The 65,023-nt window shown below is 35.0% G+C and overlaps 8 protein-coding genes, 1 long non-coding RNA gene and 2 other non-coding genes across 12 annotated transcripts; 4 read left to right on the top strand and 7 right to left on the bottom strand.

The window, feature by feature from the left end:
* Window positions 1-694: 694 nt before the first annotated feature.
* LOC132165975 (putative mitochondrial adenine nucleotide transporter BTL3) lies at window positions 695-5,442 on the bottom strand. The gene is made up of 4 exons (XM_059576696.2): window positions 4,659-5,442; window positions 3,624-3,927; window positions 1,964-2,431; window positions 695-1,166 (listed from the first exon to the last, which is right to left on the bottom strand). The coding sequence occupies exons 1-4, from the start codon at window positions 5,108-5,110 to the stop codon at window positions 1,092-1,094; spliced, it is 1,299 nt and encodes a 432-aa protein (XP_059432679.2). The 5' UTR covers window positions 5,111-5,442; the 3' UTR covers window positions 695-1,091.
* Window positions 5,443-10,804: 5,362 nt separating this feature from the next.
* Window positions 10,805-16,935, top strand: LOC132166662 (adenine deaminase). 2 transcript variants are annotated; one of them, XM_059577513.2, is made up of 7 exons: window positions 10,805-10,971; window positions 12,196-12,310; window positions 12,393-12,463; window positions 13,488-13,772; window positions 13,950-14,028; window positions 14,868-14,997; window positions 16,572-16,935. In XM_059577513.2, the coding sequence occupies exons 1-7, from the start codon at window positions 10,948-10,950 to the stop codon at window positions 16,648-16,650; spliced, it is 783 nt and encodes a 260-aa protein (XP_059433496.2). In that variant the 5' UTR covers window positions 10,805-10,947; the 3' UTR covers window positions 16,651-16,935. The 2 variants fall into 2 exon arrangements, with proteins under 2 accessions (XP_059433496.2, XP_059433495.2); XM_059577512.2 differs by having other exon boundaries at window positions 10,807-10,971; window positions 13,941-14,028.
* A 4,840-nt stretch (window positions 16,936-21,775) lies between these two features.
* On the bottom strand, window positions 21,776-25,178 carry LOC132166276 (ras-related protein RABH1e). The gene is made up of 6 exons (XM_059577069.2): window positions 24,954-25,178; window positions 24,039-24,109; window positions 23,509-23,597; window positions 22,971-23,082; window positions 22,264-22,354; window positions 21,776-22,081 (listed from the first exon to the last, which is right to left on the bottom strand). Exons 1-6 carry the CDS (start codon window positions 25,068-25,070, stop codon window positions 21,938-21,940), a joined length of 624 nt encoding a protein of 207 aa, XP_059433052.1. The 5' UTR covers window positions 25,071-25,178; the 3' UTR covers window positions 21,776-21,937.
* Window positions 25,179-26,739: 1,561 nt separating this feature from the next.
* On the bottom strand, window positions 26,740-27,744 carry LOC132178057 (protein FAR1-RELATED SEQUENCE 5-like). Its single transcript, XM_059590520.2, has 2 exons — window positions 27,693-27,744; window positions 26,740-27,614 (listed from the first exon to the last, which is right to left on the bottom strand). The coding sequence occupies exons 1-2, from the start codon at window positions 27,742-27,744 to the stop codon at window positions 26,740-26,742; spliced, it is 927 nt and encodes a 308-aa protein (XP_059446503.2).
* Window positions 27,745-33,473: 5,729 nt separating this feature from the next.
* LOC132166828 (U6 spliceosomal RNA) lies at window positions 33,474-33,574 on the top strand. The gene has a single exon (XR_009438629.1). It is a non-coding gene; the product is annotated as a U6 spliceosomal RNA (small nuclear RNA).
* A 4,499-nt stretch (window positions 33,575-38,073) lies between these two features.
* On the bottom strand, window positions 38,074-41,286 carry LOC132165789 (uncharacterized). Its single transcript, XM_059576473.2, has 9 exons — window positions 41,194-41,286; window positions 40,590-41,090; window positions 40,410-40,511; window positions 40,199-40,280; window positions 40,052-40,071; window positions 39,831-39,891; window positions 38,743-38,822; window positions 38,445-38,552; window positions 38,074-38,325 (listed from the first exon to the last, which is right to left on the bottom strand). Exons 2-9 carry the CDS (start codon window positions 41,025-41,027, stop codon window positions 38,260-38,262), a joined length of 957 nt encoding a protein of 318 aa, XP_059432456.2. The 5' UTR covers window positions 41,028-41,090; window positions 41,194-41,286; the 3' UTR covers window positions 38,074-38,259.
* Window positions 41,287-43,123: 1,837 nt separating this feature from the next.
* LOC132165701 (peter Pan-like protein) lies at window positions 43,124-47,855 on the top strand. The gene is given in 9 exon segments (XM_059576366.2): window positions 43,124-43,234; window positions 43,446-43,516; window positions 43,835-44,014; window positions 44,617-44,748; window positions 44,750-44,848; window positions 45,281-45,373; window positions 45,468-45,655; window positions 46,424-46,617; window positions 47,582-47,855. Coding segments are annotated over 8 exon segments (1,017 nt in total). The 5' UTR covers window positions 43,124-43,234; window positions 43,446-43,498; the 3' UTR covers window positions 47,695-47,855.
* A 264-nt stretch (window positions 47,856-48,119) lies between these two features.
* On the bottom strand, window positions 48,120-49,960 carry LOC148583165 (uncharacterized). The gene is made up of 2 exons (XR_015909497.1): window positions 49,698-49,960; window positions 48,120-48,475 (listed from the first exon to the last, which is right to left on the bottom strand). It is a non-coding gene; the product is annotated as an uncharacterized LOC148583165 (long non-coding RNA).
* LOC132166827 (U6 spliceosomal RNA) lies at window positions 49,852-49,952 on the bottom strand. Its single transcript, XR_009438628.1, has one exon. It is a non-coding gene; the product is annotated as a U6 spliceosomal RNA (small nuclear RNA).
* Window positions 49,961-52,729: 2,769 nt separating the features above from the next.
* DOT3 (Phototropic-responsive NPH3 family protein) lies at window positions 52,730-56,407 on the top strand. Its single transcript, XM_059577424.2, has 6 exons — window positions 52,730-52,887; window positions 53,044-53,113; window positions 53,851-54,746; window positions 54,927-55,179; window positions 55,264-55,392; window positions 55,957-56,407. Exons 1-6 carry the CDS (start codon window positions 52,745-52,747, stop codon window positions 56,302-56,304), a joined length of 1,839 nt encoding a protein of 612 aa, XP_059433407.2. The 5' UTR covers window positions 52,730-52,744; the 3' UTR covers window positions 56,305-56,407.
* A 476-nt stretch (window positions 56,408-56,883) lies between these two features.
* Window positions 56,884-57,635, bottom strand: LOC132166336 (Ribosomal protein L23/L15e family protein). Its single transcript, XM_059577138.2, has one exon. The coding sequence runs from the start codon at window positions 57,555-57,557 to the stop codon at window positions 57,036-57,038; it is 522 nt and encodes a 173-aa protein (XP_059433121.2). The 5' UTR covers window positions 57,558-57,635; the 3' UTR covers window positions 56,884-57,035.
* Window positions 57,636-65,023: the final 7,388 nt, after the last annotated feature.

Here is a 65,023-nt window from a genome sequence, read left to right as displayed (position 1 = left end):
CCTGTTAACTCACGCATCACTATTTTTGAGTTACAGTTGACATGATGCATCCAATGTGATGTGTGTTTAAAGTAAGTTTGTTTAGTGGATTGTTTGGACACGTGTTTACTTTTCATTAAAAATGACATGATGGCCACATGTCACTCATCACCGTTAAAAAGTCAATAGAAATGATACCGAGAGTCAATTGATAACGGCATGTGAATCTTTTGATGAAATTTGATGAATTATAAACCTTAAAAGAGTGATTTGATAAAAGGTAAAACCTCACAAGCCACCATTTTTCCTTTCATAAAATATAAGAGAGATGAAATTCTTTCTAAGAATATAGAAGAAATCAATTACAAATCTAGAAATGATTTGCTATCCTTCTCTCTTTTCAAAGGTGAAAGTGATTCTTCAGAAGTTTTGATCCGGTAATTCCTGGTTGATGATATGGTTTGGAGCCTATAACTTGGTTAACATAATAGGTGATGAGGTTCTAATGTCTCCCCCACAAGAATGTAAATTTTCAGTAGTTATTTAATCCAATTTAGTTGTCCTTATCCAATCAAATGTGACAAAAAAAAAGAAGAAAAGATAAATTTTAATCTATATGATAAATAAATAAAAAATGAATAAAAGTATGTATTTGATAACACAGAAATTCAGAGTTGTATTTATAATGTCAATAGAATATTAGAAATGACAAACCACCTCGCCATTACATAAATTTTGAAAAGTAAAATCAAAATTTGAAATAAAGATAATCTCCAAATGAACAACGGAGGGTAAAATTATGGTTTAACAGATCACTGACACGTTCACCAACATTATTTTCTTTACTCCTTTATAAATCAGTTTTTTCAGTTGTTCTACTTGTAGGTTTCAAAAGTAACATGTAAATTTTAAAAGAAATATACTTGAGCAGAAGCACAACTGAAAACATCAACTTCTCCATTTAATCAAGTATATTCCATCCCCACCCCCCCAAAAAAAAATCCCAAAAAAAAATCCCCAAAAAAGATATATTTCCTTTTTTTTAAAAAAGAAAAAAGAAACCGGAAAATCCAACTACTACAAGCGCTCTCCAATGGACTTGAGCAGGCTCTCTATGTGGACTCTACTTTGAGAACTATCTTCATGAACTCATACACAAAATAACTTATGGCAGCTGATGGTAAAACCTGAAAATAAAAGACAAATGTAAAATCATGTTAGAACTTGAAAGGATAAATCGAGGTCATCATGTACGATGGAATCGAACATTATCATGTTATGCAAACACAGAGAATTAAAGTCAGATACATAATTTTCTCATACACAAAGCGGAAAAAAAGGAAAATAATGAAGGTCTATATGTAATGGGCATAAAGAGATAAATTGCATTGACCTCTCATGGTTATGATATTGGAGGACATTTCCAGTTCCGGGTAAGGTAGGTGGTAAGGATTTCTAATTCAAAGGTAGGTAGTAGATAACGGTTTTAAAATCTAGGGCAGTTGGCCACAGTGGTCTTTATGGAGGCAGGGATCACAGTTTTTGATTATTCCAGAGAAAATACAAATTTCATAACCCTGATGATGTTCAAGTGTCTGACTAAAGTGATAGAGAGGAGTGAAAGGAGAGAACAAGGGCGTAGATGATTGTAATAGAAAAATATTTTCAGACAAGTCTTTCACTTTCACCTCTGGGAAAGAAAAATTGAAAAGCAGGTAGGAAGGGGATCATAAAATTCTCGCTATCTTAAACTTCATCTTTCAATAGCTCGTATTACTGGCAGGCCTATTGCCAGTTGTGTGTCATGTACCGATTGCTAATGTGTATAACAAGGACCAAGAAATTAAAACCCGTGCATCTACTTCGACTTTATGGTCTACTAAAGCATTTATCGACCAAGTTATCATTTCAAGGACATCCACAGTTACTCAACAAACCAGAAACCTTTAAGCAATAAAAAGTTTACCAAAGATCTGAACTGTACCTGCAATAAGCTGGGAATTAATCCTGCATAGAGAGCAGGAACACCTCCTTTCTCAACAATCTTGATGCAAGTTGCCAGTGCACTTAACCTTGTTTCCCGCACTTGCATTTGGAGCTGTCTCCTCACAACTTCAAATGGATAAGTAGCAGCTTCAGCACAAGCACCAGCAATCGCCCCATACAATAATGTTCTGCCCGGACCCAACTCAAGCTGTTCCAAAGCATTCAGTTCCTCACCTTCTTGTTTCATGTTTTGGATTCTTCTTCTCCCTTCTGGGGAATGCAGATATGCTGATTTCAACATATCATAAACACCATAGAACACCGCACCTGAAGGGGCCATGCTTATGATGGAGGGTACTAAGCCCTTGTAAAGAGAAAAGAATCCTTCTGTTTGGATCATGTGGCGGAAAGTACCGATAACACCACCCAAGGCTTCACCACCAGGTGCTACCATCTTTGTCCTGATCTGAAATATTTCAAATTTTCGGATGTAATGCATGGATTATTTCTTTCCAAAAGAAATTCGTATACAGCATTATTATGATAAATTGGCTAAAGTTAAAACCTACATGTCTAAAATTTCTGGTATAGCTAACTATAACATTATCCAAAATTCTTACAAAGGTACTCACACGTCCCATTGCGTAAAATATCATTCTATCAACTTTTACAAAATGTCTGCACTATGAACATATGCAAGATAACAGACTTGATTTCATTTCAACAGAATTTTGCCTTTTGAATTGGGCCCATTTTAGCTGTAACAAATCTAGAACCTAAGATCCCAATATTAAAACATGAAACGTTATCGTGTATGACAGCATTCAATCACAAAATTGATTATATTCATCCAAAATAAGGTCCTCCATTGAAATCCTATAATTATTGCTAGACTCGCTGAATATGGAATGAAAACAAAATTGGATGTCCAAATAAATTACAAGGTTTTGATACAAATGGTCATACTATATCCAACTTAACCAATATTCGTGAGAGCACAAGTAACATAAGTTAATGTACCCCAGTCATAGGCTACGGTTATTCCCCTGGCTGCAGTGTTCCCTCCAGCCCCCTCCAGCTCCTTCTTTTCAATTACATAATCGGTTTGTTTCATATCAAGTCCTATGGACAAAAGCGGGAGGGTCTAGAAGCGGAACAGTAATGAGATGTTGATGAAAGGTGGAGGGCCCAGATTGAACTTTTAGCCCTATGTTACAATACAGTATCCAATAAACTGTGTTAGACAGAAACATATTTATGGTACTTCTAATTCTTGCCCTAGGTTAAGTAACCTCACACTTCAGTCGAACGAACACTCGTGATGACAGAACAACAAAGGTGCAAAAAGTCCAGGACTCCATCTTGGGATAAGAGACCAGTAAAGGCATAACATAGGGTTTCAGATTGGTGGTGGATTACATATCTTTTTTTGTAGGGTAGAAGGGGGAGGGGGATATGTTAGTCCTGTCTAACCTACATGAATTCTCATCATAGAAACATATAAACACTTCACCAAAAGAGATATCTCAAAACTGCATATAAGTTTTCAATGTTAAATAAGTGTAAAAGTTTCAAACTTTCACCAGGCAAAAAGAAAGCTCACAACAAAAAGTCCACTGGTAAAAGAAGAAAAAAAAAAGTGTTTAGCTGTCACATACAGTGTCCATCGGTATGCAGAGCATGGTAGCAGTGATTCCAGATGCAGCACCAGCAATGAACCTCTCAAAATTTGTGGTTTCCTCGTTCCCGGTCAATTTCATCAGTTGATTTCTGTAAGTATCATATGCATAGAAATTGATAGCCTTAAAGGGCGCCGTGCGAAGAATATTGACAAAATTTCCTTTCCAAAAACCTTTCAGCCCTTGAGTGGCTGCAATTGTCTTGATGAGATCAAAAAGGTTCTTCTGCTCACCACGAACCATATATTCCAGCTTTAATCTCTCAAGTGGGGCAACAAAGGTTCTGATTCAGTATCATACATGTAGACAAAATTTAAATCAACACAATGGTTATCCATATGCAAATTAAAAAAAAAAAAAACACACACACACACACACACATCTACTGGACACCAAAAATTTTATGGTGTATTTATTGAGTAATGTAATGTGATGTGGCTTTTAAAATCACCCATAAATCAAAATTCAATAATGGCCATCTTAAATTCAATGATAATTTTAAAAGTCACGTCGCATTTAGTCCTCCTTATAGCATTGCTTGTATTTATTAGCTAAACATAATATTGAAGGTTCCAATTTATTATCTTTCCTTCAAAAAAAAAAAAAAAAAAAAAAAATCTCAGCAAACCACATCGTTTTTCTCTTCAAGAAGAATATGAGTTAAATCTCATGAGTGAATGGATTGTTAAGGCATCGTACAGTTGCTAAGTCCACATTGGTTATATACTAAGTGGAACTGAATTCATCTATTTTTGGGTATAATGCAGTTGTGACGGGCACTTCTTTGGGTAGTGAGAAAATTAATCCAAGTTTACAGCCTAACAACAGAAACTAAAGTAGGATACAATCTTCAGTTAGAGAAGAGCACACACAGAAAGAATTCATATACCAACAAGCTTTTATGTAAATTCCTGTTCACTAGTGTAATAGACCACCACAAGCTCACAACCAAACACTAGTAGCCATTTCAAAAATAAAACTTGAAAAAAAAAAGAAAAAAAAGAAAAAGTAAACCTTGAGACCATAGCAGAAACAGCTCCAGCCCAGAGATGCTTGGTCACGTTCATAGCATATGGTCCCCTAGTCTTGACCGTCCGTACCTTCTCTTCCTCCTTATACACCACCGCCTCCTCCACCGCTTCCTCCTCTTCCTCCATACTCTTATTCTCGTTTTGCCCCAGCACTTCCCCAGATTCCCGAACGTACCCATTGTCCCCATGATCGTCTCGCTTTATCGACAAGCTCACCGACAAAAACTCTCCGCCGACTCTCTTCCCTCGCCGTGGAGCCTCAAGTCTAAGGCTCCAAGAACCCAAACCCGAACCCGAAAAACTACCCGGCGAGATCAGCCTGACAAACGAAGCGGGAACATTGTGGTGGTCGAGGAACAAGCCTCCGAGGAGGGGCAACGAATCGGACGGATCGGGTTCGATCAGGCGGGTGAACCAGCGGTCGGGGCCGTGCATTGCGAAGCAGTGAGAGTGGTGGTGTGAGAGAGGGAGGCTTCGGGGGGTGCGTGGGTTGGTGGAAATGGGGTTTGGATTTCAACAACATTTAGAGTATTAAAGGGGCGGTTGATGAAGAAAAAGTCGGAATAGGAATGGGAATAGTTATGGGAATAGCAGAAGGAGCTTGAAGAGCACGAGGGAATGGAATGAGATTTGGGGAAGGAGAGCGACAGCAGGAATTGGAACTATACTGATGGTGATTGGCTTCCATCGCCGCACGCTCACATCGGGTTTTTCGTCGTCTTCGATTTGGTGGCTGACCGTCAATGCTTCGGCCTTGCGCGTCACAGTTTTCCTTCGAGTTTACTATTTATCTTTCGCGTGGTAACGTAGTAATGCTGAGTAAACGCTTATTCATCCGCACCGAACCGTCACCAACCGATTCTTGACTTTCGACAGTCGGTAAACATAATAAAAACATAATAAAAATAAATTTTTACTTGACACTATTTTAAAAAAAAAATTGTATTTAAGAGTTCGAGAGCGTGAGTCTTTATAGCATTTCTTTTTTACCGTTATCTCATAATACTTTAGGTTTTCAAGTTCCAACCAACTTTTAATCGGTCTTTACTTACAAAAATTTAAAAATTGGTTGAGACACTTTTTTTTTATATTTTAAGGAAAATCATTCTTATCTCATTAATAGAGGAATCAAGAGCATTAAAACTCTTATAATCACAGAACATAACGTTCTGAAAGATCCTAGCCAAAGCTAAAAGATTACACATCAAAGACGCCAAACATCCGCTAATCTATAACTAATCTTCAGTTGGAATAACAGATCTGCACTAGGCAGACACAAACTAATGCATAGGTAGCTCTTATTCCTCGACCCTGAGATCAAAAGGACCCCATGCCGACACATATCCTCCTCAATCCGAAAGTCAGGATATCGTTCACATCCACAACCCCAGAGGTTTGGACCAAAATAACAAGCGAGTGGATCAAGAGAGAGGACATGACCTTATTACAAGCAGCAAGAAAAACAAGAAAAATACATGAAAAATCAAAGCAATACAACTAAAAATTTAAAAATAGGAGCACACTAGGCGAATGACAGCAGTCGGAAGAAAAGCCGATCGCGTACTTGCCAAAAACCGATGCGTAGGTGGCATTGGAAGCACATCACGGTGGGGACACGTGAAAAGACCCAGCAAAAGACGGTAGACAGCAAAGCTGGCGCGGAGGAGATCGGCGGCGCATTTAAAGAATTGGGGGGAAGTTTGAGTGAAATATGTATGTATATATCAATATTTAAGAAATAATATTATACACTATATTTTTATCTCATAGAGCAAGAAGGGGGCAAAAGACCCTCGGCCGCCATTGAATATGTGAGGAGAGAGGTCCACCGCCACCGGTCCATCCTACTTAATAGTCACTGCTGGCAGCCGGCAGGTCATTTTCTCTCTTTCTCTTCCTTTGCCCAAGGTTCGGTCTCTCCTGGGCTTACGGCCCACAAAGTGGTTTAAAATTTAAATGACGACCCTCTAAGCCAATTTTAGATGGGATACGCATGGGCATTATAGTAGTAAGCCCAGCCCAGATGGGCCACTGAATTTTATGCTTAATAATATTAATATTAATATTATCAAATTTACGTGACAATATTAAGGGAAAAATGTAAAATCAGTCACTGTGGTTTACCTGATTTGCAATTAATTTCCTGTGATATTAAAATGAACTCAAAGGTCCCTAAGATATATCAAAAAAATAATTTAGTCCCTACAATCAAATTTTGTTCACTGACTTAACAGATTATGATAACATGAAACGTTAGAGCCAATAAAATTGTGATACTTGTCATATTTAAGTCATTGTCACACTGACAGAATTTGTTAAATTAGTGGACGAAATTTGACTGTAGGAACTAAATTATTATTATTTTTTTTTTGCATATTTCGAGAACCTTTGAGTTCATGTTGATACCACAAGGAGTTAATTGTAAATCAAAATAAATAAATAAATAAATTAAAAAAAAAAAGAAGAAGAAGAAGAGAGAATTCCCAGATAGAGGCTGTTGGCAATTTATCAAGCTCAAACTTTGATTTAAAAGGAGGCTTAGAGTGAACTGGCTTTATATTTAAATTTTTTATTAATTTTTTTTTCAAATTTATCTTTTAATCTGCCGCCATTGCCACTGTTTGTAATTATTCTATAATATTAATGTGACAGTTTCAATTCATTCTTGATTTTTTTTTAACGAAAATTAATCTTATAATTAGTTGAGACTGCCACATTAACATTATGAGATAGTTGTAGAATAAAAATATAGTTTATACTACTACTCAATTTATTTTCCCCTCTTACACTCCTTACCATTGTCCACTCCTCTTTCCAATTCAAAGAGAAAACACTTATCTGTTTTTAAAATTAAAAACAAAACAATCTTCTTAAAACCTTCAACAAATAATTTAAAATACAAAATATTTTTTAAATGAGTAATGTTACACCTATAACTCTTTTGTAACATGCTAACACGTGTCAACACGTGATTACTGATTAGAACCATGTCAGCCACTTAAAAAAATTATCACCCTCCAATAACATATGGACACAAGTTAACAAGTGGTCAAATAGTTGTAACAGCAACAAATTGCAAAGAACATTTGATACATATTCTAATTACACTTTTATCCTTTTGTATTTATAATGTTAAAAAGCTAAGCATTCATGTAGGAGACGAGGGGCAGAGATGTTAATCGAACCTCCTCCCCCTTGCGGTTCTGCATCTATAAATGTTTTTGTCTGAACGCTGCGTTTCTGCAACTTGTTCGTGGAATATATTCCCTTCCTACGGTCACTTTTGGCTTTATATTCTCATTGGCAAATTGGCAATCTTATCTTTGCATGGCATACAGTAGCCAGAGATTCAAAAGGAACCAAAAGAAGATAAGAAAGAAAATATCACCTTTAAGGCTTAACGATAAGAAGAATTCATAACAAAAGCTTATAGAATGAGCTCAGCATTTAGCCCTTGATTAATCAGAGAGGATATTTCATTGATTCTCTCTTGGTTCTTGTTCAAACTCTTTTGCATACTTCTATTCTTGAATTGCTTGCGCTATTCTTCATCCTCATAACATAACTTGCTCTGATTCTCCTCGTCTCGGAAGAACTTGACACATTTTTAAAAATACATATATTCTAAAAAAAATTTGCCAATTTAATAGATTTGGTTTGAATAATTTTCTTTAATCCATTTCTTTTAAAATACTTTACCCTTTCTAATGGAAATAGGTGTACCATATAATAATGTCTATTGGAAGTAAGCATTATGTGGTTATTAGATGGACCCACCTCCGATTTGACCTTAATCCAGATTCATTGCCTACGAAACCTACAAGCCGACATGACATCATCTATGTTAGGCCAACAGAGCTTGAGCTAGTTTGGGGTCGGCCAAACTTAACTCGAGTAAGTCGGCATGATCGGATTCATTATGAATGAGCATGTGTAGGGAGCATAAAGAGAATTACATCCACAATGTCTTGGCTCTTGTCACTTTGATTACTGACATTTTGCTGAAGCCAAAATATGCTGAAAACATGAGCTAAGGGAGTGGGGCCATATAATCAAATTTTGTTAACCCCATAACTCTCCCTCAATCGACTAAGAGAGAAACATTCTATAAAATGGAAAGAGGTAGATCAAGGTGATGTACGCTAATTCTTCTCATCAAATACTCTTACTCATTATGCTTACTTTTCTTCTCAAAGCTAATCATGACTCACTTAAACATCATAATGACTCCGTCTTGCATCATTTGCTGTTCACTTCTCAACGCCATTCATCGAACTCAAGCATTGGAGGGACTCCTCGCTGAACCACCAACATATCACTTTAACCTTTCTCTTTACTTCATCTCATTGGCATTATTTGTACAGAGCTCCACATGCGATTAGAGTGAGAAAGCATATACATATTTTTGTACAATTTTAATACATCCCTTTTTCTGACCGTTAAAGTAATGATTAAATGATTAATTTTTTATTTTTATTTTTATAAGCTTAAGTTTTTAAGATAACTGGTGATTTAATATGATATCAAAGCCAAGAGTCTTGCGATCGAACTTTGACTCCGTCAAATCACTAAATTTAAATTAAATATTACATGTGTTATATCACACCTATTAAAATAAAGTTTAAACCAATTATTAATTTTTTATAAGTTTCATAGTTTAATTTGTCAATAGTATAATGACTTGTGTCCGATTCGTATAGGGCAATCGAAAGCCAACATTTTACAATACGACCAAAAGGTCGGTCTATATTTGTTTTGGTCGTCCCACGAGGTAGTCACCGTCACAGGCGACGAAGAGATGGGTCTGGAGGCTCTGAACAGAAAACGCCCCGTGACTCTCCCTTTGATTGACTTTTGTCTCGTTGTCTGTTGTATCGAGCCTTGTTTTCTCGCTTTAAGCGTCACATGCAGCCTATTGGCCTATTCCCAAAATCGAGACAAATCTCGTAACGTACCATAATATCAACCAAGATTCGCCCTTTTCCCCAATCTGCCCTTCGCATTTTACACAATCTCCCATCCGGCCATCTCCATTTGACTTCTCACAGACTCACGGGCACTACTATTTGCATTTCTTTTGAGCATTTTCATTTTGGTTAATCGGGTACTAATAAAAAATAAAATAAAAAAATGTCCAAGATTTGAACCACTCCTCTACATCTTTAATTTATTTTAACTATTTTTTGTTTAGTGTTTATCTAGCAGATTTATAATCAAAATCCTCTAGAATTTTTAAAGTGTCATTTTATATAGATTTTCTCAAATTTGAACTATTATTTTAAATTAAATTATTAAAAATGTTATCATATCATCATTTATCACTTCTACTAACTTAATATTTTATTATAATATTAATATGATAAAATCTAATAATTTAATTAAAAATATATATATACATGAAGATTTAATGAAAAGATTGAAGAGATAAAAGCAAATCGTATAAAATTAATAGTTTGTTTAGGTTTGTGATTTCAAAAATTAATATGATAAAAGTAAATTATTTTTTAAAAATGCACACTATTGCCTGTAATTTAAAAGCACTTATTTTTTTAAAAAAATTTAAACCACAATTTTTTAAAACATAATCTCAAGTATGATATATTTTTTTGGTGAAATTCACTTTATTCTCTGAAGTTTCAAGAGTTTTTCAATTCGAACCTCAATGTTTAAAAATTTGTGATATTTAAAAAAATTTCAATTCAGGCCCTCGTTACTAATTTTTTTCTAATTGGACATAATTTTTTTTAAAAAAAATGTATTGAGAGTAATTACGAAATTTCATAGATTTTCGTCTAATTTGACGAAAATTAGTAACGGAATGTCTGAATTAAAATTTTTTGAAACATTAAGAAGTATATTGTTAATTTTTTAAACATTATAGTTCGAATTAAAAAATTCATGAAATTTCAGGAGTAAAGTGAATTTAAGCCTATATTTTTATAAAATTTAGTTTAAAATCGCAAAATGGTTGAAAAATTAAAAAATGGTCATTGAAAGGGAAGCGGAGGGCAATTTGGTCACAGCAACTGGGCAGATAATGGGCATTTTGTCACGTCGTCCAAGTCGTAGTCAGGAGCTTCTCTGGCACATCGTGCCGTTTATAAGAATAAAAAGAAAAAGGCTTTCTCTTTCCACGTAACGTTCACCTGCAGGCTGCATCTCTCTCTCTCTGTCTCTGTCTCTCCTCTCTTTCGCTCGCTCCGTCGCTCGATTTAGGCTCTGAAATGATCGCATCCACGGCTACATAGTGTCTCTGCTGCTTTTTCTACGCAATGGCTGTGAATCAGTTCGAAGAGGTAAAGTTTTCCTTCTCTTTTTTAAATGCAAGCTGCTTTTGAGTGAAGATTTCGAACTGTTTCAAGCTTTGGCTCTCTGATTTCAGCTGCATTTGGTGTTTACCTCTCTAATTATGCTTTTCATTTCGAATTCAAGCGGTTATGTCCCAATCTACGCCGTTTGGTTGCCGAGAAATCGAAGGAAAGGAAAAAGAAAATAAATTAAAATTCGAAGTTTCGAATTTTCATTTGTTTAGCTCTATTTTAAATATAATGCGTCACATTCAGGGAAAGAAAAAGAAAATTCTTGTCACGCAGTTCCTCAGCTACCGATGCAATATATTAAAGGATTGTGTGGCTAGACCTAATTTATATTCCTCAACTTTAATTTTTTTTTTTTCAATTTTTTTGTGGGCTTCTCTTGTACTAAGCACCGAAATTTGTGAATGTTTGTAATTAAAGCTGTTCTTTTTTTATTCTCTTAAATTAAAATCAAGAACTGACCTCGTTTACCTCTCTAATTAGGCTTAGGCTCTAATCCAGTTCTTTGAACAAGTAATTTCATTTCTTGGACTTGAAATCAGCATGTTGAGCTTTGCGATTTGTGTGTCAAAGGCTTGTGTTTCTACACATTGAACTAATTTTTTTGAGCTTGTTGAATTGTGATGCTTGACGCGTGTGTCCTCAATAATTTAGAGAAAAATGTTTAGTTCTCAATTTAAAGTATGTCTGAGTAATGCTTGCTGATTCCGTAGCCCATCTAGTCTTCGTGTAGTGCAGGAATGAGAATTTTGAATTGAACCCCGCTAACGATTGCCTGAAATTTTCTGTTTTTGAATGAGAATTCTGTCAGTTGGATGGGTTTTCCAGATTTCTCTTGGGGTTGTTTACTATTGGTGTGACAGTGGTCTGGTTTTTTTGCTGGCTTTGTGGAACAAAACTTGTTCATTTATGCTGCCACATATGCAAAATAAATTTCAATTATATGGTGCTTCCTTTGGACACTGAAATGTACCGCTTCTCCTATCTACACCAGAACATCTTTTATCTGTAATAGGAGGGGATGGCTGCTTAGACTCTTAGTGATATCGTAACTTTCATGTCACAATGGTTGCGTATTGGTTTAATGATTGTGGTACGATGTATAACTTGTGTATTTAACCAAAAAAATATTCCATTTGGTAATCATTTTTCTTAATTAGAGGTATTTTCATGCTTGATTCTGACATGTACATTTACTTGCAGGGAAAAAAAAATATCCAGGGCATTCTGGACGGAAGTGGCAGTGCACCCGTCAGTTGTCCATGTTTCAAGCTACTAAAGCCCAGTTTTGATGAGGTCAACCAAAACTGTTCTATAGGTAATTGTACTTAATCAGTTTCACGATTATGGACCTTATTTAGGAAAGGATCTTTAACGGTTATCTTGACAATTTATTGCAGATATTTTGCCAATCCTTCTGGAGGAGGCTTCATTTCCAGAAAGATTAAATTGCCCCTCTCACAGTTCACATGTAAGTTCCTCGTTATATTGTGATTTAATTTTTTTGCTTAGTCGCTCTCTTGTATACTCTCTGTGTACTTGGATTGCGCCCCTCTGCGCTCTTTAATGCATTATTACTTATCAAAAAAAAAAAAAAAATTGTGATTTAATTTTTTTAAAATATATTAAATTAGTGAATTGTTGCTGCTTTGACTGGGAATTCGGTGCTTAAAAATAATTCATTCCTACCCAACAAAATGCACCAAAACACATGTTTCTTGATGCATGCTTCTTATAGAAATTTGTACACCCAAAACTGAGAGTGTATATTCAATCTGACATTTCACTCAACTGCCGTACCCAAAAATCTGAGTGTGTATATAATTCATTCACTTCATTGGTTTTATTATTGTGTCATCACTAGGTCATGATTTATAATGGCTTTTCACCTTGAACCAGAAGTTCTGTTCCCAACCTCAAGAAGTTGGTTAAAGGACACCATGAATGATACTTGTTATTATTATTACCATCTAAGGTTTTTGATGTCAATTAAAGTTGTTGGACATGCGTTTGGATTACGCTTTTAGGAACATGATTAAACAAACATTTACTGTCATTTTATCTATCAAAATAGTAAAAACATGATAACAGGAAACAAGGAAAAGAATCCATGTTTACTTGGCCTTTTTGTGAGGTTCAAACTTCTTGAAGGATGCTTGACCAAGCGGGTATATTTTAGTGAATTTTGAATATCATGTTTGAACTTGCCTTTTTGCTTTTTGGAGGAGATTATGAGCATTGTGCAATGAGCTCTTTACAAGGAATATGCTGTAGCTAACTTCGATAGATTCATCTTCAGTTATTGTCACTTTTGAATTCAAGAGATATCTTTTTGTCATCTTTCTTGTCAAAGAGTTTGTAGACACCAAGACCCTGAACTTCATTGGTTTTGATCCTTTTGTTCTTACAACTGAATGGTTAATTTAATGTGAAAATGAGCATTTGGAAATGGGTTAAAATATGTGTTTAGATTTTCAAGTTTCCCTTTCTTGCAGGGCCAAGATGTCTACAGCATTTCAGTGCTGTCTGGTGAAGGCAACAGTCCACAATGTGCTTCAGAGTTGGCATTTCTGAGCTTCTTGGAAGTTGCTAATCCATCCAAAAATCAGATGTGCTTGGATGCACAATTGAATTGTCAGAACTGCATTGATTTGAAAACGAAAAGTGTTGATGCGATTCCCCCATGCATTGTCGATATAAATATTGAAAAGGAATATTCAAAAAAACCTGAATCCATTGATGAAGCTGTTGAAAGTTTAAAAGGCGAGGGTGTGCTAACTGTAAGTTTTATCTGCTCATCTTCTTATTCTATAGCCTTTAGATTATCTAAAACAGCATATGTAAAGTAATTGCAAACCACAAATATGATCTGGATAAATTTGATTTTCATTGTTTTGGACAACTACTGTTTTCCTTTCTTTCTAACGTTTGTACTTCATGGCTTAAAGCATTTGCAGAGGGTGTTGTGGAGACAGGCAAGCCTTAAAATAGGTGGAAAACTAATGCAACTTTTGACGAACCATGGCACTTCAAGAGGTATGCAAGCATTTATATTACCATTTATTTGCTTGCTCTTTCCTTTGTGATCTTTTACATCCCCATTTTCTCGTAATCTCTGGTGATCCATACATGTTTTTAAAAATACAATATTCTACATTTTTGTAAGAGAAATGATTGGTGTCAATATTTTTCTCATATTTCCCTCATATCATCTTACAAATCAACCATATTTCCCATATTTCTCTCATTTCTCTTTTTGTAATGCATCAAATAATGAAAACCTTTTTGCGTTTTTGGTAAGAAGTAAAGAGAGACATTCCCATAAAAGGTTTCCATGTGGCTACCTATATGTATGTTCTGAAGACATTTAAAACTTCTTCTAGCCAAGTGGATTCAGTATGATTCCTTGGTGACAAGATCAAGCACTAGAGAACTTTATGCTATTTCCCAGCAGAATGAGGAGCAGGTAGTGCACAAGCATGAACGTACCACACCAAGACACAATTAAAAACTCCCAAGAAATTTGATTGTCCTAAACTTGAATCATTGGCCGTGATCCCTTCTCTTTGTGTGGCTAATGAAATTGAAATCCTTCATAATAATATAGCTTATAAACATTTATTGGGAGCCTTTGCATATACTGAATCTTTCATAGTTACCCATCTTAAAATTTAGTAAACTTTCTTGCATGCAATATATGCATATTTTATTACTCTCTAATTTCTATTACTTTACCTTGAAGAATTTACTAATTATTTTAATTATTAATATTCATATACTTAAACTTCTTACACACTTTCTCTATCACTTTATGCTTTTAATGGTTTACAACTAGGTACTCAATTTGTTTTTCAACTATCATTTCCATCTAACAGATAAATCAGTGACTGAGAGGGCCCATGATACTCCAAATAATCGATGGAGAAGATATAAACGTTCTGCCTCATTCGATTCAAGGAAGATCTCCTTCGATTCAAGAAAGATCGTTCTCCTATTTTCAATCTTGTAAGATCCAGATCCACAAGTAATTGAATATTGTTGCAAGTTTATCTCGTAACTCTAGATTTTTGTTTCTTTATTATGATTGGATTTACTTTATTTATTTATTTTTTTAAAACAAGATTACTGTTAACTTGCTGCTGACATCTTAAAAGAGCCCGACCAGTAATAGAATCTGGGTTTTTGTGAATATGTTTGCATTATTGCTTATGTACTATGGATAGATGGGAGCATTAAATCAATGAGTTGACCAAAGACATGTATTGTGGAACTATAACATGACGATCGAGAGTAGGGACAGTAGCGTCTTCCATTAATATAGGGTTGTAGTAAGCTCTGTTTTGAGCCACTAACATTTGGTATTGATGTTAACTATGAACTATATATATATGTTCCAAAATAATTTTCATGATACATTCTTAGTGCAGAACTCTCGAGAGATGCTTACTTATCAAAAAAAAAAAAAAAAAGACAACTCTTGAGAGATGCTTACTTTAGAATTGGGAGGACCAAAACATAATTTGTAGAGTGTAATACTAATGATTAAGTAGGCACAAACATGCGAATGGATTGGCAATGACATCTGCCACAGGGTAAATTGTAGGGCGAGGGGAGCTCTTTGGGAATTTAGATAAGCAAATCGAGTTGAAACTCCAAGGCAAACCTTTTCTTGCTCTCATTGAGCTTCAATGAGACTCTGCACTCTAATTAGCAGGTGCAAAATCAAGTTTTCTTATCCGGTTGCTTGGGGTATGGCTATGTTGGATTTTGATGCCCAAGTGCTCCAGCTTTTAGGGAGAGGGGTACGGGGGTTTCTCTTTCAATCCCCTGTCCCTTTGTTGTCTGAGGGTGACGCCCGACATTTGTCACCAGATAGACCCTTATTTGCTTTATGAATTCCAACTCCATCTGTTAGATTTGTTTATGGCCCTAGGGAAGCCATATGAGGTGATAATTTTGTGTACAGAGCTGTAATAGCGATGGAGACAGTGATGTTATCACCGAATATGAGCTCAACCAAAATATTCTATTTAGGGGTGGAATATGTGGCGTCAACCTATAGGTTTTCCAGAGTTAGCAAAGGCTTACCATCTTTTATTATGGATTGACCCATCAAGAAGCAGAATGCTAGAAAGAGACATCGTGTGTTAAATAGAATGTGGATGAAAGGTGAAGAAGAATAGGGGCCGAGAAATATGAAAGTTAATGGGAAAAAAAAAAAATCGTGCTGAAGTTTGTAGTAATTGGGATTAGGCTTAGTGAGTTGGGAGCAACTCATCCTTTTTTTTTTTTTTTTTTTTTTCACTTTCTGCTTTGCCTAGTTATTGTCATACTGTTTAGAGTTTAGACTATATTAACACTTGACTATGGGATTGTAATCTATTTAACAGTTTAGGATATTTGGTTGATGGATCACTTTTAACTGAGCTTGATGCTTTCTTTGAACCACACATGAATAAGTTACCAGCTACTGTAAATGCTTTCAATAACTTTGTAATTGTATGCCTCGCCTTTGGGTTTTTCTCTTCTGTTTCTTTCTTTATCGACCATTGACTCAATCATGTGATTATTTTTTTCAGGTCAAGTTTGGGAACATTGGTACTGATATATCTGACGTTGAGAGTGAGGCAGAGCGGTGATGGTTATGTTCACGTCTGATGGTGGTCTTTGCCTTCTCTGCCTTCCATTTCATGCTTCTACTTGTTTTTATGAAGTTCTGTTGGGAACTACTGTTGAAATTCCCTTCATAATGTTAATACAAACATGTTACCATGTGCTCTCTGTACATAAGTAGTGCCATTCACATTTCTACTAGATTTTCTGTAATAACTATCATAAGCTTTTCTCAATCGTCATGTTTGTGCTAGGTATCCACTGTGCAATCCTCCTATTGAATTCTGATGCGGCATATTGTGAAAATAATAATGCTACTCTTAACACTTATTTCATATCAATTGACGTAGCGCGTTTTAAGTAGTTTTTCATGTCAATCACTTAAAAAAAAATAAAACAAAACAAAAGGAAAGACACTTAATTCACGCCATATCAGCCAGCGTGAAATGGATGCGAAGAGTAGAGTTACTTGTTTACTCTAGCTAAATGTCTGGATAATGTTCCAATTCCATCTATTGCTTTCAATTTATTTTCAGCTAATTGGAATGCGTTTATGTCTGATCTGATCTATACTGGAAAAGTAATATTATTTAGTAGGCTTATACGACTATATTTGATGTGACATCCTATAAATTTTGTAGATTAAAATAAAGCATTTTTGTTTTTATATATAAACTATATAGTCGTTGTATTTAATTCATATAGTCATATATAGAAAAGCCATTAGAGTAGAACTCTAGGTGAGTTTTTATCCAATTAAATATCATGTAGATCTCCTAAAATATAGGAAGAGATTTTATCTCTTCTTAACTCGTGATATATATATATAAAAGAGGACTCATTTAGTTAGGAGAGTATTAGTGGGATTATTAGCCTATTAAATACTTGGGAGTCTTCTAAATTTTAGGAGGATTATTACTTAATAAATAAATAATAATAATTTGACGTAGCCTCCAAGCCGGTTGATAACAATAGCTACGTTTGGCAAAGGAAAGCCCCGCACCGTAGCTGGAACGGCACTGTTCCAGCTACAGTGCGGGGCTGACATTTGGCCAGCTTTTTCATTTTTTTTTTTAAGCAAAATATTAAAAAAAAGAAAACAGAGGGGAAAGATGGGGTGGCTCCAGCCACCCCCTTGGCCAAAAATGGGGTGGTCCGGCCACCCCATTTTGGCCAAGGGGTGGCTGGAACCACCCCAGCGTTTTCCTGCCTCTTTCTTTCTTTCTTTTTTTTTTTTTTTCTTTTTTTTAAGCAAAAAAATTTAAGCTGAAAAACAGAAAAAGTCGCCAATGTGTCAGCCCCGCACTGTAGCTGAAACAGTACCGTTCCAGCTAAAGTGCGGGACTTTCCCTTGCCAAACATAGCTAATGTGTCTTACCTTTTTACCTTTTTTTTTTTTTTTTTTTTTTTTTTTTTTCCTCAATTGCCGTGTGTTTTCATGCATAAGATGAAACCTCCACGTAATGGGACATTTGTCCTCTTGCATGACTTTTCCCTTAGCCATTTAACACATGCCCTTCAACTTAATTTTTTTTTGTTTATTATATCTCTCTCTCAACTCTCCCTGATATGCTATATATACCCAAAAGGCCTTCTTTTCTCCTCACAACCACTCAGTAGCGAAAACAAGCACGGATTATTTCAATACTTTTTTTTCTCCTTTTCTAGCACAGCAGCGGTAAGGACCCCTTAATTTATTTTTTTATCATTTTGTTTTTTATTTGGGAATAAGATTATTTGCTTCATATGGGTATTTTAGGATTCTTGTATGGGTGGTTATCTAAGGAGTTTGTAAAAATGACTCTTATTATTAAAATGTTAGTTTTCTAAGTTTTATAGAGATTATATAAATTTTGTTTAGACAGATTTTTTCACATAAGTCAGTATTATGTTTTTGTAATTAGATATTATACATCCATAATAATGATAATAACAATAATAACATTTTTATTTGTGTAAATCTCTTGGATAAATGTTTAGCACCTCTCACACACACATATATATATATATATATATATATATATATATATAGTCATGTTGTTTTGTGTGTTAGCATTATATATATATATATATATATATATATATATATACACACACACACACACACACACACGTGTACAGCATCATTGGGAGGGAAATTGGATATATATATATATATATATACCTATCCAATATATTTGGAATATGACCTTATATGCTTACACATGGGGTCCGTGCAAACACACACACACACACACACACACATATATATATATATATATATATATATATATATATATATAATTTAAAATTTTGACTAAAACTTTAATATACTCTTCTAAGTTCATTTTTACAATTTATTTAGGTGAAAGGACGACTCGACTCAACCCAACGTCAAATCCAAGTAAGGGGACACAACACCAAAAACCCCAACAAATTTTATTATAAATCTTTGAAAAAAATGTTGTGGTTTTTGGTGTTGTGTCCCCTTACTTGGATTTGACGTTGGGTTGAGTCGAGTCGTCCTTTCACCTAAATAAATTCTAAAGATGAACTTAGAAGAGTATATTAAAGTTTTAGTCAAAATTTTAAATTATATATATATGTGTGTGTGTGTTTGCACGGACCCCATGTGTAAGCATATAAGGTCATACTCCAAATATATTGCATATGTATATATAGTCTTTATAATATCCAATTTCCCTCCCAATGATGCTGTACACGTGTGTGTGTGTGTGTGTATATATATATATACAAAAAAAAATGCTACATATATATTTATATATATATACACACAAAACAACATGACTATATATATATATATATATATATATATATATATGTGTGTGTGTGTGTGAGGTGCTAAACATTTATCCAAGAGATTTACACAAATAAAATTTTTATTATTGTTATTATCATTATTATTAACATTTTAATAATAAGAGTCATTTTTACAAACTCTTTAGATAACCACCCATACAAGAATCCTAAAATACCCATAAGAAGCAAATAATCTTATTCCCAAAAAAAAAACAAAATGATAAAAAAAGAAATTAAGGGGTCCTTACCGCTGCTGTCCTAGAAAAGGAGAAAAAAAAGTCTTGAAATAATCCCACAAAAAAAATTAAGTTGAAGGACATGTGTTAAATGGCTATGGGGAAAAGTCATGCAAAGGACAAATGTCCTATTACGTGGAGGCTTCATCTTATGCAGGGCCGGCTCAATGTATTTGAGGGCCTTAGGCAAAATTTTGAAGTTGGACCGTACTTTTTTTAATATTTACATATTAATTAAATAATATTTATTTTATAATATTATTATTATTATTTTCATTCTCATTGTTGTTTCATGACTTTTAAGTTTAACTTTTAACTAGTTGTCCAAAAAAATTGATGTGACATTTTTGTTTTTTTGGGTTAATTGATCTTATTTTACAATAGGCTTATTATATTGGGGCCTAATTTTAGACGCCTTAAATTTTTATGGGAAAAAATTTTGGGCCTTATTTAAAAAAAATAAAATAAAATTAAGCCTTAAGTTAAAATAAAATTAAAATTTTTTTTGGCCTTATTAAAAAAAAATTTGGGCCTTACTAACTGGGGGTCCTAGGCGATCGCCTCAGTGGCCTAGCCATTGAGCCGGTCCTGATCTTATGCATGAAAACACATGGCAATTGAGAAAAAAAAGTAAGACACGTTGTTATCAACTGGCTTGGAGGCTACGTCAAATATATATATATATATATATTAAACAATAAATCTTCTTAAAATTTAGAAGACTCCCAAGTATTTAATAGGCTAATAATCCCACTAATACTCTCCTAACTAAATGAGTCATCTTTTATATATATATATATATCACGTATAGAAGAGATAAAATCTCTTCCTATATTCTAGGAGATCTACATGATATTTAATTGAATAAAAACTCACCTAAGTTCTACTCTAATGGCTTTTCTATATATGAGTATATGAATTAAATACAACAACTATATAATTTATATATAAAAACAAAAATGCTTTATTTTAATCTACAAAATTTATAGGATGTCACAATATCATACAATTTGAAGATGTAGCATTGAAAATTAGTCTTTCGACTAGCATTTATAAAAAAAGAAATAATTTTTACTATTAGCAGTGGCGGAGAGAAGCAGGGGCGACCTGGGGGCGGTTGCCCCTGGTAAATTTTTTTTTTTTTAAAAAAAAAATATATATTTTTTTGGCTGAATTGTTTACTGCCCCAGGTAACAAAATTTTGTTTTTTTTTTAAAAAATAAAAAATAAAAAAGTAAAAAACTCCTCCGGCTGTTTCGGTTTCACATTAAAAATAAAAATAAAAAAAATAAAAAAAAAAGTCAAGAAATTTAATGTTTATTTATCAATATTTGGCATTTTGTTTATCTTATTCTAAAACAATATTGTTGTTGTTGTTTTTTTTTTTTTTTTGGTGCGTTTTATATAGTACTTTGGGATTTTTTTAAGCATCAACAAGTTTCAGAAGATTATTACCAATCTTAGATTTGTTCTTTTTATTCATTCATTTTAGGCTAATAGCTATCGGAATATGCTAATAATTTTATTATAATATCATTAGAGTATGAGAAGTAAACAATTATTAAAACAATACTTCGTAGCAAAATGAAAGATAAATTTCTTAAAGATAATTTACTTGTCTACATTGAAAGGGGAATTACTGAAAGCTTCGATTCAGATTTAATACTTAATGATTTTGTTTCTCTAAGACTACATAGAATGCAATTTTAGGCACTTTGTATTTTGTATTTTCCTTTACTTTTGTACTAGTGCCTACATGGTAACTAATATATCAATTTAGCATATAAATATGCTTTTTGTGATACATATATTGTGGTATAATTTTTTTTTTTATTGTATTTACCATATTATAATAAAAATATAATATATAAAGAGAAAAAAAAATTATTTATCATTATATTTTATTATTTTATTGACGCCCCCGGTAAAATCAACTCCTGGATCCGCCACTGACTATTAGGTCATTCCAGTTGTATAATAATTATGTAATAGTTTACTAAATGGCATTAATCAAAATTGATCTAAAGAAATCTTCAGTAATAAATGAAATTTTGAATATAGTTTTACATCACTAATGACACTTGAGAAATTTCAAGATCATTTCTGTAGATAAAAAAAAAAAAAAAAAATGGTAATAAAGATTTTAAAATTTTAAAATTGGTATATATTAGAACGGAACCATTACTGTCTTTTTCTCCCTAAATACGAGGAAGCAACCCGATGGCATGTATAGGTGATCTCAATGAATTTTCATGTCCTAACTGCTTTTTTCTCTGTATCTTATGAAACATGTTTCTCTAGCAAGAGCAACCTCCTCCTTGCTGCTCTGTGTTGGATGAATTAACAGTGGGCTTCAGATTTACGTCGACCATGTCTTCCTGTTTTGCGGAAGAAAGGGTTTCCATCCCTGGCAAGGCAGCAGCAATCTTACGGAAGAGAGGCTGCATTTGCAAATCATGGCAAGTTATCAAAAATGTGAGAAACCAAAACAAGATTAAACAAAAACATACAGACATATTTGCCATAGAGGAAGACCAGATCATGCAAAACTATATAAGATTAGAAATTATACTAGAACACATGCCCTATGAATTAAGGATATTTTTTTCCTTTAATTTTTCACCTTGATGTTGAATCCTGCTTTTGCACTGGTTTCTATGAACATGACGTCAAACTCACGAGACTTGGCATCTCCTTCATCTATAGAAACTTGCCTGTTTGAACACCAAAACATCATAATCATAATCAACACAACTTTTGTTTTCAAAACAGAGTACCAGTAACAAAAATAACCAGATTAATAGTCCCAAGAAACTCCTACATAATTGTAGTGATGACACCAAACTTACTCCTTATGATTAGATAGTTAATATGTTAACTCCTTATTAAGGCCATAAATGAACAGAGTTACTCGTTAATAGGTTTAGGCTAAGCTTGGAATCGGTTAATTTATTAAACGACTATAACTTGAACAAAACTTTAAGCTCGCTTAATATTAGACAAGCCGAACTCATATAACTTCAATTTTATTATTTTGTGTAATATTATTGTTAACTTGTAATGAAAGTATGTTAAATATTTAAAAAGATAAAAAGAAATTCTTTTTGTAATGGAATGTAATAAATATAGCTTGAATTATTGTAACCGTGAGCCTTGATATAAAAATATGTGTATTTGTGTGTATGTGAGTGAGTTTGTTTGTGCATATATGTGTGTACTGAACGCATATATAGATTAGATTTAATAACCAAAAAAATGAAGTTGTCCGTTTGAAAATGATAAAAGAGTAATCTGCACAAAACTCGCCTCGATTATAACCCAATTCCTTACCTTTTATCGACAAGATCCGTTTTGTTCCCAACAAGGACGATGATGACATCACTGCCCCGTTCTGTACGAACCTCTTCGATCCACTTACTAGTATTCAGGAATGATTGCCTATCTGCAAGATGACGGCTTGGTCAGGTATTCAAAAAACTTTATATTTATATGCATAGTCACAGAATCATCTCACAGGGGTGTCTCATGCAGTGAGTTACATAATGAGACAAGATTTACGTGGAACATAAAATGACACCCTCTGAAACACACACGGACAGATAGAGACAGATATTATATCTACATAGTACCGTCTAACCATTACAAAAAAGGGAAGAAAAAAATTGCAATTAGTTACCAATAAAAAGTCCGAGCTATGCAGAAAAAGCTTTTTAGTTACTTCTTATCCTTGTGAAAATGAATTCGAATAGACAGAATTAAAACTTTAAATTTAGAAGGCCAGATTGCATTAAAAATTCGAGGGTACAGAGTAAAAAAAAACAAAAAAATCCAAGGAAACAACTTCTTTTGAGCTAGACTAACTACTCACTTGCTACATCGTAGACAATTACGGCAACAGAAGAATCTCTAATGTAGCTTGGAATGAGACTCCTAAATCTTTCTTGCCCAGCAGTATCCCTGTGGAGTAGAATATCATATTACACTAACAAAACAGAAGTATTTGTATATACACATCACTCATACTTGGAAAAAAAATTGGAAAAGCAACGAGAATGTTGCCATAATCAGCTACTAGACAGTCTACTGACAAGGTTCATAACAAGCTTTGCTTGGTAACTCTGACCAACATATTTATTCTGTCAGCCAAAAAGCTTTAACTTGGAAAATGTTTGCCAAAGAACAAACTATAATATTCTTGGACAGAACATGACATTGCCCTTACTGTATTACCAAGGTAATGACTATTATCTCCAATGGGTCAGTGTTGTTTTGTAAGAATAATAATTGGCTTTTCACTTAGAGCTAAAAAGGTATACAATTTTTTTTTTATTAACTATACAGGCAAGGATAAGAGCCAACTTCATTCTATAAACAAGAAGAAAAGGGGATACATCCTACCAAAGCTGCAAACGAACTGTCCGATCTTCAAGGTACATAGTTTTTGACAAAAAATCAATCCCAATAGTAGCCTGCAATTTATGTACCCAAAGATTAGGCAAAATTTTCTTAGTAACAAAATTTCGCGTCCATTATTTGTATTTGCTCAAAAAAAAAAAAAAAAAAAAAAAAAACTCTGTTCAATCATCTTCCATAAAACCAAACAAAAAATAAAAATAAAAAACACTAACAAGTGGCAGAGCATAACAGTATTTTTGCTTTTGTTGAATAATTGTGAGCAATCGTTTCGCGTCCATCATAAACTTTCAGAATCTTTTCCTGAAGCCTCGTTTTAGATTAGCAATGCAAAACATTGTGTTCAATTGCCTTCTGTTTTTCTAGCAGTAGCAACTAAATCCGAATTATATTAAACCCATGAAAAGATAAATCTGCATTATTTAACTGCAAGAAACATACGTATCTCTATTCTTTCCCTAAAGACACAAGAATTCTTCGAAGGAGAAAAAGACAACAGAATTCTTTAAACAGATTTTATTATAAATCCCTCTAAAGACAGCAGAATTCTTCGAAGGAGAAAAAGAAGAAGACAAATAAACAGATTTATTGTTATTCGCATGCCTTTTGTACACATTTTCTAATTGTAACGTTAACATCGCATTGAGTTATCGCATCTGATAACTTTAATTCAAAACTCTATCAAGAAACTAAACTATATTGTTATTTGCATCGATTGATCATCCACGTGAATTTAAAACCTCATCACTCTCAAATGAATCAATCACACGATAAGCCGAAATTAATACAAAATAGCTAAGAATTCAAGAACGGCGTTGACAACAAAGAACAAACATCATAGCCTTGAATTTGAAGAAAAAAAGAAGAGCTAAATAGAGATTGGTGGAGAAATTTGGGGACCTGATAGGTGGTGTCGAATTTGTCGTACATGAAGCGGGTGATGATGCTGGTTTTGCCGACGGATTGATCGCCCAAGAACACCAGCTTGTATTTGGCGAGAGGGGACACCGTCGCCATTTCTCAGATTCTAAGAGATAATTCTCCGCAAAAGTGAAGGTGACGAAAATTTTTCTTTAGATCTGAATCTCACAAATAAATTCTCTGAGAATTTGGAGAGAGAGAGAGAGAGACGAAGAATGTTTTGATTTTAGTCTCTTTGAATTTATAGTTAGAAGGAGAAACCGCCAACCAGGACGAAGATGGCCAAGTCAAATCTTCTCAACGAGTTTGCCTCTGTTTTCTCCAAATTACATTCATGCCTATATATATATATATATATATATTATTTTATTAGTTATTTAATTATTTGAGTAATTAAATAAATTAACTCGAATTTTAAACAATCCTTCTCTAAAGTTTACGTGTTTATCTTATAGTATGTATATACATTCACACACATACAAACACACATTTATATGTACATACACATAAACCCACTCATATACATGTACACAAATACACATTTATATCAACGCTCATAATTACAATAATTTAAGTTATATCTATAACATTATGAAGAGAATTCTCTTTTATCTTTTTAAATACTTAACATGTTCTTCTTTCAAAGTTAAAAGTAATGTTATAAAATACAATAAAAAAGTAAAGTTATACGAGCTTATACTACAAGAATCGAGTTTTTACGAGTTTAGCTCATTCAATAAACATCTATAGATTTTTGTTAAGGCTTTGTTTGTTTAATAAATGATTTGATCTTGAGTCGAGCACGAGTCTGTTTGTGAGCGATTTTGTTGATTTGCAACCCTATACCCTATACATTGTACTTGGACTCTTTTGAGCATGGTAGATTAGTAGGCAAAGAGGTTCTTCACTTTAACCAATTCAAACTTTCCAATTACTCTCTCATTTAAGCTATGGTTTATTTCGATGTAAAATGTTTTTGTTGTAAATTTTAGGAAAATAATTTGAGCTAATTTTTTTTTTTTTTTTTTTTTTCAACATTTGGCTTGTACAGAAAATCAAAGATGCAGGGCGACGACTAGTAACCTTTGGCTGCAATGGAGAATAAGCTGTGAGAGAGAGTGTGCAAAAATGATAAACTCAAACTTGAAAAATCATTTACAATTTTAAGAAATGAAAACTATTTTACATAAATTAAAGAAGGATTTTTGCTCAGCTGAAAATATTTTTGGTTTAACCATGATTTTCAATCGTACTAAATATCGAAAAATAGAAAAAGTGTTTTTCAAAAAATATTTTGAGTTAAAACAAACAGAGCCTTAACCTTTCATTTGTTGTGCCTTATTTTATTGAGAGTTGCTACGCGTCCCGAATATTTTCCCGAATGTTTTTTCCGGACTGACGTGGAACGTACGTGGCTGATGCCACGTTGTCTCGAGTCCCAATTGCATCATTTTATTTTTTCTTTTGTCTTTTTCCTCTGCAGCACACTCATTTCAAAATGAAAGAAAAAAAAAAGAAAAAAGCCAAAGCCAAAGCCATCTCTCTCTCCGCTGTCGGCAGATGTTCCTCACCCTCTCTCCCTCTCCCTTTCTCCCTCTTGCTCTTTCCCCCTCTCGACCTCTATCAGAAACACGCTCTCTCTCCCTCTGCCTTTCTAAATCAAAAATCACAAGAAACCCTCTCCTCTCCCTCTCCCGCTCTCCATCCCTCGCTCACCCTCTCTCCCACTACGGCCAACAGCCACCTCCGCCGCTTACCGTATCTCTCACTCCGGTGCAAGGGTTCCGGCCACGGCGAAGAAGAACGGGCCTTGCTCTCCCTCCGTCACTCCTGATAGTAACCCACACCCAAAAAGTATGGATTGACCATGGTGATTCACTCCAACAAAAGGTGCAAACGGCATCTTGTATTTATTAGTCAAGTATGTAGTGTCAAATGTTATGACGTCTCCAAAAGATTCATATGCTGCCCTACTTCGTGCATCTGCCCAAAACACATTTTTCAAACGGCTTTCTTCATCAATGTCTATGACATAGAAGAAACGGTCATTTTTTTGTTGCATTCTCATTAAATAGTTACGCAATGCTTCTGCATCTCCTTCTCCAAGTAACTCATTCCTTACTTTGTTAATGTAATTTCTACAATCTTTCTCTCCAAATGGAAGATTATCATACCCACCCGCTTCAATAGCAAGAGCTTTGTAATTTTTACTCGGACGGACTCCAGCATCATCTAGTTGTTCAAGCTTTCTTTTCACACGAGAATTTAACTTCTTATGGCATCTAAAATATTTTGTCTTGCTTGGGCTAACTACATGAGTGTGTTCAAGCACGACACTAGACAATGTAAATCTTCCATCTAGACTTACTTTTGCATTGATCTTTGCCTTGCACCCCATTCTCTCCATTGGTTTTGGCCTAACGATATTAGATGCTTTGCTTTTTGACTTGCCCTCACGAAGACATGCAATGGTGAAATATCTTACATTTCCATCATCTCCAAGTCTACGAGATCTTTTTGTCACACCAAAACCTACTTGCTTGGCATATTGCTTATAATATGAAAAAACCTCTTTTTCAGAATCAAACATCATACCAATTGTTGGTTCTTCAACCATTTGATTTTCAAGTGTAGTTATATCTAAACAAAGTTAAAAGAAAACAATTAACATAAATTTAACAAATCATACTATACAAGCAAATTGTTTTTTTAACTAACCAATTTGAGGGCCAAGAGGAGGGTCAAGAGCTTCATTGTTGCTCACATTCATCATTGAACTCGGTATCAATGTCAAATTACAGGAGATCTTAACTTGATGGAGAGAAATTAACTCTTTAACTTTTGTGCTAAAAGAACCTCTCTATCAAAGAAACAAAAGTCAAACAATGCTCATTAGTTCTAAGCACCAAGGTTAACCCTTTAACATTTTTCAATCCTGTCAATCCACAATCAACATTAAAAAAAAAAAAAAAATCCAAAAAAAAACTTTTATACACCAAAACGATTGCCCTATACAAGAAAGCTAAATAACTGTGTTCTTCCATTCAAAAATCCAAGATTAACAAAAAAAAAAAAAAAAAAAAAAAAATCCATTCATTATACGATTAAAAAAAAAAACCAACAAAAGAGAGATATAATATTATCAATAAAACAAAATCAACTAAGTGAAATACAAAAAAAAATGTCTAAATTTTTGTAGGAGAGTCCTAGTAAGAAAGCAATCAAACAACCATATGTGTCGTCAAGAACAATTAAAAAATCTCTAAAAAAATATATATCTCAAAAAAAAAAAAAAAAAAAAAACAGTTACCTTTACAGATGATGGATTGTAGGTGAAGGTGTCCGGTAGTGGAGAGGCTGGTGAGTCACAAGAATGTTACAGAGGGCAGGAGGCGCTCTTTGGTGGGAGGGAAAAATTTTGGGGCGAAATGAAAAGGAATGAATTTGAGAAGGAAAAATTTTTTTATTGAATTTTTGTCATCTTGTGCACCAATAGTCTTTGTCGCCCATCACTCCTGACACACCATTTCTCCAATGCCAAACCAAAACGCAATCTCTGTGGGCCATCTATTTTTTTTTTACTTGTTTGAATTTAACAGACGTGGCTTCAACCACGTTGGCTCCACATCATTCTGGAAATTACTTTAGGGAAAAATGTCCGGATCTCTAGCATTTCCCTATTTTATTTTATTTCTAAGAAAACTGTATTTCAAAAAGAGAAAATGTCACGTCAAAGGCACCCTTTTACTTTACAAAGAAGTAGCTTCATTGTATTGTATGGCATAGATAGAGGCTAAAGTAACAGGCCACTTCTTTTCTTCTCTTTTATTTGTTTAAGGCCACACTCTTGAATGAATCCACACGTTACTACCTTTTCTTAGACATGAACGTTCTTAAGCTTGTTTGACCATAATTTCTTGCAATTGACAATTTCATGCAATTATAGCGATTTCTTATTTGAGGCAGGGGCAGTTATAACGGCTTTGTAATTGCTAACCGCTTATAACCTTTAACCACATAACCATTTTGGTATGCGGTTATAAAAAACGGCTAACCGCCTAGGCGCGGGAGAGGAAAAAGCGGTTAATAACCGCTAACCGTCTATACTTATATATAATATAATAATATAAATATATATTATATATTTATATTAAAAATATAAAATTAAAAACTATGATTCTTTGGTGTTAAACACTAAAATGGTGTTGTTTTAAATACAAGTAAGGGATAGAGTTTTATCATATTAATTATTTTTTTGAACACTTTGACCCAAAAATATTTAAAATAAACCCAAAAAATAGGCACAAAGGCCCAAAATCCTATATAAAAAAACGGTTATAAAACTTTCGGCTACTAGTTTGAATAACAATTAACTGCCGGTTATAAAATAACCGCTAATCACTTAAGCGGAGCGGTTGTGATTATTAAAATCCAATAATAGCCTTAAGCGGTTAACAGTTTTAGCCAATAACTGCTAACCGCAACTGCTGTACACCCCTAATTTAAGCATTTGTTCGGGCAAGAAAAGCTTATTAAGACTTTCACAATTACAATTAAAAAAGGTACAATCCACATAGAGATTGTAGTTAATCTCGATCCTAGCATGAATTTGAACGAACAAGAAATTAAAGAGAAGCTGGTCCTCTATTTTAGGAAGGTTGATGGAGAGGATCCTTCTCCGTATTTTCTATAGTCACTCTAAGTTAACTTGAATAGTGCCGTTGAATGGTTGGAAATGGGCCGAAGCCCAACCCAAAACATTATTGACTTGTAGGTAACAAAAACATGGCCACCTTGACTAGTAGTTTCGTAGTAGTATTGCAAAGAGAAATGCTCGAGGTCAATAAGTTTTTTTATATTTGACTCATATTTTCTTACAATTAACCATTGAATTTGTGGGGTCCACCATTGACTTCCGTAGAATCTACATATGTCTACAAATCGAATAATTAATTGTAAAGGAATATGAACTAAATATTGAGAATTTATTAACCCCTAACATTTCTCTATTGCAAATGGCTACCGTGGAAGTCATTGGTTGAAGCCTCCATCGGCGAAGCGAAACATAAGGGACCTACTGAAAATTTGAAAGAGGAGTCAGAGATTTACGGTATTTACCTCTCGAGCGAGAGAGGAGTGGAGGGTAGGCATAACCAGTTATGATATATATGTAATTTATAAGATGAAAATGTTACATTTTTATTTTAGTTTTTTTATAATTGGGTTTTGATTGATTGTCCTTTTTTTGTTTATTAAAATATGTTGGACATATAGTCTATAATGATATACAATTCGACTCGATATAATTGAATCATCACTAAGTTTATTAGATTTTGTGTAGCTTAATTATACAATAATAAAATGTACATGGAGGTTGGCAACCGTATTTAGAATATGAGTTTATAATATCAAAACTTTAAAAGAATTTTTCCCTATAAAATGTACATGGAAGCAGAGCAGAATTATTAAATGGGCAGAGTTTTTTTTTTTTTTTTTTTTTCAAATTGGGTATGAGGAATTTCCTAAAAAGTATTGAATAAAATTTATTCCAACTTTGTTCTTGTAATTAAAAAAAAACATGTGTTTCTCACATGTAAAGGACACACATCATTTTTATAGAATATGTTGAAAAAATGAACCCAGTTTAAAAGAATACTCTGTCCTTATTAAATTATCATGATGTAATTCTTTAGGATGATTTTATTATTGTTGATGACAGTTTTCAATACGTTGAATACGAGATCTACTCTACGATCTTTCTTTGCACTCCTCCATGTACCTGTTGCACAATTAATGGTTAAGAGAATTCGCCGGATGGTGTTCCCGTGGATCCTCCACCGATGATTAAGTTAGTTTATCTGTTCTAGTATTAACTTTAGGAAGAATATTGCGTACCTCATATCTCATACATGGGCATATTTATAAACGAGGTTGTTGGAGCTAAAGATGGTAACTTGGCTGTAAATCTGGGATTTGAGAGTGATTGCAGTGATATCAGATCTCTGACCTGACGCTGCAATTATTCGAGAGATATTGTATCTGTATCCACTAGGGCTGAGCAAATTACTGACCAACCGACTTTCGACCGATTTCGACCGACACCGACCGTTACCGACTAGATGGTGGACGGTAGGCGGCATGATTCTTTTTATTATGAATTTTTCGGTTTGGTAGGCGGAAGATGTTTTTTAACCAAACCAACTTTACCGACCGACTTTCGACTGACGTTATCGACAAATTTACCACTTTTGCACATACTGACATTGCCGACACCGATTTTACCGACCGCCATTCGGTTTGAAATGCGAAATAAAATAAAATTTGGCGGAATAAGTCGGTGAAATAACCGACTTTACCGACATTGTCGGTTCGAAAGGCGAAAATAAATTTTTTCTACCAAAACCAACATTACCGATTGACACTTAGCCCTAGTATCCACTGTTATTGCATATCCCGTGAATGGTGTATTCTAATATCATTCCATGTTTGTTCTCGAATTCCTTTACTAAGCAATTTGATACGCTCGGGCGATTGCTATCCCGAGCCTTCCCTTTTTGTTGTCGACTCCACGTACTCGAGCGATGCGTGATCCCGGAACAATGACATATGTTGACCACGATACCTTCCTAGATCATAGGCCACGTTGATGTCCCGAACCCCTTGCGGGCCATGGGCCGAGCCCATGGCCTGGACTGACATCATTATTCATTTAGGTGAAAATTCAGGCTTTCATTAACACTTGATCAAAGAATGACAAAAGTATTGTGGAGCAAATTGAGAAAGCAAGTTAAAAATGTGTTTAACTACAATTGCTTTATATAATTAAGGGAAAAATATAAAAAAGCCCCACAAACTACCAGCCGTTTTCGATTTAGCCCCCTAATGTTCCAAAAGTGATAAAGTAGCCCCCCAAACTACCAAATTATTGCATTTTGGCTACTCCGTTAGTCAAAACCGTCAGTTTGGACGGAAATTGCAAAACGACGTCGTTTGTTACGGGTAAGTTACTACAATGCCCTTTTGAGAAAAATATAAAAAAGCCCCCCAAACTACCAGCCGTTTTCATTTTAGCCCCCTAATGTTCAGAAAGTGATAAAGTAGCCCCTTAACTACCAAACAGTTGCAATTTGGCTACTCCGTTAGTCATTACTGTCAAATATGATGGAAAATTCAAAATTACGTCGTTTTGACAATGGTAAGTTACTAAAATGCCCTTTTAGAAAAAAAAAATCATATTAAAACAAGCACGCTAAATGGCGCCGTTTTGCTTGAAATTAAGGTTTCCTTACACTTACCAAAACGGCGCCGTTTTGATAAGTGTTAGGAATAAAAAGAAAAAACCTTAGACACCACGCAGAAAAAACTCCCAACCCCAGTTTATCTCTCTCCCCCAAACCGCCGACCACCACATCGTTCTATCTCCGGCAACCTTCTCCCTCAAGTGAAAAAAACGCAACGCCCCTCTCTCTCTTTCTCTCAAAACGACTGCCCCTGCCACCACCATCCATCACCGCCGGCCACACCATCCACTAGCTACGAAGCGCCACCGAAAAATTCTTACCCATTGTAGAAATCAAACAAAAAAATCACGTTCGTAGATAAACAACACCGATCCGACAGCTATACCATGAACTACAATAAAAAGATTGAGTTATGGGTAAGATTTACAGGCTGTCGGAGATAGACGACGTGGTGGCCGGCGGTTTTGGGGAGAAAGATAAACTGGGGTTGGGGGTTTTTCCGTGGGTCACCTGCGTGGGGTCTAGGGTTTTTTCTTTTAATTCCTAACACTTACCAAAGTGGCATCATTTTGGTAAGTGTAAGGAAACCCTCATTTCAAGCAAAACGGCGCCGTTTTGCTTGCTTGTTTTAATATGATATTTTTTTTCCAAAAATGGCATTTTGATAACTTACCATTGCCAAAACGATGTAGTTTTAAATTTTTCATCATATTTGACGGTAATGAATAACGGAGTGGCTAAATTGCAATTGTTTGGTAGTTTGGGGGCTACTTTATCACTTTCTGAATATTAGGGGGCTAAAATGAAAACGGCTGGTAGTTTGGGGGGCTTTTTTATATTTTTTCCAAAAGGGCATTGTAGTAACTTACCTGTAACAAACGACTTCGTTTTGCAGTTTCCGTCCAAACTGACGGTTTTGACTAACAGAGTGGCCAAAATGCAATAATTTGGTAGTTTAGGAGGCTACTTTATCACTTTTGGAACATTAGGGGGCTAAATCGAAAACGGCTGGTAGTTTTGGGGGCTTTTTTATATTTTTCCCTATAATTAATTTACCCCAAACAAGGCACCACGAAGAAGAAAGGAATGGTAATGAGGTTCCAGTCGGGAAACGAAACTAGCGAATTAGACAAGTCCGCGTGGCACTACATTCGAGTAACCACAAAGCAAGCCTTTTAGTTGGAAGCCAACTAGTCCCACATCGTTCATTTACGACAAAGAAGACGACGATATAATGTGAAGCATAGCAGAAGACAGTGTCCTTCGGGACATCCGATAAAATTGGAACGATACAGAGAAGATTAGCATGGCCCCTGCGCAAGGATGACACGCATAAATCGAGAAATGGTCCAAATTTTTTTTTCCTTCCTCGGTGATCAACGATCAGATCTCGCAAATTTGTGATTCTATGGCTCCTTCTTCCTTTTTTAACACTTGCTGTTTCTTTCATCCGTTTGGGTCTTGCTCAAACAGTAAAGCTTAGATTTTGCTCATGTTCTTTTGGATTCCGGGTAAGTCATTTGGAACTAGTTAATGTTCTCAAATTGAACTGAGTTTTTGTATTCTGCAATTGGGTTTACTTTTTTATTTTGCCAAATATTCCACCTTTATTCCTTCGGTTCACGGTTGTGATAGTAATTCCTGTATTCTGACTGATATTTGGTGCAATTTCGAGTCTTGAGAATTGATTTCTTTCAGAATTGAAGCCCGAAACGTTTCTAACTGCTGGAGATTTTTGGATGTGCCAAGGGGGGTTATTTTTCAAGCCACTTATGAACATGATACGGCTTTTTTGTTTAATCAGCTAGAGGTATTGCCTACATTTACCTTTTTTTCTTCTTCTCTTTTTTAGAAGAAGAAAAAAATAGTTTTTGTGGATGTGGGAATCTTCTTCTTTGCTGCCTTTGAGATTAACATAAGGTTTCAGATTTCATTGTCCATTGTTAAATTTCACTTGCTGAGCATAGCTAATCGCATTATTTTAAGAGCGTCTGTGGCTTAATGAATGTGCACCTTATGCCATGCTTCTGATAGGTAATTGTCTAAGAGCTTACTGATATTGAATTTGTTAGGCTTCTGATGCTGTTCATGCATCAAAAAACATTCCACTATTCTTTGCACAACATCTTGCACTGCATTGTGTGTTGTTCAGGTGGATAGTGAGAAAAAAAGGGATGCAAATTTAGTAAGGTCATTTGTTATTCATTATTGTATTTTTTTAATGGAGTATAAATAGTTATTCTAAGACCTGTTCTTTAAACACTTTTCTGTGCTGTAATGTCAAAGCCATACAATTTTAGAAGAAAGAGGAGGTAAATATATTACTCACTTCACCAGTTTCACTTGACTGGCATTTTTATAATTAGGGATCAGAAGATCTTTGCATTGGCATCTTCCAATACCACCCTTCTTCATAAACTGGATCTCCAGTTGTTGAGATTTCTCTAGAAGCATTCCAAGCTATCGAGTCACAGCATCTTCTGACAATTTGGAGATTTTCAGCCCATGGAGATAGATTTTCACAGGATTTTAGGACAATAATGGTGTCTTTCCATGAGGAAAGCTTCTGTCTTGGTGATGAAATTTCCATCTTCTACTTCTTCGTTCATCTCTAGAAATTCTGATCATGCACATCTTAGTGGAGCTATGTTGTTACATTTTGTAAGTCTACTGGGAGACCATAACAAAATTATAAAATGATTTTTAATGTTTTTGGCCCTCCTGGAAAGTTTTCAAGCTTGAGGTTCTCTAGAAATCGTATGTAGCCATATTGTGCCACCAAGGGATACTGTTTCAGCCTTTCAGGGGAAATAGATAAGTTATGAAATGAGTTAATATTTCTGGGTCTGGGTTTCTTCCCCCTTATACATCTTCAATTCATACCAAAAAGTCATATCTAACCCCTGACAAAAAAATTGTAATGATGAAACAAATAAAGGAAGAATTAAACTACTAAAGAGTAATTAGTAAAGGCAAAGATGGCCATTGACTCAAAATATGGCCATTGCTAAATTCTAAGCAGTCTAGCAAACATATGAAATACTATATTACCCCTAATGCTAAAAAGGAGTTGTGCATATGGCCCATATGGGTGAATATTAAGTAGCAAGCAACGTGGTAGAAAGGGATGAAGAGTCTTACCAATAAACAAGCCACGGCCATCAATTAGGATTCTATCAGTAATGAATAAAGGGATATTATTTTATCCTCTCCAGTATTTGAATGTTTGTTTTTTTTTTTTTTTGACATGTCCATACAAGAGGGGGAGGAGGATTTGAACTAGTGACATCCGCTTCATTAGAGTATTTGAATGTTATTAGTATTGTTATTGAAGAAAATAATAATGCCGAACGTGAAAAAAATTAATGGTAAGAGATATCAAATCAAATCAGATTTGAATACATTCAAATATGATTTGATTTGTTCATAATCAAATACAATAAAACAAAATCCCATAATTTGAATACATTCAATTACAATCTAACGAAATCCTCTAATATCTCTAACAGTTATAGTCATCTTTATCTTAAAGACATTGTAAGCCTATTTTGCCATTGCTTGAATGAATAAAACAATGGAATAATTATTCTACAAACTACTGTTTATTGTTTGAGAGGCATTGAGTACCTTGAATCCTCCTTCTGTAGTTCTGTGTTTGTTTCCCGATCAATGTTCACCATAAAATCCTGCTTCATTACCAAGCCGTAATTACTGGGTATCAGATACAGGTTCCATTTTGTTCTTGTGGCCGTTCAAACCTATGGTCGGACATGACCAAACCTGGCTCTGATACCAAGTTGTTACGACATGGCATAACCTGTCTTTGATGTCACTGTGCTTGCTAGGTAACGGTAAAAAAAAAAAAAACTAACTAATTCTTATATTAGTTCAATGGTTTTCAGGCAGGTTCCAGACTAATTCTTACCTTCGGCCGGGGGCTCCCTCCAACGGTCATGTCTCGAAAATTTTGCTTCCCAATTTTTTACAAGTTCAACCAAATTTTATGTTGAACGTAATTCACAAAAGCTGTATATATTCATGTGTTTCATCGTTTGTATTTTTCTAATGTTATTATTAGTAGTTGATTTTCCAATATCACTCTTCTAAATTTAAATGTTTGTTTTGAAATCAAATTTCTATATGTAATTTATAATATGAGAATGCTAGATTTTTTTTTTTTTTTTTTAATTGGGTTTTTACTGATTGTCCCTTTTTAGTTTATTAATACAATTAGTTTATTAATTGTATTAAATTTCGATATGTTTTTCAATATGCATGTCTATAGCTGTACCTTTGTGCAAAAAACAACTAAAATCATGAGTCTATAAATGCATGCAAATATGATCACTTGACCCTGGCTGGTATGGTGGCATTTTCATTTTGACTCTTATTTAATTTTCAAAAAATTTGGCAGGATCTTCTATTCAAGGCTTTTTGTATTCTCAACTTTCATCTAATTGTTTTCTAGGTTCGAGAAAAGAGTGAGGTATGCCTCTCGGCTCTCGCAAAGCAAGAGCTGATGTAAGAAGGCGTGTTAAGGGAGGCTTTGTCAAAGCTGGTGAAGCTTATGATTATGATCCATTGATCCAAACCAGAAGCTACTGAGAGTACAATTTTTAACCATGCTTTGTAAAAGGAATGAATCACTCTCAATGTCAAAAAAATCCGTACTATCACCTAAACGATGGATGAAACTAATGCATATTTCCTGTGGGATGACAAAGTGTATGATTGTATCTCAGGGGCCTTGGTTTTCATCAGGAGAAAATGGTGGATATGAAATGCTGGGTTGCAATGTTTTACCAAGAAAGTTCAGGAGCAGAATTTTGATCCTCCATCACACTATAAAAGGATTGATGGATTGTGACAACATCCAAAAAAGACCGAGCCACCACCCTTGACTTTAGGCTATGCATATTTCCTGTGTTTCCTCTAGGAAAGGATAACCTTATTGGTTTTTTCCACCCATAATACCGTAATAATTAGTATTTCTTGTATTCCTTGCTCTGCTCACCTCTATAAATGCAGTTGCCATGGCATGGTGGGTGGCTGTTCTCTCACATTTGCCAGGTCAACCAAAAAGCTAGCACTTGTATTTCTTTTTAATTTCCCATGTACAGTGTAGGATCTGGAGAAGGATCATGGAGAGGATTCATTTAGTTGTTTTAAGAGGGTATTTTTATCCAAATGAAAAACAGGAAGCTCAAAATGAAATGGGGATCTATTTAGTTATTTTAAGAGGACATTTTTGTCCAAATGAAAAACAGGGAGCTCAGAAATGACAAAATTGCCTCCTAAAAACAAATGGAGAGAATCCAAGTCCGTAGGATCTTGCCTAAGTTAGTGTTGTTGTATCTGCTCAAAAAACACTTCCGTTGATGAGACAAAAATTTGTACATTTAGTGAACATGTATATCATGGGATTATGTGTAAGTATGCTTTTGAGAAGAGATAGTCTAGTGGTTTCACATCAGTGTTAAGAATTTACTTATTTTGAGTTGCCATGAAATGACTGAAGATGGTTTACTTCTCTTGTATATTGTATTTTGTTGTAATGACGTGGTCATTTTATTCCACATATTTTTATGCGGAAATACTTGTTATTCTTGTGCATACAATCAAGGACACTTTTGCACCAGTTTCTATGGTTGTTTTGGTGCTGACCTCTAGGTGGACTTTGTATTGGTGAAATTTATAATATTTATGGCCATGAACCCATGTCTCGCCCTACTTTCACCATCTTGTACGCACTGAAGCATAGCATAAGCTTCAGGTTTTGATCAAAATGAACTGCTAAATTCTACTCACTAGTTCCCAATATCAGTCAGCATCCATCAAGGGAAAAAGAAATTTCGTAGAAAAAGAATCATATATTGGCATAATAAGCATTAATTCTTGTGAGCATTGATAAACAAATACTGCATTACAAAAGACAACTTCCTATGCAGTAATAACATAACGACGACATTTCAATGTCACCAAGCTAGTAGAAAGTTTGCCTGACAAAGAATCCCATTTATCTTTTCCTACTGAGTTGGAAAACATTAATCATCATCAGAACTACTATCTTCTGACATCCTTCCTACATCGTTGTCTGCTACAGTTGTTTCCTGCGTGGACATCGCAGAAAAAATGTCACTTGGAGAAATAAAGACTTGCAAATGCATATGAAAGGAGAGAGAGAGAGAGAGAGCAACTCGTGCAACAAGATAGAAAAAAAAAATCTTACCGGCACCTTGTCCCAGTCCTTCAACTTGGAATTCGTCAACATGTAATTATCACGTAATGGCGCCCAGGCAGGCCCTTCTGCCTCCGTCTGGGCTGTAGATGTATGACCCTGCATATCACAAAACCAAACAGTCAATTCAAAGTTGCAATTGGATGTATGGCAAGCTGGGAGTGACAGCTTGCATCATTTAGGTTCAGTATGAACTTAGCGAAATCCACAGATTAAACCGAGTTATATAAAATGACATAAATGCAAGAAACTCAAACAAAAAAAAGGAAAGGAAAAAGAAATGGACTACCATAGTGGGAGTATCGGCTGCTGGCTTTGATGTCTTACCCAACTCTGAAAAGAAGGTTTCTTTCCTCCGCTTCCTTATTGCTGGCAATATTCAAAGATACTCACTTAGAATCACTTTAGGGAGCTAGTATTAGCGACAAGTGTGGATCAATTCAACGATTACATAATGAGGCTTAAACATTGGACCACAGAATAAGTTCGTACTTAATTTCTGAAGTCAAATATGGCAATCAACATCAACAAAACATTGTCTTGTGAGCAGTCTCACCCAACAAAATTAAATAGGGAAGAAAAATGTAACGATAAAATTGTAGTCAAAAAATGTAATGACCAGACATGAACCTCTATAACCATGGTGTTCCTTTTTTTTTTTTTTTTTTTTTTTTTCCTGTTTTTGGTAAATGAGATAATTTTATGCAAATGAAACAAGTTTAATTAGCATAAAATTGCTGACTCACTTGAGTACCCACATGACAACAATGCCATTCCTGCTTTTGTGTAAAAACCACATGGGCTGCACTTCTTAGCATAGGAAAAAAAAGGGAGTAAAAGAAAGATGGATATGAGGATGGTATGACAGCTTTCAACAGCAATAACACATGCATCTTTCTTTGATGTCAGGTCAAAGGGAACACTTGGGCACTGTGACCAAAGCAGTTAGAGCTTAGATGTAAAATTAGATGTTTGTGGATTGACAAGAGAACTTGACATGGTGATGGAAACTTTTGGAGATGTTGATACTAATGGGAATTTGTGAGCACCAGTCATCGTTCACATCAAGGCTTTTGTGGGCAGTCAGGAGACGAGAAAATAGAAAATGTCCGAAAAAAAAAAAAAAAAGGTTAAAATCTTTTATTTGGAAATTCAAAAGAGATGTACTTATGTGTATGCAAAAGATTAGCGAATATAATATAAAAGCACTAGTTTCAATCTAAGAACACCCCATGCAAATATGCTGGTATAACTTGACATGCCTACATGGGTCTGTAATACTTGATAAATTGCACTGGCAATGAGAGCAATCCCAGAAGATGGATATGAAATATAGTAAGGCAAAGAATAAGAAGATATCAAATTGTATCAGCATACCTTTTGCATCTTTAGACCTCGATGGATTTAAACCTTTCTGAGCATTTTGTGCCTTGTTGACCTGCACAAGATATGAAGATATCAAGCACAGAACTTTAGGTCTGAATGTGACAGCAATAGAAACAAGCTAAAAAAACAAAATTGAAAAAAAATTAAAAAATAAAAAAAAATAAAAACTTAAAACGCAACAAAGCATGGTTAAATCTTCATGGAGAACTTACAGCATTGAACAACTTGACCACTGAAACTCCAGCAACACACATGGAAAATGTGAACTAAGTTAGCATTATTATAAAGTAAGCAAAACAATCTGATAAAACCAGTGCCCTTGTGACATAAATCTCAAGTAACAAACATAAACGCATTACCTCCTTTTGTAGCGACGCCTATTAGAAACTTCTCTTGCGAATCCAAATAATTAGCAGGTTTGACATGCCCCCTTTCTCCCACCTATATCATATGAATGAAAAGTACAAAACTCATAAGCAACCAATCATATACTATAGGGGAAGATTAATGATTTACATGCGCAGGAAACACTTATGCTTGTCATAACAACTGGTTTTGAAATTGAATTACCAAGTGTTTTTCCTTTTTGGCCTCCCCCTTGACCTTCCGTTCAGCCTCCTCTTCTGCAAGTTTCTCTGCAATGAGCTTCCTGTCCGCCGACAAAACTGGACCCTGCAAAGCAAAAGGCAAACTTTATACAAATCTCATTGTATAAAAAAGCAACCAAACAGTTATCCTAGCCTATCTTACGAGTGAATCAGTAGTCACGCTCTTCTTGATAATACTGCTGAATGCCATCTTGAATGCTCTACAACCCTCCGCAAACTTCGTAATCCCGAGTTGAATTTCACCATCTTCTTCATCATCAGAAACCCCATTATCCACATTCACATCCTCTCCTTCTTCCTCAGGACGTTCCTCATCTCTGATCACGGGCATAGGTTTCTTGTCAACATGATCTTCACGATCACCATCACCATCATCCTCGTCCGAATTGTACTCTCGTGCCCGCTTGCGAAACAGTTTCTTCATTTTCCTGTCAATCTTCTTACCCTTTTTGCCCTGTTCAATGCCCTGCAGCATCATCGCATTTGTGCGTTTTTTCTTAGCCTTAGAGCCCTTCTTCTTCCCTATATTCCTCTTCATCGGAACCTTTGCCGGTTCTGCCACATGGGTTTCCTCAGCCATGCCCCAACTCACCGATAGCTCAACCAGTTGTACTCTATAACTTTCTCAGAGCCAATCGAAGACCTATACCACGGATTCCAAATAAGAAGAAAAAATTGGGTCTTTTCAATTGCGTGAAATTTCGGTCTGAGTGTATAAATCAAAGGCAATCTAGAAATAGGGTTACCTGGTATTCGACTTGGATGCAGAGGACACCGAAGGGGACCGGATGTGCTTTCTTTGGGAGCTGGGGTACAAAGACAATAGCATTAGGGTTTACCAAAACGGCAAAACCCCTTTCTAATTTTTTTTTTTTAAATTTCAAAAACAAAAAAGAAAAGAAAAGAAAAGAAAAGAAAACACCCTTGTGGTTAGGGGTGTCAAAAATAACTGGGAAACCGGAACCGGGACCGGAAAACCGGAAAACCGGAAACCGGGAAACCGGGGACCGGTTCCGGTTCCGGTTGCCAAAAAGAAAAAAACCGGGACCCCGGTTCCGGTTCCGGTTTTTGGCACCCGGTAAAAACCGGGAAAACCAGAACCGGGTCTTATTTTATATATATATATATATATATATATATATATTGTCTTTGTAATATGTTTGTGAACTATTTTTATTGTGAGTGTATTTCTTTTGATTGGTAGATTATTTAAATACTTGTTTTATTTTTTATTTTTTTGGGTTTTGAATTGTTGTAGTAACGGGTATTTATTTCTTGTGCATGTTGGTTTGTTTACATACTTGTTTTTACTGTTTATTGTTTTAATGTTTTCTTTATGTATCTAATTTAAAATGATTTGTAGGGTATTTTAAAAAATTTGATTTTTTATTTCTAAGGCTCATATAGGCAAAAACATTTATTTTTTAGGATTTTTAGGCTTTTTTAGGTTTATTTTTTAATTATTTGGAACAATCACAATAAAACCTCTTTAATTTAGACAAAAAAATTAATAACTTTTTTTTAAATGAGCTAACTTGTGAAAAAATAATGGGTTTATTTTAGGCCGAATACCTAAAATAAGCCCCAAACACTAATTTTTTTCAAAAACCGGTTACCGGACCGGGTAAAACCGGTTCCGGTTCCGGTTTTCCAAAACCGAGAACCGGGGTACCACGGTTCCGGTTCCGGTTTTAGCCAAAAACCGGGAAACCGGACCGGGTTGACACCCCTACTTGTGGTATATAAAAAGTTTATGAAAACTTCATGCGAAGGGAGAGAATAAATGGACGGCTCAGAGCATGGTTGGAACTTGGAAAGCAGAAATTGAGATTTTAAGCCAAAAAGAGTTTTTAGGTAAAAATTTTATTTTTAAACTTTTGTCAAAAATATTTTTAGGTTTTTTAGACCCTTAAAAGCACATTTAATTTGTTTGCCAAATGACTACTTTTTTCTTCAAACAGGCTTTATGAGTGTTAAAAACACTTTTAGACTCCTCAAACGCAATCTCAAACATGCCATCAATTCCTTATGCGGATGGGTGCGACACATACGGCAAGTACGCCGCATTTGGCAGTTATGATATCAACATTGTTAATGATTCCCAAAGACAATGTTACAGGGTCTTTGATGAAGAAGATGGGGCTGGGGCATTTGGATCTGGATCCTCTACCGGAGAGGTCTCCGGTTAATGGCTAAGATGGTCCTAGGAAATATCCTAGGGCCATCAAGATGCCACGTGTCTCATCCATTAAAAAATATTGAAATATTATTTAATGTTTTTTAAATAAATAAATATTATTTAGATAAATAAACATTTTTTTAAATAAATGTTATTTAGAAATTAAGAAATCTTATATTTTTAATCTTTATTTGAATTTCTATAATTATTCTCAACTTTTAGTTTCTTTAATTTTTTAAATTTAACTCATTTCTTTTTTTTAATAAAATTTTGCCTTCTATTTATTTTTTATGATTATATTATAGCCGGTACTCCCGGTGCTAAATTTTTTCCCTGAATTACTTTGACAAATTTTTTTTTTTTTTTTTTTTTTCCTGCTCTCCCTGCTTGAAACCTTTTTTTTTTCATTGTCATTTTTAAAACAATGCACGGGTTTCAATTATGAATTGAATTTACGTACCGCGCGGGTTTTTTTTTTTTCAGGTAGTGGGCCAAACTTGGGCTTTTATATTTGGGTCAGCCCGACTCAAATTGACTCTCTCACTAAAACCCTAACCCTAAACCCTTTGACGCTCGCAGAACACGAAGAACCACAAAAAAAACACCCGGTAATTTCCTCGTATTTGTCTAATTTTTGTTCCTTTTTGTTTAATTTCTATACTAATTTTGATTCTGAGATACAGTTCATATTGTTTTGAAATGAAGTCCTAGAATTCTGAAATTAGCGTTAGCTGGCTCGTCAAAAACCCTAGCCTTTGTTCTAGTACCTGTTCTTGATTTATTGAGTTATGCTAAATGTTTGCTTTATTTTGTTTTTAGGCTATAGAAGTTATTTGATCAGAAAGCTCTGAAATTCAAGGTTCTTGGAAGCCATGGCTCGGTTCCGAAATGTAAGCAAATGTTGTCATGTTTTAGTTTTTCTTAACTTTCCCAGCTGTTTGGTTGCGGAGAAATTGGAAGAAAAGGAAAAGATAATGAATTGCGGGGTCTTATGGTATATATGTGGTATAATCTGGAGGTAGGAACAAATTGTAGCGTGACAAGCTAAATCAAATAACTGTACTACGTTTTGATTTCGATGTTTTGTTTACTTGGGTTTTCTATAGCTAATTTGGTTCTTCCATTTTCTGAGCAACCAAACGGGGTTCTAGTTTTTATTAGTGTTTACAGGTTTGCGTGATTTTTTTGTTGTTATTTGAATTAAACAGAAGAAGAAGGTGTTTGTGAAGCCGGTTGTTAAGAAGAAGCAACCTAGTGTGGACCATATCACAGGCGATAAGATTCCAAAGAGCTTTGTGTTTGCGAGAGGGAAGTTGCCTGGTCCTCTCAGGCAACTTCAAATGGATTTGAGAAAGTTGATGCTTCCCTATACTGCTCTCAATCTTAAGGTAAAAATTATTTGTTCTCTGTGTTGCTCTCTCTTTCTGTTTCTTTGTCTCCTGAAGCTCAACTCTGTTGCAATATAATATTGATGGAAGTACGCATCACACGAGTGCGAATTTTTAAGAGTGAAAAATATCTTAACCTCACAAAAGCAACTGAAAGGTTTTTGGGGTAATCGTGTAATGCTTTTCAAGAGGAGTTCTTTACTTCTGTTTCAGACTAATGTAAATTGTGAGTTGAAAGCTTATGCGATTTGTAAATGGTGGGTTCGTTGTAATAAATACTTGTGATTTTATATAAGGAATTCAATTAAGCAATATAGATCATAGGCAAATTATTGAGCATAACTGTGGACAGCTTAAATCCTTCATACTGTGATTCCCGCTGTAATTCTTTTTTATAAATGTGATTGCCACTGCAATGTGTCAACAATAGGCTAAAATTAGATTAAAAGCAACTACTCGGCGGTCTCTACTCTCTAAGCTGGATTTGTCTTTATGGCCAGACATAATGTTGTTGAACTGTTTTATTTTTTATTTTTTGGGTAATATCCTAATTTTATGACAGAATTTTTTAGTTAACTGATATTTTAATATTATTATTGCAGGAGAAGAAACGGAATAGTCTCAAAGATTTTTTGAATGTTGCTGGGCCTATGGGTGTAACGCATTTCCTCATATTGTCAAAAACTGCAACCTCACCCTACTTGAGGGTTGGAAGGACCCCACAAGGCCCGACCTCTTACATTTAAGATACACGAATACTCATTGGCAACTGATGTTGCTCAATCTCAATTGCGTCCTAGATGTCCTCAAGACCTTTTCAAAAATTCTCCTTTGGTAATTTTATGTTCTCACTCAAGCTCATGTACAAAGCACAAATTCATGACTTGTTTGATTTGCTAAAAGTTAGAGAAAGTAAAGCAAAATGCTAAAATATCTCTCTTCCTTTGGGAATTTGCATCTGTCTCATCTTTCACCAAATGATCAGTAGTATTATACACCATTACTAGCCTTCTAGCATGAGACATAACAAGTCAACTGTAGTACTATCTCAGTGCAGCAGAACTCATGAGTTGTTCGTACGATCCAACTTTGTGTGTACCTTACACAATACACATATCTTCTATTAGCTAATGCTAGTGAATTTATGTGTTTCTCAGAAGAGGAAAGGGCCGCAGCCATACAGTTGCATAATTTGACTTAAACAGATGATGAAATAGTCTCTTCTTAAACTTTGCCAATATTAATCTCTGTATATTTTATTGGCAGATTGTTCTTTCTGGTTTTGGGACTGGCGATCAACATCTAAAGCTCACAACCATAATGTTTCAGAACATCTTTCCCGCCATTGATATAAACACTGTGAGTTTCAAAGAAATTTCAGTTTATTGCCAGCGCCAGCAAGACTCATGGATCTTATATCCCCTCTTAATGTTGTTTTAATGTGAATTTTCAGGTCAAACTTTCTTCTTGCCAGAGAATTGTGTTGCTTAATTACAACAAGGACACAAAGCTTATCGATTTTCGGCATTATTCCATAAGATTACAGCCGTGGGTGTCTCCCAGTAGAGTTAGAAAATTTGTGCAGAACCATCAATTCCCAGATTTAAGGAATCTTCAGGACGTGAGCGACTTTATCACAAAGTAAGGAGTATTTCTTATTATTTTAGTCGTCTTAAAGCAAATTATGTTAGAATGCAGTATTGGGAATGAGCGTTATATTACCATCCACTGTGAAGTGTTTCCTGAGGTCTACAGGTAGTTCATCATGGGTCACTACCAGTGATACTTTTATACTGTTAGACTTGAAATTTAAAAGTTGTCGGAAAGAATATCATAAAAATGATCTCAATCTGACTTTTCTACCTAATCCCTCACTCTCAACAACAACACAACAAAAAAGTCTTAGTAATATTAGGTTTGAGCGTGTATTTAAGTGTCACTCTTCCAATAAAGACATTTTCTGGCCAATCACCTTTTTTCTTGTTTTCCCTTTTAATATATAGTAATGCATATCATTATATTTTTATGTTTTTAATTGGGATTTAGAGAATATAGAAAGGTAGGACCGTCAAGCTATATGGATGAATAAAAAGATAAGGGCTTTTCAATGTCAAATTTATGCTTTTTTTTTTTTTTAATTGATTCAATTAATTAGAGCAGTGGTTTGACGATATATTAGTGCAAGGCTTCGTAGTTTCAAAAGTTTTTTTCTTTAAGGTAAATTGTCAACTTCAGTCATCCTCTTTTATGTACATCAATATAAGAAACTCATAACCAAGTACAAGATAGAGAAGGGGGGAAAATGAACAGAAATGTGCATTTATGTGGTCCCATGTGTTTGCCTGCTTGGATTGACTAATCTTACCCATTTGTTCTGGTTTTATATTTGTTTTCCTTGTGGCTTTAAAGGGCTGGGTATGGATCAGAAAGTGAAGCAGATGAAGAAGCAGCGACCGTGACTCTGTCTAGTGATCTTGGTAGAGTAAACCGGGCTTCAACAAAAAGTGCTGTCAAACTTCAAGAGATTGGACCCAGAATGACTCTTGAGCTCATCAAGATTGAGGAAGGATTGTGTTCCGGCGGGGTCATCTTCAGCTCATATGGTATGTTTTCTCTCATGTGACATGTTGCTTTCTTTTTCCTATAGCAAGGGGATCATTTATATGGTTGAAAGAAACATTATAACATATTCGGAAAACAGCATCTCTTAACTCAATTGACTCCTAGGGGTGACCGACTACAAGAATGCCATATGACGTACTTGTTTCTACCATGACCTAGTCTGGCCATTCCACCAGCAATCCTTTTCTTCACATCAATGATTTCTACGCATTCTTTATGAACACAGAAACATTTCCTCAACCCTCTTATGCTCTCTAAATTGCAACCCCTTCTAAACTAAATGTACTGCTTTGGATCCTTACCTTGCCCATTTTCTAAACACATTTGTACGGTGACCTGTACTTAAGTTTTTTTGATGCATTGCCGGTAGAATTTTGTCTGTTACGCATAAATAGCTCCAAGCCATGTTCAAATGAGATAAATCACAATTCTGCTCAGATTTGCTAGTGATGCGACTGGGTGATCTTCAATGGACTCTTTTGGATTCTATCTGATTTGTCTTGGCTGCTATATTATATAGCCAGTAGTTCATTACAGCCTCTTCATTCATGGTCTAACTGCCTCCCCGGTCCTAATTTTCCCTTGTTAAGTGCATTGCTTCTTTCCTGATCTCATCTCTCATCTCTCTCCAATTCAACATATGTTCTTCATTTTAATCTTTATCATCCTATACAATCAACCAGGATTTGTGATCATCGGCCCCGTGTTATCTTTATTGGATGTTTGTTCCTCTCATTTTCTGGTCTTATCCTGTTTCCTTTCCTTATTTCTACATGTTTGTTATCCTTATCTTGATTTGCCATCAATCTTATTGTTTTAATACTTCTGTTATGAGTCACTCTTCCTTTATTCCTTATTCTTTATCCGTGCCCTTCCTTCAAGTTGATATATTTTCAATTAAACCTTTATCAGGAACTTACTTTTATTCTCCTTCTCCCCATGCAGGAAATGGTGAGGGCAAGAAAACGCAGGACAATGGGACAGATCCTGAAAATGAGGATGCTGATGAAGACCAGGAAGACATGGATGAAGGTCGGGAAGATGATGAGGTGGACTAGTTACTGCCCAAGTTGGAGACTGAATTGGAGGGTACTTTTTGGCATTTTTGAAGCCTTACTTGCTCATACGCGAAATTCTGTACCTATATCTGAGTGCTAATTGTAGAGAGAAAGTCTACTTGGCACTGTTGCCTATAATCATAAATATTATGTTTTTTTTTTTTTTTGAAGTAAAAAAGAAACATTATTTCGTTTTCAACAAAAGTATTTGTGGGTCTGAATTGCCTTTAATGCATTCTGAATCTCTTAGTTTTTCCTTTCACTTCAAATAAGAACACTATGCATGCAATAAAAGGCATGCCATTGCCCTGCAGCAAATTCAAAAACCATAAACCAAAAAGGACTGCCTAAAGACTTTCAACCACAATTTTGATAATCTAAAACTGGGACTGCTTGAAAGTTGCATCCAGCTTTTTCCAGAAATGTGAGCACAAATGTATACGATACAACCTACAGTACTTGACCCTTAAGGCGAAATGCTTCAAGACGAAAGCTTAATTACTACTACAAAAGTCTCTCAGCAACAACCAAAGGGACTAAGGGAGCTCATAGAAAATTATTCCCAAAAACAAATAAAATATTTGCGCAAGTCCCTCAAGAACACTAATGAGCAAAACTACTGAGGAAAATACTCGATCATCGACAAAAAGCTCATATTTGAGGCAAAGATTGTCCGAAAAACATGGCATTAAACTCCACAATTACTCCTAGACAGTCTTAAGAATGTCTTCAGAAGGAATCTCAAGTGTTGCTCCTGCATGATTTTTGTAGGGCTTCATTTCTGCAGCAATCCAAATTGGCATATAAAAAAAGGTCAAATTCTTATATAATCGTCTGCAAGTTATTATGTAGTACATGTAGTTAACAGATAGAATTCGGGCTACCACATCTAGAAATCAGGAGGATACAAACACTAGAACAATACATGCAATGATGCAACAAGCAAAATCACAGAAATCAATAAAAACCTTCTCTAAACATGAAAGTGTGATGATGAAATTAAGGCAGTCATATATATATGCCATGTAATTCAGCTTCAGGTCAAATCTTAAGGCCATCTAATTGACTACAATAATAATGAAGATTTTGGAACTAATTTACTCAAACAGACAACAGTGTTCTTAAAGTTACTGCAACTTTTATTACAAGTTCTTTACCAACTGACATAATACTCCACGTAACATTTGCCACGTTAGCCTAAAATGTGGATTGTCACATGGGAGTTCATGATATAACACTTACCACATTTATAAACTAACTTAATAGTTAATGTGACACTTACCATGTCAGTCACTAAAATATAAATTGCCAAACGACAATCTACATGACACTCAATTTTCATAAAATGTAAGTTGTGTGGTGAGTTTGTGTAAGGGTTTATAATAAAAGTTGTAGTACTCCAAGTATTTCGCCAGATCATTCATTGCTTCTCATATTTCCATGCCAGCAAAGTCTAGATTTTTCATTGTTAAAAATCGAAAGTTCATCGAATTCAACGGATTCATGCTTTTATCCACAATATGCATCTTTTTCGTGATTTTTCAATTTCATCTGTGAAAATGGGATAAATTTTGGGCCATGAATAATAACAAATTACCTTACTAAATAATGCGATTAAAGAAGAAGATTCCCACATCCACAGAAACTATTTTTTTCTTCTTCTAAAAAAGAGAAGAAAAAAAGGTAAATGTAGGCAATACCTCTAGCTGATTAAACAAAAAAGGCCGTATCATGTTCATAAGTGGCTTGAAAAATAACCCCCCTTGGCACATCCAAAAATCTCCAGCAGTAAGAAACGTTTCGGGCTTCAATTCTAAAAGAAAATCAATTATCGAGACTCGAAATTGCACCAAATATCAGTCAGAATATACAGGAATTACTATCACAACCGTGAACCGAAGGAAAAAAGGTGGAATATTTGGCAAAATAAAAAAGTAAACCCAATTGCAGAACACAAAATCTCAGTTCAATTTGAGAAGATTGACTAGTTCCAAATGACTTACCCGGAATCCAAAAGAACATGAGCAAAATCTAAGCTTTACTATTTGAGCAAGACCCAAACGTATGAAAGAGACAGAGAGTGTAAAAAAACGAAGAACACTGATGAAGAAGCCATAGAATCACAAATTTGCGAGATCAGATCGCTGAGAAAGAAAAAAAAATTTGGACCATTTCTCGATTTATGCGTGTCATCCTTGCGCAGGGGCCATGCTAATCTTCTCTGTATCGTTCCAATTTTATCGGATGTCCCGAAGGACACTGTCTTGTGTTCTGCTTTACAATATATCGTCGTCTTCTTTGTTGTAAATGAACAATGTGGGACTAGTTGGATTTCAACTAAAAGGCTTACTTTGTGGTTACTCGAATGTAATGCCACGCGGACTTGTCGAATTCGCTAGTTTCGTTTCCGCAGGGGAATGGATTATGGTTCGTTCCGTTCTCTTTTACTTCTAACTTTGAAGGACAAGGGACTGCAAACATGTTAACGTGTTTCTTTCTTCTCGTTGTCTGCGTCCGTGTTTGCTTGGGGTAAATTAATTATATATAGCAATTGTAGTTAAAACACATTCTTATTTTTATTTTTTTTAAGTGAAGTTTCATTAATTCATCCAATCAAAAGCGTCAAATAATGCAACTTTCAGCATGTATTATTACATCATCAATAAAATTAGGATATTCTTCCATTCAATTTTTTTATGTTGGTGCATGGAGTGCTTCTTTCGCCAACATGTGTGCTGCCATATTTGCTTCCCTTCTTGTATGCATCACAAGTCAATACTGGAAGCTTTCCGAAACAATCTTTGCATCCTCAATTAACGTACCCTATATGTGCTATAGTTGGTATTCCATCTAAAAAACATTAACTATTTTCAGAGCATTACCTTCCATAATAACATTTTGTAGACCCAAATCTATTCCAAAAAATACTGCATTTCAGGCCGCATAAGCCTCTATCATTGTTAGGTCAGTAATATACAAAATAGACAAACACAAAGAGGTCAAGACCAAACCCATAATGTCCCTTGCTATATAATCCTCACACCCATAAGCTTTAGAGTCTTATCAATTGTTGCATCTCAATTGATTTTGTATACACCATCTTAAAGCATTTTCTACATTTTTATATACCAATTGCAAAAGAACAATGTTACATTTTTTAAAATTGTTTCTTTAAAATATGATCTCCAGATAATGTGTTACAATATTATGAAATCGTGACATATTTTTTAAAATAATAAATTATATAAGATTGTAACACATCATTTGAAAATTATATTTTAAATAAAAAAAAAAATTGAGAAGTGTAGCTCTTCTCCTAAATTAATATCTTTTATTAGACGAAAAATTACTTTATTTCATATATTTTGCGCCCCCATTAGTATCATTACCTATTTGTTCGTTCCAACAATATAACTGATTTTTGCAAAATAATTTGCAGAACACACAAAAGTAATTTCAAAAAGAAGGATACGACTGATAGTCTGGGGTTCCATTTCAAATGGCAGCTTCGGATGAGCCTTAACTGTTTTTTATTTTTCCTGACAAGAAAAAAAAAAAAAAAAAAGACCTAAAAAAGAAGAAGGAAAAACATTATGGGGTTAATGTCACCAACAAGAACAACTGTCACAGGAAGAACAAACATAACGTGAATGCTATCACTCTTTGATAAGTAGAAGCGGTTCATTTAACAAGATCCAGTTGTCACTGCAATGAACTTTTAGAAAGCACTGAATGAATAGAAACATTGCAATGTTTTCACCTGTATGCACGAACAAGATATACATGCCAATGCAACACCGTTTTCGACACAAATGGCAAAAGCATGTCGTACTCGATGCAATTACTTAGGACTAGCAATTTGGGTCGGCGGGTCAAGTTCAGGTTGATTCAGCAAAACCATTAAGAATCAACCTGAACATGAACCATTTAGTTAAATAGATCAAACTCTTCAACCTTGACACGACCCGCTTAACTTGTTTATTAAATAGGTTACAAACAGATCGACTCTTTTGACTCATTTGGACCAAAAAAATGACTTGTTTAACTTGTTTAACCCATTTCGATCCAAGCACGACATGTTTGACCTGGTTCAACATTTATTTATTATATAAAAAATATATATAATTTCATAAATAGGTCAAACCGTGGGTCAATCAAACTGACCTATGAATGACCCTTTTATTAAACGGGTCAAGCGATTCGACCTGTTTATGAGCCGAACCACAGTTTATGTCAAACTCTAACCCTCTAATTTTGTGTTGGGCTTGCATGTCGTGTTAAAAATTGTCAACCCTACAATTACTCAAGGAGAATTATTCTCATTCACATTCCAAAGGCTGCCCCAAGATGGAGCCATGAATATCTGGACATGCTTATGGGAGCTAATAATCAACATTGACATTGAAAAAGAAATGTGAGGTATAAAACAAATCTGTCCTCAGCTGTCTACCTACCAGTGAACAAATGGGGTACTAGTAACGACTTCTTTGCTATTTTGAAGTTTGCTTCATTACTTCAAAAGAAAAAGATGGACAAATGGATACCATCCTGTCTATTTGTGCATCAACTTGAAGAAGTCTAAAATGATCGCCAAATACAATTATCATAAGCATACAATATTTAGAATTTCAACAGGTGCAACATCAATATATGTGCTTCTATTCTATTACAAGATATCCACACAATCAAGTAAACATATCCCACATGCTTTAAATGTCACAAACAATCAACCTATTTGAACCACACAACCATCTATTGGTCCAGTCCATGTTTATGTGGTTCAAAATGAACATGTCATAGCCAACATTCTGTCTACTTCATACAATAGATACTGGATCTAATTTGTCTCTCTATCACATGGAATTTTGTGATAGTTGATACACACACAAGGAACAAAATGAACAATCCACCAACCATCATAATGGTACACCTATTCCAACCACAAACTCATTTCTCAGGCATTTATTTAGACCACACCCTACTCTCCTGTTTCAAATTATTTGACCCTATGCATTGTCACTCGTAACATGTCTCCAGTAAGAGAGTCAGCATGAAGAAGTCTCTTAAAGTAACCAGACCACGAAGCCATGGGAGTGATTCAGATGGCACTGATCAAGTTCATGACCAAAGCATCGTAATCCCCACCGAACTCAACGCTATAGCTGATAGCTTCGAAAAGAAAGAACTCTCATGGTAGTACAAGAATTAGTTTACAGTTGGCAGTAAACAAAAAGTTTATCATAAGAAAAACAAAGCAGTTTATCAATTTTTTTTGCATATTTTTTCCTCTAATCCTTTTTTGTTTTCAACTGCTTGTCATCTCTGCCCCTCATGTTGTCTTTCTTGCAGGTTTATCACTTCTCAAATGAAAACTGATTTATCAATCGAAGTTCAAGATATCACCTTTAAAGTTCACAAGGTAACTATAAATAAGACAAAAAAACGTATCTCAATATACAACGCAATGCACAAAACTGTTGAAACTTTTCCTTTTCCAGCAAGTTTAATAAATGCTACAATCCAAGACTATCAAAACCAAAAATATATCAGCCACAAATATATATCAGGGTCATGCAAATTGAGATACCATTTTGCACTCAATACAATGCATTAGAGATGTTGGATGTATTGAGCATACAGTTATGAAGGATATAACAAATACCAATGTACAGTACTCACATGATTTGGCATTTTTTGTTGGATACTTTTTCATGAAAAATCAGTTCTATACATATTTTTTCACAATTCTAAAAGGGGGGGTGGGGAGTATAAAAAATAAGAATCATGTTCTTGTTCTTGTTCTTGTCTGAAAGGTACATCAAGTTAAAAATTGAAGTATTTAACTTTTCATTCCTAACTGTAAAACTTCTCTTCATAAAGCTCTAAATCCATCACCATTTGTTTTCTACTTAAACCTAATGGGGGAAAAGTGACAATAGGCCTGGCAAAGCAATGTAAAGAAATAGTCCCTCTTCCCCTTACAATGACATCACGTGAGAAGTTAAATGGACGCACCAAAGTGTTTCATCATTACTGATATTATGCAAGGGGCCAGATATGACTTTTTCATATGAATTGAAGATGTGGAAGGGGGTAAGAAACCCATACCCAGAAGTATTAACTCATTTCATAACTCATCCATTTCCCCTGAAACAGTATCCCTTGGTGGCAAAATGTGGCTACATAGGACGTTTAGAACTTCAGCCTTCACTCTCAAATTCGGGGTACGACCTCAAGCTTGAAAACATTCCGGGAGGACCAGAAACATTCAAAATCATTTTAAAATTCTGTTATGGTCTCCCAGTAGACTTAAACAGTAACAACATAGCTCCACTAAGATGTGCATCAGAATTTCTAGAGATGACCGACGAAGTAGAAGATGGAAATCTCATCACCAAGACTGAAGCTTTCCTCACATTTGTAGTCCTTTCCTCATGGAAAGACACCATTACTGTCCTAAAATCCTGTGAAACTCTATCTCCATGGGCTGAAAATCTCCAAATTGTCAGAAGATGCTGTGACTCGATAGCTTGGAAGGCTTCTAGAGAAATCTCAACAACTGGAGATGCAGTTTATGAAGAAGGGTGGTGGTTTGATGGTGTGGCGGCCCTTTGCATTGATCATTTCATAAAGATTATAACAGCTATAAGGGCAAGGGGAACAAAACCAGAGATCATAGGTAAATGTATCATGCACTATGCAGAGAGATGGTTGCCTGACATGGACATCGAGTTAGGAGGACTAAGAGGATATGGGCATGGAAAGAGTGAGCTGCAGCTCAGTATTTATAGTGGGAAGGAGGAAGGGGGCATTGGACTCAGCAAGGAGCAAAAAACAATTATTGAAAGCGTAGTAAGCATACTTCCTCCTCAACAAGAGGCTGTTTCATGTAAGTTCCTATTCAAGATGTTAAAGATGGCAATGGTATATTCTGCAACACCAGCATTGATTTCAGAGCTTGAAAAGAGAGTGGGGATGATGTTGGAAGATGCCAGTGTCAATGATCTTCTGATCCCTAGTTACAAAAATGCCAATCAAGAAAAACTGGTGAAGTGAGTATATTTAGCTCCTCTTTCTTCTAAAATTCTGTGACTTTCCCATTACAGTACAGAAAAATGTTTAAAGAACAGGTCTTGGAATAACTATTTATACTCCATCAAAAAATACAATGAATAACAATTGACCTTACTAAATTTACATCCCTTCTAAGTTTTCACTAATTGCTGGTGCAGTTCACCTGAACGACACACAATGCACGACATAGATGTTGTGCAAAGAATAGTGGAATATTTTTTGATGCATGAACAGCAACAGCAAAAGCCTGGCAAATGCAATATCAGTAAGCTCTTAGACAATTACCTAGCTGAGATTGCAAAAGACTCAAATCTCTCTATCACCAAGTTTCAAGTTTTAGCTGAATCATTACCAGAAAATGCTCGACCATGTGATGATGGTCTCTATAGAGCCATTGACATCTACCTCAAGGTTACCTGTTAAATTTTCTCTTTCTTTTTTCTCATATATTATAATCTTTCTTTATGAAACTTTGCAATGTGATCGACATTTCAGACACATCGTTCACTATCTGAGCATGACAGTAGAAGACTGTGCAAAATAATGAACTGTGAGAAACTCTCTCTTGACGCATGCATTCATGCCGCACAAAATGATCGATTGCCTCTAAGAACCGTTGTCCAGGTATAATGTTATTGAATTCAAGACTTTGTCTTCCATAAGCCTTGTAGGTATTTTTAATGAGTAACAGCTGTTAGTCTTTCAGATCGTTAAATACTCAGTTTGAATAAAATATATCATCACCAAACAACAGAAAGTGCAGACAGGATAGTGGACGCACTAATGCTTGATTAAGAATGGTCAAGGTGCCTATCCTAGAAAGTAATGCCAGCAATCCTTTGTAGAGACATAATATAAAAGATGCCTCAGATAAATTGCAATAATTACAAAAACTACAGGTAAATTTGGACATTTCATTAATAAACTAATAATAATAATTACTATGACTCTAGTTCTGCTATATAACAATATATAGATGTTACCCCAAACACACACCAAGAGAACGGCCCTTGCTAACATGATAGATATAGAAGATGCACTCGGAACAAAACTCATAGTCATGTAACTAAGCAATAGACCACAAAGGCACTCAACATATATAAAGCCCATGAGCTCAATGCCCACCCGTATGTAGCATATCAAACTTAATATTTCCCACATGAGGAAAAGGATGACACATGCATGCAGGTGCTGTTTTCAGAGCAAGTAAAGATGAGGGCAGCAATGCAAGAGAAGGAGCCAGCACCAAGTGGAAATATCTCAGAACAGGAGGGAAACCAGTCATCTACAGTCACGGAGATCAAGAATCTCAAGGCTGAGCTTGAGGTTGTAAAGACAAAGATGGCAGAGCTGCAAAGAGACTACTCTGACCTGCAACAGGAGCATGAAAAGCAAAACAAGCCAAAGAATGTAACAGGTTGGAGTTTCACTTGGAGGAAGATCAGGAACTCTTTACATGCTAGAGTGGAAGGGGACGAAACTGGAGATGGACAGCAGAGACCCAACCGCCTCAGACGAAGGTTATCCGCCTCTTAAATTTTCTTAGCATCAAACATCATGTGATACAAATGCAACAATAGCCTTAGAGAGGATCATCCCTATCTCTGTTTCAGATTCGGTGAGTTTTTTTGCACAAGGTTTGGAGAAAGCTGATAAGAATTCACTATTTCTAGATTTATCTATTCTCAACTACTCATACAACTGACTTAATCTTATGCCACAAGATTTTATGAATGAATAAACATAAATTTTAACGTTAAATTTTTCAGCTAAGCAATTGCTTCACCCGTCTCATTCTAATACACAACAAGCGGGACATTGGACTGAAGGATTCAAATTTCACAATTACATGTTCATCCCTCTCGGGTGAACCTCAGCACCTTCCACCACATTGGTTACACATCAACCCAAATGTTTACTTGTCTCTCTGTACTCCTCGAAAACCAATTCAATTTAAAGTGCCATTTGATCAAGAACCATTTTCCAAAATTAAGTTTGAAATTCAAAAATCAAGTGGCTTATATTTTTTAATCTTCAATTGCAAAAATTCTGGAGAAACACAAATCATTAATGTTTCAACAATTGAGCACCAATTCCAATCACATAAGTAGTCTCTTCATCAAAATGTCAATGCTCCACATTCCATCTAAAGGCTTTTTAATTCTTCTTTCCGCTTACATAGCTTATTCTAATCTATCAAAAGGTTCACAAATCAAAAACCATTACACAACCACCATCACATCAATCACTATCATTTTCTAAGAACCCTACCTCGCGCCAGCAGCAGACCTCATACTGCTCCACGGAAACTTCGCCACTTCGCCACGCTGGCGCTCGCCGCGACGACCGCGATCGCCGTGTCGCTGGCCTCCATTCTCATTAGCCCTAGGCTTCTCGTCGAGCCAGTGCCTCTTGCCCTCGCCGTCCTCCACGACGCTCGACTTAGACTGCTTGTTCAGTTGGCGCTTATCCTCCTCGATGATCCGAATCGGGTAGAGCTCCGGCGAGATCGAGAGCGGGTTTCTCAGAGTTACATAAGCCTTCTTGTAGTCGGGCTTCGCGATCAACAGCCCTCCGCGCTTCTTCTTCTTTCCCTCCATGTTGAGGGTGCGAACCTTCTCGACCTCGAAACCGTAGAGGGACTCGAGGACGCGCTTGATTTCGATCTTGGACGCCGACGGGATGGTCTTGAGTGCAATCTCTTGGATGTTGGTGAAGGTGCAAGGCATTAGGAGCTTGATTGGGAGATTCGCCATGTGGACCACTCGTCTTCCCAATCTGCTTCCCATGTTTTCTTCTCTTTTCTTTCGTTTTCTGTGCTTTTAGTTTCGAGCTCTGAGCGAGTCTGCGAAGGCTGTGTGGAGTAGTTGCAGAGTGATGGTGAGCAATCTGCTCGCTTCATTTTTCCCTAAGGAGGGAGGGTTGGATTGGGCCTGGCCGGCCCGGGCCGGGCCTTGGCTGGTGGATCCAGTTTTAGGTCCAGAGAGTGAGTATTAATGGGCTGAGAGGAATGGATGTGGCCTGGTATAGGAGGAAATAATTTGAGTCCAATAATCACTTTGGTTATAAGTGTTACACCAAGCCTTTTCCGCTTGTTCATGTTCCAAAAAGGAATAAAGGATAACCCATTTTGTTTTGTGTTATATGAGAAAATTATGAATAACAGTTTTCAATTCCATCGATTTTTACTTTGCTTAATTCCTTAGCCCAAACTCACACCTATATAAAACCGATGATTCTTGGAAATTTGGAAGGCTGTAGATTTAGGTCCTTTTGAGAATGCAATTTCAATAAATGTGATTTTAGAAACTATGTTTTTTAAATTGTTACTTTTTAAATTTACAAAGGCGTTTGGTAAAACATATTAAAAAATATTTTTTTATCAAATATTTGTTATCCGAAATTATGATTTTGGTTTAAATTCACACTTTTTCAAATAAATACCTTCTAGCCTGCTTATAAAAATCGTGATTTTTTTTCTTATTTTAGATTAAGTGTTTTTTAAATTGCAATGTCAAACACTTTACGTTTTGCGATAATTTTTAAAAATGCAGATTATTATTGCGAAATTACAATCCCAAGCGCACCGTCAGAAAGATGTGAGATCTAATAAAGAGTTTTGTTGTGGATTTTTTGTTTAAATAGTAATAAGAAGTGATTAATGTGATATAAAATAAAAACGAGTTTTAAATTTTTTTTGTAAGAGAGAAATAAAGAAAGTTGTTTGGCAATAATTTTGAAAAATGATTCACGTTTTTTTTTTAGAGAAATGGAAATAAAGGGGGAGATGGTTGCCAAATGGGGGTCTTGTTCTTTCCCTCGATTCAAATACCCAATTGCCATGCCCTCAAAATCAGTTCCATAATCCTCCACATTCTTATCAAAAATTGAAAATTCAAATTTGCAAAAAGTCTATTTTGAGGAACATTCTTGTATCTTGTTCGATAGAGGGTACAGCATGTTTGAAGAATACTATATCTTATAACACACCGATTGCAAGACATTGCAGTAAGGGTCTATTGAGCTTTGCAATAAAGCTTAAAAACTCAAAAAGGAAAAGAATGGGGTGCACCATGATGTGGTTACATTTTACACAATTATCTATGGATTTTGCAAAGGAGGAAAATTACACAAGTAATAAGGTTTTTATTTAGATAAAGGCCATGAATGTTACTAGAGCATCTCCAAATGCTTTAAAGAGCTCATACTATCTAAAATATAGCTAATATAAGCCCTTTTGGCTCACCAACAAATGCTTTTAAGTAAAATGTTTGCCACTAAGTGTAAAAGAAAAAGGTGAAATACAAAAAATCTAAGGTGTGTTACAATATCACTTTCTTTAAAAAAATTATTTGCTCCCACATATATGGTATGCAAAAGGGTAACAACAAATATTTTTCCAGGATACAATAGAGCCCAAAAAAACTTCTGTAGTTTAATTGCGTTCTGCACAAATGAAATTAAACCCAAAATACCCTTAAACTTTATATTCTATCAAGAGACAAAGACTCTAATAATTATCTAAAAATATGATAATAGTTCTAAAAAGAATTGAATAATCATATATAATTATCCATTCAATTGCTGAGATAATTTCGAAATTAAACTACTAATTTAACATTCAAAAATTGCTATTAAAATGTTTATCCGACAGACTTTTAATTTTGACCGTTAGATTAAAGTTAATTTGATTTTACCATTAACTTTAATTACAGTCTAATAAATCCAACAACGGGATCTACCTAAGAAGGATCCTACATGATCTGCATCCTACACAATCTTATATATATTAATTTTGAAAATATGTCATCACTAAGCACATTGAGTGAATATAATATTAAGGAATACTTCATATTAGCTAAAATATAGATAGCTAATATAATCCCTTTTGGCTCACCAACAAATGCTTTGAAGTAAAATGTTTGCCACTAAGCACATTGAGTGAATATAATATTAAGGACAACGATTTATTTTTTGTTTTCATTGATTTCCCTCACCCTTTAGCACATTGAAAAATAATAATTAAAATAAATAAATAGCCAAATATGCTTGAGTTTGCATAAAAAGTAGTAACAAAAATAGAAAAAAATAACCGCTGGAGATGCTAAGAGAAATTACATGTAGCTAACTCATGTTGGGTTGGCCCCAGACACAAAAAGTCCTAGTTCCGCCCATGCATACATGACCACATTTTGTCTATTAAAAAATAGCCGAAATGAGTTATTTGAAAATCAGGCTATAGTCATGCAGTTAATTACAAAAATTAGAAAGGGAAGCTGCAAATTAATTTGCAATCGGGTGAAAACTCATGGACTAATTTTGAATTTCCCCAAAAATTATAACTATGATCATAATCTCAAGTTTTGCATAAACTTACTACCTAATAAGCCCATATGTCAGATTGTTCTTATTACAGAATGAAATGAAATTCAACTTCTACTGACAAGATTGTGCACTGCTCAAAGACATAACGACACCCCATTCAAATGCTTATGAATTTGATAAAAGCAGCAGATGATTGGTGGGTACAAGTACACTTCTAAAAGATTCCTGCAACTCTTTCATTTACAACTTGAAATGCTCTGAACCAAATGAAAAATGTTATCACTTGGGAGCGGGCCACCCCAGACCGCTGCTGGACCTTTTTACATTGGCAAAAACAAGTATTACATGGCAAAAATAAGTATTACATCGAGAAAAAAAAAGTATTCCAAGAATAATAATATATAGGAGAAATTTCACTGAAGACTCCTGAACTTTTACCCGTTTTGAAATACCTCCCTAAACTTCAAAATCTCTCAATTTAGTCCCCTAAACTTTCAATTGCTCTCAATTTGGACCCCTCCATCAATTTTAGCCGTTAAAAATACAAAAAAAAAGACCAAAATATCCCTGATTTTTGTTTTTTTTTTTTAAATAAAAAAAAAAAAACGTTTTAGAAATTGGAATTTTATAAAAAAGTCAGGGGTATAAACGTCATGTAACGTTTAAAATCTGACGGAATGGTACAAATTGAGAGCAATTGAAAGTTTAGGGAACTAAATTGAGAGATTTTGAAGTTTAGGGGAGGTTTATCAAATTGGGTCGAAGTTCAGGGGTCTTCACTCTTCAGTGAAATTTCCCCTAATATATAATTACTGGGTTATCGACCCGTAATAGAGAGTGGAAAGTAAAGCCATGAGGAAGGAAATGGCACAGACTAGCCAAGTGAAAATTTGGAGCCATGGAGGAAATGGAATGGTAATGGCTGTGAAGAAAGCTATCACTGCAAAGAAGATACCAACTTGGTAGAGTACTCGCGCTATCATAGGAAATTTGGACTTCATGAATTCATAGACGAAGAATGAAGCAAAGCATAATAAGCATTCGAAAGAGACCACATGGAGCATTGGAGAGAATTTGGAGTGAATTTGGGCATATGTCAGGGCTATGGCAGATGCCCATGCTAAGCAAAAGGTGAAGATTATCTTTCCCCAATCTCTAATATGGTTATGCACTTCCAAATCAAGTGGTTGGACGCCTGCTTCTAGGTCCGGTGGTGGCTGCAGCGTTGGGAGCTGAAATGTCTGAACAAATTGGAGCAAATGTGTGAAAATAGTCATTTTTGGTTTCAGCTAAATGGAGAAGCGCTTCCTTAATTTCCGAGTTCTAATGTGCTGGTCTTAACTTTATACTGGAGTTGAGAAAAAGAAAGCCTCGTCGTCGACATTACTTCGCAGGTTCCTTTTTTTTTGCGTCGTGCCAGGTGGAAAGGGGGGAAAAGGGGTAAGGATAGTCAAACTCTTTTTTTTGTTAATGGGGGGAGAAAACAGCAACTCTTTTTTTTGTTAATGAGGGGAGAAAACAGCCAAGGGGTAAGGGTAGTCAAACTCTTTTTTTTTTGTTAATGGGGGGAGAAAACAGCCAAGGTCCAAGGAAAAGTCATCAATTAATGGGGGGAGAAAATAGCCAAGGTCCAAGGAAAAGTCATCAATTAATGGGGGGAGAAAACAGCCAAGGAATAGTCATCAACACCATGCAGCTACCTCTAGAAAAGTGATCTAACACAATCTAGCTACCTCTGTTTGAAGGAAATTTATTATCATTCTAGTTTTTTTAGTTTAATTGTTATTCTCCTATGCACCATTTAAACCCATGGTTGGTGATTAAAAATAGGCAAATATATATATTTGCCAAAAGGTATAGATTCTTTTTATGAATGTAAAGGTCTAAGTTCTCTTTTGTGTAGCTAAATTATACAATAATATAATTCTTATCATTTCTCCGTTTTGCAGGTGATATGAAAAATACAAGAGAAATACAAATACTGCGCATAATGGGCTGAGAAGAAAGGAAACAAAATCCTCTTCAGTCCATTATGGACCGAAAAATATTCAGTTTATGACTAGGATTTCTTCTTAGAAATCCTATGGTCACAAATGGGACACATATTCCACTAATAAAAATAATAATAAAATATTATTTTAAATTTAAAAAAATTAAAAAACAAATTAATTAAAAAAAAAAAAAAAAAAAAAAAAAAAAAAAAAGAAGGAGGTGGCTGGCCACCATAAGGGGTGGCCGGCCACCCCTATTTTGGGTACCCCATGGCCTATGGGAACCACCCCCATCTTGCAAAAGATATGCCAAATTGGTACACTAATTTCCCACGTTGTTATTTAATGTATAAACTCAATTATTGGGGGGGTTATCTAATCAAATCGCGTGACTATATTTGATTAAGATTGGTGAATAAAAACTCTAGAGTTATGGGAAATTAACGCACCGATCAAATGGGGATCTTGGTGGGCACTAAATCTCATGAGTCATAGGGTCTTCAACGGTTCAAACTTCCAAGTCCACCTTCCAAATAATATACTCTTGGGTAGGTAAAGTGCAAGGGAGTCATAGGAAACTTCCTTGCACTTTACTCTTTGAAATAAATAAGCTTTTCTTTGATGCCCCTTCTATTTTTTTTTTTTTTAACTTGGCCTAGAGTGGGTGGCTCAGGCTCTTGGGGTATTTCGGCTACTCTCTTTTTGCAAGATGGGGGTGGCCGAACCACCCCTATAGGCCATGGGGGTGGTTCGGCCACCCCCTGGCCGGCCATTGGATACCCAAAATGGGGGTGGCCGGCCACCCCCTATGGTGGTCAACCACCCCCTTCTTTTTCCTTATTTTTTTTATTAATTTGTTTTTTAATTTTTTTAAATTTAAAATAATATTTTATTATTATTTTTATTAGTGGGATATGTGTTACATTTGTGGCCATAGGATTTCTAAGAAGAAATCCTAGCCATAAACTTGATATTCTTCAGTCCTTAATAAACTGGAGAGGATCCTGTTCCAGAAGAATGGATGTGGCCCAGTATGCCTTGCCTAAAAGGAAAACTCATTTGATATTAGGGGGGAAAATGTAAAATTAGTACATGTGGTTTATCTGATTTGCAATTAACTCCTCGTGGTATCAAAATGAACTCAAAGGTCATCGACATATGCAAAAATATATATATATAATCCCTATAGTCAAATTCCGTTCACTGATTTAATAAATTCTGATAGTGTAAAACGTTAGAACCAATAAAATTGTGATGCTTATCTGATTTAACGGAACCTATTAAATTAATGGACAGAATTTGACTGTAGAAACTATATTATTTTTTTGGCATACGTCAAGGACCTTTGAGTTCATTTTAATACCACAGAAAGTTAATTGTAAATCAAGTAAACTACGAGGACTAATTTTTAATTTTTTCCTTATGTTATATGAGGAAACTATAAATAACGGTTTTCAATTCCATCGATTTTTTATTTTGCCTAATTCCTTAGCCCAAACTCACACCTATGTGGAACCCATCGATTTTTTTAATTTGAGAAGGACCATGTTCTTTCCTTCGAGTTTTTGAACTGGGTTGGGATTCAAAAACCCATTTCCCGTTAATGCTACTAGAGCATGAATGTTTTATTGAAATAAAGGCCATGAATGTTATTAGAGCATCTCCGGACTCCGATGCTTCAAAGGGTTCATATCAGCTAAAATATAGCTAATATAAGCCCTTTTGGCTTACTGTAAAAATAGAGCGAATATAATAATATTAAGGATAATGGTTTACTTTTTTTGTTTTTTTATTGATTTCTCTCCTCCTTGTCTCCCTCTTTAGCACATTGAAAAATAATAATTAAAGAAAGTAAAAGAGTGTTTTTTATTGATTTGTCTCCTCCTTGTCTCCTCCTTGTCTCCCTCTTTAGCACATTGAAAAATAATAATTAAAGAAAGTAAAAGAGTAGAATATATATATATATATAAGACACACAGTAGGACACACAAATAGCTATTCCAGAACACTTAAAGACCCGTTAAAGAGAAGCATTTGGAAGTAGAAAGTCTTCAATTTTGTCAATAGAGACTGAGAATTGGTTAAAACATTTCGTTCTTCATATTGAATATCTGGTGGTGTAGGTCTAGAGTACCAAGTGAGGGCGTTAGGCGTTGGTCTAATCATTCTATTAACTTGGAATTCGTTGAATTGTTGTTCAATTTGTTGTAATTCTTGATCTGTAGTTTGTTTAGATTCTGAACTTTGTGTTTCACTTCTTGTTTCATATGTGATTATTTGTTTGCCTTTTCGAATGACTTGGACCGTTCTAGAGGGGGAGGTTTCACTTTTAACATTTTCAAGTTGTTTTAGCTCGTTATTTTTGATATTTTCAAGTTGTTTTAGCATATTGTTGACCTTTTCAAGACAGATTTCTTGTTTATATTTTATTTTTAATGTTTTGGTAGGTGAAATTTTTAAGAGGGGTTGTTCGTAATAGGGTTTTTTCTTTTCAGTTTGAGTTTTAGTTAGGGGTGTAATTCTGTTTTCTATTCGGTCTAATTGTTTTCCTATGGTTATGAGGCTTTGGTTTGTGTAATTGTTTTGTTCCATGATCTTTTTTATTTCTTCATCTTTGGAAGCTTTAAAAGGGGAGGCTAAAATTTTTTATCCTTTAAAGTTTACAAAGATTGGTTCTTGTGGAGGGTGACTTGCTTTTATTATTGTTTTATCTTCCGCTTTTTCCCACTGGGTTAACATGTTTAATTTTTTATTTTCATAAATTTTTATAAATTCAAAGAATTTTATATGTAACTTATGTTCATTCATAAATTTTTCCCATTATGCAAAGACTTATTTTTTGTTCTTTTGTATATTTTAACTTATATTTTTCTCTTTTTTTTTTCTGTATTCTTGGTAGAATTATAGTTTTTTATTAAGGGTTAGAGGTCTAAAGTAAA

Source organism: Corylus avellana, chromosome 11 (assembly GCF_965113065.1).
Source record: "Corylus avellana chromosome 11, dhCorAvel1.hap1.2, whole genome shotgun sequence".
Lineage (NCBI taxonomy): Eukaryota > Viridiplantae > Streptophyta > Magnoliopsida > Fagales > Betulaceae > Corylus > Corylus avellana.
Note: the sequence above shows the minus strand (reverse complement) of the source record. Positions and strands in the feature narration are given on the sequence as shown.

Coding starts and splice junctions, on each gene's coding strand:
- LOC132178057 (XM_059590520.2), bottom strand. CDS start 27,744: ATGAATGTGAGCAACAATGAAGCTCTTGACCCTCCTCTTGGCCCTCAA. Junction 27,615..27,692: donor TCCTCTTGGCCCTCAAATTG/GTTAGTTAAAAA, acceptor AACTTTGTTTAG/ATATAACTACACTTGAAAAT.
- LOC132165975 (XM_059576696.2), bottom strand. CDS start 5,110: ATGCACGGCCCCGACCGCTGGTTCACCCGCCTGATCGAACCCGATCCG. Junction 2,432..3,623: donor TCTGCATACCGATGGACACT/GTATGTGACAGC, acceptor GAAATATTTCAG/ATCAGGACAAAGATGGTAGC. Junction 1,167..1,963: donor TAATTCCCAGCTTATTGCAG/GTACAGTTCAGA, acceptor TTTTATTTTCAG/GTTTTACCATCAGCTGCCAT.
- LOC132165789 (XM_059576473.2), bottom strand. CDS start 41,027: ATGGCTGAGGAAACCCATGTGGCAGAACCGGCAAAGGTTCCGATGAAG. Junction 39,892..40,051: donor TGGTCAAGTTGTTCAATGCT/GTAAGTTCTCCA, acceptor TATCTTGTGCAG/GTCAACAAGGCACAAAATGC. Junction 38,326..38,444: donor AGGACTGGGACAAGGTGCCG/GTAAGATTTTTT, acceptor ATGTCCACGCAG/GAAACAACTGTAGCAGACAA.
- LOC132166662 (XM_059577512.2), top strand. CDS start 10,948: ATGGCTGTGAATCAGTTCGAAGAG. Junction 13,773..13,940: donor AAGGCGAGGGTGTGCTAACT/GTAAGTTTTATC, acceptor CATGGCTTAAAG/CATTTGCAGAGGGTGTTGTG. Junction 14,998..16,571: donor GTTCTCCTATTTTCAATCTT/GTAAGATCCAGA, acceptor TATTTTTTTCAG/GTCAAGTTTGGGAACATTGG.
- LOC132166336 (XM_059577138.2), bottom strand. CDS start 57,557: ATGGGAAGCAGATTGGGAAGACGAGTGGTCCACATGGCGAATCTCCCA.
- LOC132166276 (XM_059577069.2), bottom strand. CDS start 25,070: ATGGCGACGGTGTCCCCTCTCGCCAAATACAAGCTGGTGTTCTTGGGC. Junction 23,598..24,038: donor ACAGTTCGTTTGCAGCTTTG/GTAGGATGTATC, acceptor TCTACTCCACAG/GGATACTGCTGGGCAAGAAA. Junction 22,082..22,263: donor AAGCAGGATTCAACATCAAG/GTGAAAAATTAA, acceptor TTGCAAATGCAG/CCTCTCTTCCGTAAGATTGC.
- DOT3 (XM_059577424.2), top strand. CDS start 52,745: ATGAAGAAGTCTCTTAAAGTAACCAGACCACGAAGCCATGGGAGTGAT. Junction 52,888..53,043: donor GAAAAGAAAGAACTCTCATG/GTAGTACAAGAA, acceptor TCTTTCTTGCAG/GTTTATCACTTCTCAAATGA. Junction 53,114..53,850: donor TCACCTTTAAAGTTCACAAG/GTAACTATAAAT, acceptor CCCCTGAAACAG/TATCCCTTGGTGGCAAAATG.